Genomic DNA, 53,266 nt, shown 5'->3' on the forward strand with positions numbered 1-53,266 from the left:
ATTGCCTGCTCCCTGTTCTTTTGATGTCGTCAGAGCTGGCCTGGGCGGGCGATTGGCTGGTATCGTCGCGTGCCCAGGTCAAACGGGGAACAGGTGCGCTCTTTGTCGGGGCCAGGGCCAGCCGGCCAGGCTTGGCGCGACGGCACCTGGGCCTTGATGTCTGGCCCGATTTAACCGGATCTCGGCCCAGACTCGTCAGGCCCAGGGGCCGATTTGCAGTTTCCCAGTAGAATCCCCAAGGCGTCAAGCGTCGCTAATCTCTTATCCGGCGACCCTCCTTTGTCTCGCGTCGCGCGTCCTCCCGGAGATAACGGGACGGACGGGCAGGCGGCAATGTCGTCCGCGCCTCTAACCGCCACGCCTGCCCCTCTCCTTCCCGCCAAGCCCAAGAGCCCACCGCCGCAGCAGCACCCGGTCCTCTCCCACCTCCCGCACTGCACCAGCCTCCGCGCGCTCGCCCAGCTCCACGGCGCCGCCGTCAAGGCCGGCCTCGCCGCGCACCCGGCCTTGGTCACCAGGCTCCTCACGCTCTGCACCGGCTCGGGCGCGGGCCCCGCGCACCTCGCCTACGCCCGCCAGGTGTTCGACAGGGTGCCCCACCCGGCGGACGCCCTCTGGTACAACACCCTGCTCCGCGGCTACGCACGCTCCTCCTCCAGCCCCTCCTCCGCCTCGGCGTCGGCGGCGCGGGTGTTCGTGCGGATGCTGGAGGAGGGCGTCGCGCCGGACACGTACACGTTCGTGTCGCTGCTCAAGGCGTGCGCCGCGGCGCGCGCGGGGGAGGAAGGGCGGCAGGCGCACGCCATGGCGGTCAAGCTCGGCGCCGCGGGCCACGACTACGTCCGCCCCACGCTCATCAACATGTACGCTGAGTGCGGGGACGCGCGCGCCGCGCGCGTCATGTTTGGCGGGGCGGACGGGGACTGCGTGGTCTCGTACAACGCGATGATCGCCGCGGCCGTCAGGAGCAGCCGGCCCGGGGAGGCGCTGGTGCTGTTCCGCGAGATGCAGGCCAAGGGGCTCAAGCCGACGTCCGTGACGGTGATCAGCGTGCTCTCGGCGTGCGCGTTGCTCGGGGCGCTCGAACTGGGGAGGTGGGTCCATGATTATGTTCGGAAGATAGGGCTCGGTTCCCTCGTCAAGGTCAGCACTGCGCTGATTGACATGTATGCAAAGTGTGGGAGCTTGGAGGATGCCGTTACTGTGTTCCAAGGGATGGAATCAAGAGATAGGCAGGCTTGGTCAGTGATGATCGTTGCTTACGCTAACCATGGCTATGGCAGGGAAGCCATTTCACTGTTTGAGCAGATGAAGAAGCAAGGGATGAAGCCTGACGATATTACATTCCTTGGTGTGCTCTATGCCTGTAGCCACTCTGGTCTGGTGAGTGAAGGGCTTCAATATTTCGATGATATGAAAGATCATGGTATCGTTCCAGGGATCAAGCACTATGGTTGTGTGACGGATTTACTAGCTCGATCAGGGCAGCTGGAGAGAGCTTATAAGTTCATTGATGAACTGCCAATAAATCCCACCCCCATCTTATGGAGGACGTTGCTTTCTGCTTGTGGAGGCCATGGAGATGTCGAACTTGGCAAGCATGTCTTTGAGAGGATTCTTGAGCTCGACGATTCTCATGGTGGTGACTATGTAATATTCTCGAATTTGTGTGCAAACACTGGATACTGGGAAGAGATGAATAGGGTAAGAAAACTGATGAGTGAAAAAGGTGTGGTAAAGGTGCCTGGCTGCAGCTCAATCGAGATAGATAACACGGTTCATGAGTTCTTCGCAGGAGATGGAAGGCACCCCAAATCACAAGAAGCACGGAAAATGGTTGATGAAGTGATCGATCAACTAAAACTTTTTGGTTATGTCCCTGATACTTCACATGTGTTTCATGTCGAAATGGGTGAGGAGGAGAAGGCAATAAGCCTAAAATACCATAGTGAGAAGCTGGCAATTGCTTTTGGGCTTCTAAATACTGCTCCAGGAGCTACACTGCGTGTTGTGAAGAATCTCCGCGTATGCCCAGATTGCCACTTAATGGCAAAGCTTGTCTCAATGATCTTCAATAGGCGAATTATACTCAGAGATCTGAACCGCTTCCATCACTTTGAAGAAGGGCTCTGTTCTTGCGGTGACTATTGGTAGATTTTTAGGAACAAAATTCTTGCACCTCAATATCTTGTATTGCAATGCCTTCCACTCAGGTATGGTGAATCTGTATATGCATGGAAAACCTACTGACAGACTGATGATTCTTTTTATGAATATTATTGGCACTGAATGATACTAGGTTATGTAACCTTGAATTTGCTGTTGAATATCCAATTATAGCCAAAGCCCATTAACTTCCTGATTTTCTGAGTTGAGTGCATATCGATCAGCATTATTCACTGAGTTCTGCCTTGCCTGCAGCTATTATGTGTCCCCTATTCCCGTTGGTACAATATTACTGCATAACTTCTGCTTGCTTTACTTAGTACAAAGATGCGCAAACCTTTTGCGTATTCGAGAAAAAAAAAAACTTCTGCTTGCTTGAAGAAAAGATCACCGTATTAACCAAGAACTGGATCTTTTTAATAAAAAAAAAGATGATGTTTTTATTTGAGTTTCATTGATATATGGTTCAGGATTCCCCAAAACTTTCTTTGAATCTTCCCTAAATTAATTGGAATCAGCTCTTCATTAAAGGCATCGACTTTATGATTCTCTCATATAACTATCGTAGGAACCAGTTATAAAGTCTAACGAGTCCTTTTCTTTATTCAGTTATGTCTGATGACAGTCATAATGGTTATTCAGAATTCAGGCCATATGTTATACTACTGGCATAGTGTAGTGTACCATATTGGTCCCGTAACAGTTATTACTCTTTTATTTCACAGATAGATCAAGAAACCACATTTATTTAGCTACAATCGCACAATTAAATGCTGGACAGCTGGAGGCCTGGAGCATTTGAACAGAGTTAAGTCACAGCATGAGTGCATTACTGAAAAGAGAAATTGGTCAATCAGAAATATCCACCATGTATACACATTGCGATTTGTTGACGAATGTTGAAAACTTGAAATTGTATGTTGCCCTAAAGTCCGTGTCCATGAAACTTGGTTGACCGACCCTGGTTTTGTGTCTTCTTTGCAATGAGAACACATTAGGCCACCTGCTACCTTAGCAGACTTGATTTTATGATGACCTGGTCCTTAACTCTATGACTTAGGAGCCTCATAATGGGTGTAAGAATGATGCCATCAGCTTTTTGTCATTTGTTTTAGGGTAATTAGCCATATTACACTTGGTATAATACTGGTTTAGTCACTGTCATTGTGACATCTTATTCTCCACTTGCACTATGCACCATCTTATCCTACTTTACCTAGTTAACATGTACTGGTTTGTCATTCATTGATCAAACTGTGACAGCCTGATCACTCAGTTTCACAATTGAGATTGCATTCTCCAGTGATACTTACATATGTTCATGTTCCCATCACAACCATCTTTACATAGCTTTATGGTCTCTGTCACTGTTAGAATTAATTACCTCTTAGCTGTAATCTCTTAGTCCTATGCGCCACCTCCAGGCTGGCCAGGCCCTTTGGGCTCTCCCTGCTCTCCTATATATACGTGTAAATCCTCCTGTAATCTGGTTAAGTAATCTAAGCCTATTGCCCTTCCTCTATTATGGTATCAGACTAACTTACGATTCCTCTGCTTCCGCTATTCCCGGCGCCCGCCTCGAGCCGCGCCCGCTCGTTCATCTCTCGCGCGCGCGCCTCGAGTCGTGCCCGCCCCGCGCGCTCGGAGCCGCCGCGACCCGCGACCCTTCCCTGCCGCCGGCGTGCCTGGAGCTGCCCCCGTTGACGCACCTGGTGCCACCCCAGCCACGCGCCCATGGCCACTTCGACCTCCGGCGCCTCCGCCGCGGCTACCGTGATGAAACTCTCGCTGCCGCCCAGAAGATGGAGGAGGAGGCCGCCTCCCTGCACTCCACCAACACCGAACGTAGCCAGCAGCTTCAGACGGAGGCCAACCTCCTCAAGTCCGTTGCTGCCGCTCAGGATCGCGTTCGTGCCGCCGCTGACGCCCTTGAGAAGGAGCGCGCGCAGGCCGACGCCCTAGAACAGCAGGCCGCTGCCCTCCGGGACCGTCTCCGCACGGACTCCCTCTACGACGACGACTCTCAGGACGGCGACGATCACTCCATCTCCTCCGACGCCGCGGCCATCGCTCATCTGCACAGCCAGGCTGCCGCTGTCCAGAACATCAAGAACTTGATTCCGATCATTCTGGACCTCCAGTCCTCCAACTACCCTAGGTGGCGCGGCTACGTCCTCCTCATCCTCGGCTGCTTCGCGTTGAAGGACGACGTCCTCAGTGACGCCTCCCGCTTCAACGATCCAGCGTGGTCCCGCATGGACTGCGTGGTCGTCTAAAAGCTCTAGTTTGGTTTTGGTGAATTGATGAAACCCTAAGTGCTAACCTAGTTTATCAAGTGATCATGAGATAGGTAGCACACTTCAAGTGGAGAAGCTAATGAAGATCATAACATGACGATGGTGATGATCAAGGGCTTAAACTTAAAAAGAAGAAAGAGAAAAACAAAAAGCTCAAGGCAAAGGTATAATTTGTAGGAGCTATTTTGTTTTGGTGATCAAGACACTTAGCGAGTGTGATCACATTTATGTTTAATAGCCGTACTATTAAGAGGAGTGAAACTCGTATCGGAATGCGGTTATCAAAGTGCCACTAGATGCTCTAACTCATTGCATATGCATTTAGGATCTAGTGGAGTGCTAACACCCTTTAAAATGTTTGTGAAAATATGCTAACACATATGCACAAGGTGATACACTTGGTAGTTGGCACATTGGAGCAAGGGTGAAGAAGTTAGAAGTGAAAACGAGTTGGTCGCGAAGACGCTGGCGTCGGTCAACTGACCGGACGCTGGGTCTGAAAGCACCGGACGCTGACAGCTTGCGTCCGGTCGAATTGGTCGGTCGGCACAATACCTAGGGTATTGCACCGGACGCTGGTCTGTGTCCGATCAAGGTGGACCGGACGCGTCCGGTCAAAGAAATACGCCTCTAGGAGCTTACTGGAAATGACCGGACGCTGGGGCTTCAGCGTCCGGTCAGTTTTGCCGGAGCATCCGGTCAGCCTCGTAGCCGTTGACATCTGACGAACAGCGTTTGAAGATGGTGACACGTGGCGTCCATCGGGCGACCGGACGCTGAGGGCTGGCGTCCGGTCAAATGGACCGGAGCGTCCGATCAGAGCGCAGTGTGCCCAGTGAAGGGGTACAACGGCTCTATTTCATGGGGGCATCTATTTAAGCCCCATGGGCGGCTATGGCTCACATCTTTGGCCATTTTCATTGACATAGCAAACTTGTGAGCCTAGCCAAAGTCCTCCCACTCATCTCTATCATTGATTCATCATCATAGTGAGATTGTGAGTGATCTAAGTGCATTGCTTGGGTGATTGCATCTAGAGGCACTTGGTGTTCGTGTTTCGCTGCGGATTTCGCTTGTTACTCTTGGTGGTTGCTGCCACCTAGACGGCTTGGAGCAGCGAGGATCGTTGAGCGGAGGGTGGTGATTGTCTCTGGCTCCGATTGTGGTGATTGTAAGGGGTTCTTGACCTTTCCTCAGCGGAGCGCTAAAAGATACTCTAGTGAATTGCTCGTGGCTTGTGTGATCCTCATCTTGTATTGGTTGTGTGGCACCCTATTGAGGGTTTGACGTGTGAATCCAATTAGCGCGTGAACCTCCAAGTGAGTGAATCGCCACAACGAGGAGTAGCTTGCCGACAAGCAAGTGAACCTCGGTAAAAATCATTGTGTTCATCCTTTGATTCCGAGGTGATTGGTCTTCATTGTTATTCATCCTTGTGATTGATTGGTTTCTTCATCTACACGGCGATATAACCTTCTTGATCACTCTCTTTACTTTACCGTAAACTAGTTGACAAGCTCTTTAGTGTAACTAGTTGTGAGAGCTTGCTTGCTTAGTTGGTGTGGCTCTTTAGTTAGCCTTTGAGAGCACACTAACATTGGGTAGTGTCATACCTCTTGTGTGAATCGACACTATCTAAACTAGAATTGTGGTAGGTGGCTTGCATTTTGAGTAGGCTAGCGCAACACTTGCTTCGCCTCATAATTGTCTAACCTTTTGTTAAGTGTTGTTGTAGAAATTTTTATTAGGCTATTCACCCCCCTCTAGCTATTAGGACCTTTCAAGTGGTATCAGAGCCGAGGTCACCGTTATTTGAGGCTTAATAACCTTCGGTGTTAAAATGGCTCAAATCAACAACACCAAGAAACCACCCTAATTTGATGGCACAAATTATCCTTATTGGAAGTCAAAGATGACAACACACATCAAGTCAATCAATAGAAAGGTGTGGAAGGTGGTAGAAACCAAAATTGAGATTGGTGATCCAAAGAATCCCACCGCCGCCGCTAAAGTGCTTCTCCAAAACAATGACATTGCTCTAAGTGCCATTCATGATGCAATTGATGAAAGAACATTTGAGCAAATCAAGAATATTGAGATGGCACATGAAGCTTGGAAGAAGTTGAAAGAATCATTTGAGGGCACTCAAGCCGTGAAGGGTGCAAAGGCATATATTCTCAAAGAAAAGTTTGCAAGCTTCAAGATGAAGGAGGATGAGAGTGTGCCGGAGATGTTTCATAGGCTTTAAGTGCTTATCAATGATCTCAAAGCACTTGGAGAAGAGGTGAAGGACAAGGACTTCTCCCACAAGTTTTTGAGATGCTTACCCTCAAGATTTGGTACATTGGTCACTATTTTAGTGAGGAGTGGTTTGGACATCATGACACCAAACCAAGTGTTGGGAGATATAATAACCGATGATACTTATAGAGATGATAATGAGAAGGAAGAAAAGAAGGAGAAGAAGGATGAGAAGAAGAAAAGCGTGGCATTCAAAGCCACATCATCCAAGGGCAAAGCAAAGCAAGAAACTTCAAGTGAAGAAGATGAATCTTGGGATGATGATGATGAGAAGATGGCTCTATTTGTCAAGAGATTTGGCGAGTTCATGGTGAAGAAGGGCTACCGTGCTAGAAAAAAGAAGTCTTCATCTAAGAACAAAGAAGAGTCAAGAAGGTGCTTCAAGTGTGGAAGCAAAAATCATCTTGTTGCTTAATGCCCATACAATAGTGACAATGATGATGACAACAAGAAGAATAAGAAGAAGGACAAGAAGGAAAAAAAGAGAAGAAGGACAAGATGGCCTTCAAGAAGAAGAAGGGTGGTTCATATGTAGTCATTTGGGATAGTGATGACTCCTCAAGTGATGATCACAAGACCACCAAGAAGAAGGTTCTTGCAAGCATTGTCATCAATGAGAAGCCTTCTCTCTTCGAATCTTCATCATGCTTCATGGCTAAGGCCACTAAGGTACAATCTTGTGATGATAAAAGTGATGAAGAACATATTGATGATAATGAACATAAAAATGAAAATGATAGTAATAGTGATGATGATGAATCTACTAAAGATGAATTAATTGACATGTTAGAAGATGCTAGAAAACACTTTGATATCAAGAGAATAGAATGCAAAAGCTTGCGAAAGGAACTAAAAACCCTTAAGCAAGCCTTTGATAAGCTCAATGCATCTCATGAGAGGCTAGAGGAAGCCAATGAAAAGCTTGGTAAAGCTCACAAAAAGCTTGAAAAGGCTCATTCCACTTTGTTTGATGAGCAAAATAAAAGGAAGCATGTTGACACTTGCAATGTAGGTTTAACTTGTGATATAATTGACGAATCACTATCTATGCCTATCATTGTTGCTCATACTAACCCTTCTTGTAGCACTTCCACTTCTCCCTCATCTAGTAGTGATGGTCTCACTTATGATACCTCACTAGTGGTTGAGAATAAGAACCTCAAGAAGGAGGTCACTAAGCTCACTCACACCTTAGCTAAGGCTTATGATGGTGAGGACCGCTTGCTTATGTGCTTGGTAGCCAAAGAGCTTCTCTCTACAAAGAGAGATTGGGCTATACCTCCAAGAAAGGCAAGGCGGCCTTTGCTCTTCACAAGACTAGTTTTGTGAAGAACAATGGTTGATTTTGCACTAGTTACAAGCAAGTTGGTCACAAAGAGCAAGAATACAAAAACAAAAGCAAAAATGCTAATGTATCCTTCATTAAGCTTGATTCATGCTATATGCTTACTAAGGGTACAAATAGTGTAAAGGCTAAGTTCATTGGCAAACCATGGATGGGCTTAAAGAAGAAAGCCATTTGGGTTCAAAGAGCTTAGTAACTAACCTTCAAGGACCCAAGCAAGTTTGGGTACCTAAAAAGAATTGATCTTCTTTTGTAGGTCAATTACAAAGCTGAAGAAAGGCATTGGGTTCTTGATAGTGGGTGCACTCAACATATGACTGGTGATGCAAGAATGTTCAACTCAATCAACACCAATGGCAATGATGGCTATGATAGTATCACATTTGGTGATAATGACAAAGGCAAGGTCAAAGGGCTTGGTAAGATTGCAATATCCAATGACTTGAGCATATCCAATATGTTGCTAGTAGAGAGCTTGAACTTCAATTTGCTATCCGTGGCTCAATTGTGTGATCTTGGATTTAAATGCATATTTGGAGTAGATGATGTAGAAATCATAAGTGTAGATGGCTCTAATTTGATCTTCAAAGGCTTTAGATATGAGAATCTATACTTAGTTGATTTCAATGCTAGTGAAGCTAGATTGTCTACATGCTTGTTCACAAAGTCTAGCATGGGTTGGTTATGGCATAGAAGGCTTGGTCATATTGGAATGAAACAATTGAATAGATTGATTAAGTATGACTTAGTTAAAGGCTTGAAAGATGTTGTGTTTGAAAATGATAAGCTTTGTAGCTCTTGTCAAGCCGGCAAACAAGTTGGAAACACCCATCCTAAGAAAAAGCATGATGAGCACTAGTAAAGCATTTGAGTTATTGCACATGAATTTGTTTGGGCCAACACAATACACTAGTATCGGTGGAAATAAATATGGATTTGTGATAGTGGATGACTACACTAGATACACATGGGTATTCTTTCTAGTGGACAAAAATAATGTATTTACAACATTCAAATCATTTGTCAAAGGTATTCACAATGAGTTTAAAACAATCATCAAGAGAGTTAGAAGTGACAATGATAGTGAATTCAAGAACACTAGAATTGATGAGTTATGTGATGAATTTAGAATTAGACATCAATTCTTGGCTAAATACACTCTATAATCAAATGGCCTTGTTGAGAGAAAGAATAGAACGCTCATTGATATGGCAAGATCTATGCTTAGTGAGTACAATGTGAGTCAATCTTTTTGGACCAAAGCTATCAACACGGCTTGCTATTGTAGCAACCGCCTATATTGTCACCGATTGAAAGAGAAGACACCATATGGGCTCTTGAATAGTAGAAAGCCCAACATTGCATATTTTCGGGTCTTTGGTTGCAAATGCTATATCTTAAAGAAAGGCACTAGATTGGGCAAATTTGATAAGAAATGTGATGAAGGATTCCTACTTAGTTATTCCACTACAAATAAAGCATATAGAGTTTGGAATTTAGATAGTAGTACTCTTGAGAAAGTTCATAATATTGAATTTGATGAAACCAAGGGTTCACAAGAAGAGAATGAGAACTTAGAAGATGTTAGAGGCATTCAACTTTCAAATGCAATGAAGAACATGGATATTGGTGAATTGAGTCCTAAGCAAGTGATTGATGATGAAGATGATCAAGTTCAAGTGCTCTCTAACTCAAATGTGCAAGATGATACAAATCAAGCTAGTGCAAGTGACTTTCATGATATTGATCAAGATCAAGTGACTAGTACATCATCTCAACCTAATGATTAAGCAAGTGCAAGCAATCAAGTTCCATTGCTTCAACCAACAAGTATTGCAAGAGATCATCCTTTGGATACAATTATTGGTGATATTTCTAGAGGTGTACAAACAAGATCAAGATTGGCATCGTTTTGTGAACACTTCTCATTTGTGTCATTTATTGAACCAAAGAAAATAGATGAAGCTTTGAAGGATGTTGATTAGGTCAATGCTATGCATGAAGAGCTTAACAACTTCATAAGAAATCAAGTATGGGAGTTGGTAGAAAGATCAAAGGGACACAATGTGATTGAAACCAAATGGATCTTTAGAAATAAGCAAGATCAAGATAGGATAGTAGTAAGGAACAAAGCAAGATTGGTAGCACAAGGATATACACAAGTTAAATATCTTAACTTTGGAGAAACATATGCCCCAGTTGCTAGATTGGAAGAAATTAGAATCTTGCTAGCCTATGCTTGTGCCCACAACATCAAGCTCTATCAAATGGATGTTAAGAGTATATTTCTCAATGGCTACATCAATAAAGAAGTATATGTTGAGCAACCTCCTGGTTTTGAAGATAACAAGAAGCCCAACCATGTGTACAAGTCTAAGAAGGCATTGTATGGCTTGAAGCAAGCACCTAGAGCATGGTATGAGAGATTGAGGGACTTCCTCCTCTTTAAAGGGTTCACAATAGGCAAGGTTGACACCACTCTTTTCATCAAGAAGATTGAAAAAGATCTATTTGTATTGCAAATCTATGTAGATGTCATCATATTTGGATCAACAAATCAAGATTTTTGTGATGAGTTTGGAAAGATGATGGCTAATGAGTTTGAGATGTCCATGATTAGATAATTGAGTTACTTTCTTAGTCTTCAAATCAAGCAATTAAAGAATGGTACATTTGTAAGTCAAAGCAAGTATATCAAGGACATAATTAAGAAGTTTGGCATGATTGATAGCAAAGTCATTAGCACACCAATGGGAACAAATGACAACTTGGATAGTGATGCAAGTGGAAACATGGTGGATCAAAAGTTGTATCGGTCTATGATTAGAAGACTACTCTATGTGACCGTATCAAGGCCGGATGTCATATTTAGTATATGCATATGTGCAAGATTTTTCAAGCCTCACCAAGAGAAAGTCATTTGAAGGCTACAAAAAGAATATTGAGGTACTTAAAGTATACATCAAATGTTGGTTTATGATATCCCAAAGAAGCAAAGTTTGAGCTAGTTGGTTACTCTGACTTGAACTATACGGGATGCAAGGTTGAAAGGAAGAGCACCTCAGGCACATATCAATTGTTGGGAAGATCACTTGTTTCATGGTCATCAAAGAAGCAAAATAGTATTGCATTATCAACCGTCGAAGCCGAATACATATCCGTCCGTAGTTGTTGTGCATAAGTACTTTGGATGAAGGCCACTTCGAGTGACTTTGGAATCAAGTTCAAGAAAGTGCCATTGCTATGTGACAATGAGAGTGCAATTAAGTTGATCAACAATCCGGTGCAACATGCAAGAACAAAGCACATTGATGTCCGCCACCATTTCATAAGACATCATCAATAAAAAGGGGACATTTGCATTGAGAGTGTAGGCACCGAAGATCAACTTACCGATATATTCACCAAGCCATTGGATGAGAAAAGGTTTTGCAAGCTAAGGAATGAGTTGAACATATTGGATTTCTCAAATATGTGTTGATGCACCCCCCACTCATATGACATGCCTCTCCTTCGAGCAATCCAAGGTAAAAGTTGATTGGCATGACATACATCCTTGCTAAGGACATGTTTAGTGCATCTAGTCATATTTTCAATCTTATTAGGACCTTTCTAAATGGTTCTATTTTATTAGGCTCATTCATGAAAATCAAATGAATTTGATGTTTATATGGTATCACTATTGCTTCTATACTTAACTTGATCTAGTGATAGCATATAACATGTTTATGAGCTTGTAAACCTAGTGTTAAATCTAGAAAATGAACTATAAGTGTGTAACTCAACATGGTACAAGATAACCCTTATTTGGAGGTGTGAAGAAGCTTGTCCTTGGATCAAATCGAGTTAAATATTTTTGGTAAATGATCTAGACTAGACTAAATTTAGGAAAATAATCCTCACACCATTAATTGACATTTATAATCTCGACCCTACAAGTAATACTATCTATATTTAGAACCTTTGTGGTCATTGATGACAAAGGGGGAGAGAAACAAAGATACTAGGGGGAGAGAAACAAAGACACTAGAGAGAAATAAAGACACTAGTACATGAGGAGAAAAACAAAGATATTAGTGTACTAAGATAGTGAAAAGACAACAACAGGGGAGAACTTGACATAGGGGGAGAGATATGATAAATGAAAGGAATCTATAATCAATTAACATTTTGAGCACACAAGTAGGGGGAGCAAGCTCATGAACTTGTATAGTGCATTTGTATATGTGCATTTCATATGTTTGCTTGTATGGCATAAGTATTAAATTTATACATCCATGCTTGTGTGATGAATGTTAGTTATAAGATTGAATGATGAAATGAAATCACTAGATAACTTTCATTTCCAAGTAAGTCTTTACAAGTGGTATCTTTCTAAAGTATGTTTTCAAGTGGTATTGAGCTAACAATGGTGCTAAGGATGGTATATTGGTGCACTCCGATTGGTATCACGCTTCAAAGGTCCATCTCTTACACCTTAGCATCATTTGGTAGACATTGATTCCTATATTTCCTATCTAAGTATATGTGCAAGCTTTAATCTAAACTCTTAGCATATATGTAGGGGGAGCAATTGCTACCATCTGGGGTTCATGAAACTTGTCCATATCCTTTTACAAATGGTAAATATGCTTGGGCAAGCAACATGGATTCAATTGAATTTTATTTTATATTTTTGTATAAGGGTTGTCATCAATTACCAAAAAATGGGAGATTAAAAGCTCTAGTTTGGTTTTGGTGAATTGATAAAACCCTAAGTGTTAACCTAGTTTATCAAGTGATAATGAGATAGGTAGCACACTTCAAGTGGAGAAGCTAATGAAGATCATAACATGATGATGATGATGATCAAGGGCTTAAACTTGAAAAGAAGAAAGAGAAAAATAAAAAGCTCAAAGCAAAGGTATAATTTGTAGGAGCTATTTTGTTTTGGTGATCAAGACACTTAGCGAGTGTGATCATATTTAGGTTTGATAGCCGTACTATTAAGAGGAGTGAAACTCTATCAGAATGCGGTTATCAAAGTGCCACTAGATGCTCTAACTCATTGCATATGCATTTAGGATCTAGTGGAGTGCTAACACCCTTTAAAATGTTTGTGAAAATATGCTAACACATGTGCACAAGGTGATACACTTGGTAGTTGGCACATTGGAGCAAGGGTGAAGAAGTTAGAAGTGAAAACAAGTTGGTCACGAAGATGCTGGCATCGGTCAACTGACCAGACGCTGGGTCTGAAAGCACCGGACGCTGGCAGCTTGCGTCCGGTCGAACTGGTCGGTCGGCATAGTACCTAGGGTATTGCACCGGACGCTGGTCTGTGTCTGGTCAAGGTGGACCGAACGCGTCCGATCGAAGAAATACGCCTCTAGGAGCTTACTGGAAACGACTGGACGCTGGGGCTTCAACATCCGGTCAGTTTTGCCGGAGCGTCCGATCAGCCTCGTAGCCGTTGACATCTGATGAACAACGTTTGAAGCTGGTGACACATGGCGTCCATCGGGCGACCGGACGCTGAGGGCTGGCGTCCGGTCAAATGGACCGGAGCGTCCGGTCAGAGCGCAGTGTGCCCAGTGAAGGGGTATAACGGCTCTATTTCGTGGGGGCGTCTATTTAAGCCCCATGGCCGGCTATGGCTCGCATCTTTGGCCATTTTCATTGACATAGCAACCTTGTGAGCCTAGCCAAAGTCCCCCCACTCATCTTCATCATTGATTCATCATCATAGTGAGATTGGGAGTGATCCAAGTGCATTGCTTGAGTGATTGCATCTAGAGGCACTTGGTGTTCGTGTTTCGCTGCGGATTTCGCTTGTTACTCTTGGTGGTTGCCACCACCTAAACGGCTTGGAGCAGCGAGGATCATTGAGTGGAGGGTGGTGATTGTCTCCGGCTCCGATTGTGGTGATTGTGAGGGGTTCTTGACCTTTCCCCGGTGGAGCGCTAACAGGTACTCTAGTGAATTGCTCATGGCTTGTGTGATCCTCATCTTGTGTTGGTTGTGCGGCATCCTATTGAGGGTTTGGCGTGTGAAGCCAATTAACGCGTGAACCTCCAAGTGAGTGAATCACCACAACGAGGAGTAGCTTGCCGGCAAGCAAGTGAACATTGGTAAAAATCATTGTATTCATCCTTTGATTCTGAGATGATTGGTCTTTATTGTTATTCATCCTTGTGATTGATTGGTTTCTTCATCTACATAACGGTATAACCTTCTTGATCACTCTCTTTACTTTACCGCAAACAAGTTGACAAACTCTTTAGTGTAACTAGTTGTGAGAGCTTGCTTGCTTGGTTGATGTGGCTCTTTAGTTAGCCTTTGAGAGCACACTAACATAGGGTAGTGTCATACCTCTTGTGTGAATCGATACTATCTAAACTAGAATTGTGATAGGTGGCTTGCATTTTGAGTAGGCTAGCGCAACACTTGCTTCGCCTCATAATTGTCTAACCTTTTGTTAAGTGTTGTTATAGAAATTTTTATTAGGCTATTCACCCCCCCTCTAGCCATTAGGACCTTTCATCGTCTCCTGGATCTTCAACACCATCTCCACCGACCTTCTAGATGTCATCCATGAGTGTGATGGCATCTCCGCTCGGCAGCGTGGCTCGACATTGAACAGCAGTTCCTGAACAATCGCGAGTCACGTGCCATGCTCCTCGATGCTGAGTTCCGCACCCTCTCCCAGGCGCCCTCTCCATCGACGACTACTACCGCAAGATGAAGGGCATGGTTGATGCCCTTGCCGATCTTGGTGAGCCCGTCCATGACCGTACTCTGGTGCTAAACATATTGCGAGGCCTCAATGAACGCTTCCAGTTCATGTCGCAGTTCATCACGCGCCAGAAGTCGTTCCCCTCCTTTGCGGACATCCACGCCGACTTGCGCCTGGCCGAGCTCAACATGGCACCTTCCTCGGCACCTCCATCGGCTCTCGTCGTCTCTTCGTCCAGTAAGCCACCTGCATCCTAGCCAACCTCTGGGTCTGCAACCCCGCGTCCTCAACAGAATGTCGAGGGGCCTCGTCTGGTAGTGGCCATGGCTGGTGTCATCGTGGCGGCCGTGGCCAAGGCGGCTCGAACAGTGGCTCACCAAGTGGTTCCCAGTGGCCCTCCCTCCTCAACCCATGGACCAGGTCCATCCACATGTGGCCCGGGTCCACTCCCGGTGGCCCTCGCGGTCCACCTCCCCGCACCGGCCCGCCTCCGTCGTAGCAGCTGCAGCAGCACGCTCTGGTGGCTGGCGTGCCTCCAGCCTACTACCCTTTGGCTCCTGGGACATACCACCAGGTGCCCACCCAGGCATCTCATCCTACCTAGACGCTAGCACCACCTCCGACGCCTCTTGCTTGGTCACCGTGGGATCCCCAGTCCCTCGCCAACGCCTTTAGCACCGTCACCCTCACCCCGCCACCTAACTCCTCGGACTGGGTGATTGACTCGGGTGCTTTGTCTCACATTGCCTCCAACCCTGGTACGATTACCGTATCTCCATCCTCCTCTTTTTCCTTCCTCCATTGTTGTGGGAAATGGCATCACTCTCCCGGTTGTTGGCACTGGATACTCCACTCTTCCTGGCCCTTTCCATCTCAACAATGTCCTTATAGCTCCTGACATCATTAAAAATCTTTCTGTTCGTAAGTTCACTACCGATAACTTTGTTTTCTATGGAGTTTGACCCTCTTGGTGTCTCTGTGAAGGATCTCCGTACCAGGAACACCCTCCTTTGATGTAATAGCTCAGGGCCTCTCTACACCTTACAGCTCCCGTCGTCGCCTTCTAATCCTTGTGCTCTTGTGGCCACTCCTTCTCCAACTACCTGGCATCGTCGTCTTGCCCACCCCGGCAGGGCTGCCCTTCAGAGTCTCGCCCAGTCATCTTCCATTATCTGCAGCAAGTCTAAAGATGACTCCATCTGCCATGCCTGTCAGCTTGGGCACCATGTCCGCTTGCCTTTTACTAGTTCCTTGTCTAGAGCACCTAAACATTTCGATCTGATACATTGTGACCTGTGGACATCCCCTATTGTCAGTGTATCCGGATTTAAATATTATCTCATTATTCTCGATGATTGCTCTCATTTTCTTTGGACTTTTCCTCTTCGATTAAAGTCTGACACTTTTACTGTCCTCTCCAATTTCTTCGCCTCTGTGCACACTCAGTTTGGTTGTACCATCAAATCCGTGCAATGTGACAACGGTCGTGAGTTTGACAACTCTGCGTCTCGTGCTTTCTTTCTTGCCAAAGGTGTTTCTCTCTGCATGTCATGCCCCTACACCTCGCAGCAAAATGGCAAAGCTAAATGCATGCTTCGCACCACCAACAATGTCACCCACACCCTGCTCTTCCAAGCGTCCATGCCCCCTCCTACTAGGCCGATGCACTTGCTACTGCCACCCACCTCATAAATCGCCTCCCCACCAAAACGCTAAACATGAGCACTCCCTTCTTCGCACTCTATGGCACTCACCCTTCCTATCATGACCTCCGGGCCTTCGGGTGCACCTGCTACCCTAATCTCACCGCTACCACTCCTCACAAACTTGCCCCGCGCTCTTCTTTATACGTTTTCATTGGCTACTCTCCCAATCACAAGGGTTAAAGGTGCCTCGACCTCACCACAAACCGTGTCATCATCTCTCGCCATGTTGTTTTCGACGAAACAATGTTCCCTTTCTCACTTCGTCGGCCCTCACCACCTACACACGAACTGGATTTTCTAACTGATGATGACCCTCCGTTAGTCCCTTTTCTCCCTGTAGGTACACCTAGAGTCGCTGGCACCCTACCAGCACCTACACCTCTACGGGCCCCCTCCCAGCTGGTGTCTTCAGTCACCCTAGCGCCGGGACTGGGCACACCGACATCCAGGTCGCCTCCGCCAGGCTTCACCATACCCAGACCAATGGGCGCCTCGGTGCCCACTCCGGGCACGCCAGCGTCCCGGTCTCCTCCACCCGGCTTCACCGCGCCCATGGCCCCCCTCCACATGCGCCCGCTGTACAGGCATCCATGACGCCCCCTCTGCCAGCGTCCCCTCTACATGCGCCCACAGCGCCCCCTGTACATGCGCCCACAGAGCCCCCTATGCAGGTGTCCCCGGCTTCCTCCTTCAGCAAGCTGCCCATCGTCCATGTCTACACCCGGCGTGCCCCCGCACCCAGCTCGCCACCTGAGTCCCCCGCTGGGGCTCCTCCTCGACGCTCCGGCATGATTCCCTCTCCACCACGCTACGTCAAGAGTGGTCCTCCACTGCCAACAGGAGCCGTCTCCATCCCGCCAATCGCCAACTCTCATGGCATGGCGACCCGTGGGAAGTCCGGATACAGGCAGCCTCGCCTTGCTCTACACACTGAGGCTCTGTCCCCACTGCCGTGGTCCTGTCGTGATGCTCTTGCTAATCCGCACTGGCGTCGGGCCATGGAAGCAGAATTTGCTGCCCTCTTGGACAACCACACTTGAGATCTCGTTCCTCAGCCTGCCAAGGCAAATGTGGTCACTGGAAAATGGATCTTCAAACACAAGTTTCATGCTGATGGCTCCTTAGACAGATACAAGGCTCGTTGGGTGCTCCATGGGTTCACACAGCGCCCCGAAGTTGATTACGATGAGACTTTTAGTCTCGTCGTCAAGCCCGCTACCGTTCGCACCATCCTCACTCTAGCTCACTCTCGGGATTGACCCATCCATCAACCTGATGTAAAGAATGCCTTCCTCCACGGGACTTTGTCAGAAACAATGTATTGCTCTCAACCCACTGGCTTTGCTGATCCTGCTATTCCTGGACACGTCTGTAAGCTCAACAGATCCCTCTACGGCTTAAAGTAGGCATCGCGAGCATGGTACAGCCGGTTTGCCTCTTTTCTGCTCTCACTAGGTTTCACTAAAGCCAAGTCAGACACCTCTCTCTTCATATATCGCCGTGGCACCGCGACAGTCTACTTGCTTCTATATGTGGATGATATTATCCTTACAGCCTCCTCTGAGCAGCTCCTACACCGTGTGATTGATGCACTGAAGAAGGAATTTGCCATGACTGATCTCGGTCCCCTGCACCACTTTCTCGACGTGGCAGTTCAGCGACACAGGGATACTCTCTTTCTCTCACAACGTCATTACACTCTGGACATCCTCACTCGACACGGCATGAGCGGCTGTAAACCATGCTCTACCCCTGTCGACACTTGTGCCAAAGTGTCTACTGATGTCGGCCCTTCTGTTGATGATCCTACAGCCTACCGCAGCCTTGTGGGAGCTCTTCAGTACCTGACCTTCACCCGGCCTGACATTGCATACGCCGTCCAACAAGTCTGCCTACACATGCATGATCCCCGGGAAGTTCATCTTGTTGCTGCCAAGCGGATTCTTCGCTACCTTTAGGGCACTATCGGTCATGGTCTGGTCATTCCCAGATCTACTCCAATTCAGCTCGTCGTGTACACCGATGTCGACTAGGTCGGCTGCCCCGACACCCGCCGTTCCACCTCAGGCTACGCTGTCTTCCTCGAAGGCGGCCTTGTTTCCTAGTCGTCTAAGCGTCAACCCACCGTTTCTCGGTCAAGCGCCGAGGCCGAGTACCGTGCCGTTGCCAACGGTGTCGCTGAAGCCTCCTAGCTGCGACAGCTTCTACAGGAGCTTCACCATCCTCTGGATTCAGCCTGCCTCGTCTACTGCGACAACGTCAGCGCCGTCTACCTCTCCACCAACCCCGTTCAGCATCAGCGCACCAAGCATGTGGAAATCGACCTCCACTTCGTCCGGGAACGGGTCGCCATTGGAGCCGTCCGTGTTCTTCATGTTCCCACCACGTCGCAGTTCGCCGATGTCTTCACCAAGGGGCTTCCTTCTTCTGTATTTATGGATTTCTGCTCCAGTCTGAACGTTCGCTCTAATGACGTTCCGACTGCAGGGGGTGTTAGAATTAATTACCTCTTAGCTGTAATCTCTTAGTCCTATGCGCCACCTCCAGGCTGGCCAGGTCCTTTGGGCTCTCCCTGCTCTCCTATATATACGTGTAACTCCTCCTGTAATCTGGTTAAGTAATCTAAGCCTATTGCCCTTCCTCTATTAGTCACCCATCTCCAGAAAATCGTTAGCATGCTTTACTCTTACCAGATATACTTGGATGTTGTACATCATACTCTTTTCAGTTATGCAATCTTTTAGTAGGTCGATCATGTGACAAGGACATGAAGTAGAAGTTATATGGATAAAGGTAAAGATGTATGTTGAGTACTTGCATGAAGAAATCCTGCCTGCCTGGAGCCAGCCAAGATGAGAGGTAGAGGAAGTTTCTTGCCCTTTGAGTTGATCAACCATAGAGTAGAAGAAAACGCTCTTTGCAGCTGGAATCCATGAGAGCGCCTTTTTATATTCTCCTTTGACCAATCCTTATCAAATGCATTATTCCACTACTGTACATCATTTGGTGTACTGAACTAGATTCTTTTTTAATTTATCATCCTCTGTTTTCTTGTTCCTCTGTTTTCTTAGCTTCAATTCTTGAATAGGTCATATATTGTTGTCAAACATAACTTTTCAACACTGTAATGTACCAACTCTTATGAACACCCAAAGGTTGCATGATTATCCCAACATTTATATCATTTTTTACCTGTAAAACGCAAAACGATGCGGCTATCCTTATGTCGTTTTTCTTTGTTTCCTCCCACTTTAATAGTGGTCCTAATTCTGTCTAGACATGGTCCCTCATCTAAACTACAGCCATAACTCAACTATTTATACTGATAAATGTGATGAGAAGTGAAGTATTTGCAGATCGTACTGCTAAGAGAACATTACTTAGCTATGACTTTCAGTACTACAACATTAAAAAACCAGTACAAGAAACAATAAAGGAATACATTGATAAGTCTCTTTCACCAAACTTCCAGTTGAGTTGTGCAGTGTAAATATTTTTCTTTTGAGAATATGCGAAGCATTCCGTAATGAAAATCTATGAATCCATTATTACTCTTTTGTTGAGAAATAAAAATTACAGTATATACCATGTGTATGCATTTACCCTTCAATTTTCACACCACAAGGCAGGAAGCAATTCCAAGTTACCACAGATCAGTATACAGGCGGCGGAGGAGCATGCACTGGTGGAGGTGGCGGTGGCGGCGATGGTGGCGCGATGCACCCATGGGCATCGCACTGTACCCGAGGTTGGTGTAGGAATGAGATGCACTGCTCGCCTGGCCGCTGGTCGGGGCGCCCAGCAATGCAGTTCTGCCGGTCGTCGATGCGCGGCACCTCGAGGCACCGATGCGGCTCGCCGCAGAAGAAGTTGTACGAGTAGGTGAAGTTCTTGAGGTGCGGCAGCTCGCAGATGCTCTCGGGTATCTCGCCGGCGAGCTGGTTGTGCGCGACGTCGAGCTGCTCCAGCGCGCGCATGTTGCCGATCGTATCCGGCAGCGTGCCGGCGATGTTGTTGAAACTGAGGTCGAGCACGGTGAGCTTGTCCAGCTTGCCGATCTCAGGCGGGATGCAGGAGGAGATGCCGCTGTTGAGAAGAATTAGCTCGTTGAGCGTTCCGGCCATGTCGCCGATGCTGCTCGGCAGGCAGCCGCTCACCCGCGGCAGGTTCGCCAGCACGATCACCGACGCCGTCGAGTTGGTGAAACTGACCGGCAGCGAGAACTCGAAGTGGTTGTTGTTAATGAAAAGCGCGTCGATCTTCTTGTCGAAGATGGCCGCCGGCACCTCGCCGCAGAAGTTGTTAAACCTTCACACACACACATGCATCACATAATTTAGTTGCACTAATATACAGCTTCTTTCGCAGGTTCAAGTAATCTGATGCGTGTACTGTATGCGTGCTCACCTGATGTCGACGTACTGGACATTGGGGAGGCAGAGGAGCTGCGACGGGAAGGGGCCGGACAGCTGGTTGTTGCTGACATCGATCTCGTGGAGGAGGTGGAGGGAGCGGAGGGACTCGGGGAGGGAGCCGCAGAAGCGGTTGGAGTTGAGGTGGAAGACGGCGAGGTCGGACAGGAGGCCCAGCTCCTCAGGGAGCGTGCCGGCGAGGTCGCCGTGGTTGAGGTCCACGCCAGCCACCGTGCGCTGGCAGGGGTCGTCAGGCGCCGGCGCGCAGTATACGCCGAAGTAGTTGCACACGTCGGGCCCGCACCAGTTCTTGGTCAGCTTCTTGGGGTCGTCCGTGATGGCGCGCTTCAGCGCCTGCAGCGCCACGTACGCCTTCTCCAACCGCGAGTTGTTCGTGGCCGCCGCCGCAGGCAGGGACGGCGGAGGCATGCTCGGCGCTGGCTGCGCCGAGGCCAGCAGCGGCCAGGCGACCGTGAGCACCAGGAAGGCGGCCGCCACCGCCCTCGAGCTCATCCTCGTCATCGCCGGGCCGCACTTGTCTGCATGCAACGGTAAGGGCAGTGGAATATTTGGTTTTTTGCTTGCTGTGTCTACTAGTGATTCGTGTCCAGTGTGTGCTGTTGCCGTGTGTTCAATTTGGTATATATAGGCGCTTCCTTTGGGGCTTCTCTTTTTTTGGGCCTCTGTGCGTGCACCATTTGCTCATGCCCTCTATCTTTGTTTATTGTGCTTGGATCATTGGCACAGTTGACCACTTCGTTTTGCGACGATCTTGTTCATGTTTGGGGGCATAATAAAATTTGGGCAGCAGTGACTAGATTTTTCCTACCTAATTGACCTGCCTGCTCGTGAATTTGTGGTCCTTTCGCTTTCTTGCTGTTGTGTCGAAATTTTTGGCCCCCTTTTGTGGCCGTGGACGTGGTCAAAAAAAAAAAAAAACCCAGGACCGGGGTTTGTTGTTACTTGTTAGCTCTTGTTTAGTTTCACCCCAATATCTTAAAAAGTGCTACAGTACCTGTCACATCGAATGTTTGCGGTCCATGCATGGAGCATTAAATGTAGACAAAAAAAAAACTAATTGCACAGTTTGGTGAGAAATTACGAGACGAACGTTTTGAGCCTAATTAATCCATGTTTGAACACTATTTACCAAATAAAAACAAACGTGCTACAGTAGCCTAAAATTCTAACTTCCTGGAACTAAACACAGCCTTAGTGACAGACATTGTTGTCTCGTGCTACTCACTTGTATGGATGAAAATGGTACGGATATTTATCCGACCGTCCGTTCGACCGAACAAATATGAACACTTAAATGGATAATTATATGGATATTCGGATTTTTTTCCGGATACGGATACTTAAATGGATAGTTTACACGGATATCAAATACAAATATGATATCGTCGGTATCCGGCGGATACGGATAATCCGAGTAAAAAAACGGATATATCCGTCCGGATACTATCCGTTTAAGTTCAAACGACCTTGGATGGAGAAATGATCAAAATAAAAATTGTAGATCTTGATGAGCTGAACAAACTTGATATTCAAAACTTTTCAATTTGAGACAACCTAGGGTTCCGAAAACTAGTTTGTAGGCGTCAAAATTTAAAAATCACAAATTTGAACCGTCCAAACTATCTCAAATAGAAAGTTGACCAAAACAACAATTGTAGATCTTGATGAGTTTAACAAACTTGGTATTCAAAACTTTTCAATTTGAAGTCATTTAGAGTTCATAATACTAGAGTTAAAGTGTTGTTTTTTCATTTGACCAAATTTGACTTGGTCAAACTTGCTCAAATGAGACACTAAATGACCTCAGATGAAAAATCTCTGAATACCAAGTTTGATCATCTCAGCAAGATCTACAATTGTTACATAGCTCATTTTCCCATTTGAAAATTTTTTATCAAACACTAGTCACAAATTCTTGAATCTCGTATAGACTTTCTAACTATGTCACGCACTTGTGAAATTTGAACTACATTTTATTCAAACTTTCTCAAATGAAAAAATGTCCTATATAAGGATTGTAGATCTTGATGAGCTGAACAAACTTGGTATTCGAAACTTTTCAATTTGAGACCATCTAGGGTTTCAAAAACTAGTTTGTAGGCATCAAAATTTAAAAATCACAAATTTGAACCATCCAAACTTTCTCAAATAGAAAGTTGACCAAAACAACAATTGTAGATCTTGATGAGTTTAACAAACTTGGTATTCAAAACTTTTCAATTTGAAGTCATTTAGAGTTCATAATACTAGAGTCAAAGTGTTGTTTTTTCATTTGACCAGATTTGACTTGGTCAAACTTGCTCAAATGAGACACTAAATGACCTCAGATGAAAAATCTCTGAATACCAAGTTTGATCATCTCAGCAATATCTACAATTGTTACATAGCTCATTTTCCCATTTGAGAAATTTTTATCAAACACTAGTCACAAATTCTTGAATCTCATATAGACTTTCTAAAACTATGTCACACACTTATGAAATTTGAACTATATTTTGTTCAAATTTTTTCAAATGAAAAAATGGCCTATATAAGGATTGTAAATCTTGATGAGCTGAACAAACTTGATATTCAAAACTTTTGAATTTGAGACAATCTAGGGTTCCGAAAACTAGTTTGTAGGTGTTGAAATTTAAAAATCACAAATTTGAACTATCCAAACTATCTCAAATAGAAAGTTGACCAAAACAACAATTGTAGATCCTGATGAGTTTAACAAACTTGGTATTCAAAACTTTTCAATTTGAAGTCATTTAGAGTTCATAATACTAGAGTTAAAGTGTTGTTTTTTCATTTGACCAAATTTAACTTGGTCAAACTTGCTCAAATGAGACACTAAATGACCTCAGATGAAAACACTCTGAATACCAAGTTTGATCATCTCAGCAAAATCTACAATTGTTACATAGCTTATTTTCCCATTTGAGAAAGTTTTATCAAATACTAGTCACAAATTCTTGAATCTCATATAGACTTTCTAAAACTATGTCACGCACTTGTGAAATTTGAACTACATTTTGTTCAAACTTTCTCAAATGAAAAAATGTCCTATATAAGGATTGTAGATCTTGATGAGCTGAACAAACTTGGTATTCGAAACTTTTCAATTTGAGACCATCTAGGGTTTCAAAAACTAGTTTGTAGGCATCAAAATTTAAAAATCACAAATTTGAACCATCCAAACTTTCTCAAATAGAAAGTTGACCAAAACAACAATTGTAGATCTTGATGAGTTTAACAAACTTGGTATTCAAAACTTTTCAATTTGAAGTCATTTAGAGTTCATAATACTAGAGTCAAAGTGTTGTTTTTTCATTTGACCAAATTTGACTTGGTCAAACTTGCTCAAATGAGACACTAAATGACCTCAGATGAAAAATCTCTGAATACCAAGTTTGATCATCTCAGCAATATCTACAATTGTTACATAGCTCATTTTCCCATTTGAGAAATTTTTATCAAACACTAGTCACAAATTCTTGAATCTCATATAGACTTTCTAAAACTATGTCACACACTTATGAAATTTGAACTATATTTTGTTCAAACTTTTTCAAATGAAAAAATGGCCTATATAAGGATTGTAAATCTTGATGAGCTGAACAAACTTGATATTCAAAACTTTTGAATTTGAGACAATCTAGGGTTCCGAAAACTAGTTTGTAGGTGTTGAAATTTAAAAATCACAAATTTGAACTGTCCAAACTATCTCAAATAGAAAGTTGACCAAAACAACAATTGTAGATCCTGATGAGTTTAACAAACTTGGTATTCAAAACTTTTCAATTTGAAGTCATTTAGAGTTCATAATACTAGAGTCAAAGTCTTGTTTTTTTTATTTGACCAACTTTGACTTGGTCAAACTTGCTCAAATGAGATACTAAATGACCTCAGATGAAAAATCTCTGAATACCAAGTTTGATTATCTCAGCAAGATCTACAATTGTTACATAACTCATTTTCCCATTTGAGAAAGTTTTATCAAACACTAGTCACAAATTCTTGAATCTCATATAGACTTTCTAAAACTATGTCACACACTTGTGAAATTTGAATTACATTTTATTCAAACTTTCTCAAATGAAAAATTACCTATATAAGGATTGTAGATCTTGAATCCATGACCATGACTCCATAAGACCCATGAAGCCATGAGCTTGGCTATTTCTACTCATGCCGCGAAGATTGGTGCTTGTATGATGTATGATGTATGATGTATGATGTATCTGTATCTTTATCTTATTTGTTGCTTTACTCTTTAGTCTTTCGGCTTAATCTAGATGGATTATGTACTCATAGAGTGGTGTAATGGTTTGCGCACGTATGATATATATATATATATATGCTGCTTTTACTCAATATCCGAATAGATATTTGTATCCGACCTTCTCCGAATCCGATTCATACCGTATTCGATACTCATTATTCGTATCCGTAACCGAGTCAATCCGTATTCGTATATGTATCCGAACGCTATCCGTGTCCGAATCCGAATCCGAACAGAAATATGAAAACAAATATAATATGAGTGATATCCGTTCGTATCCGATCCGTTTTCATCCCTACTCACTTGGTTCAGGATTTGTACCAATATGGAGCATAGAATCATTTCCCATTTATTGTTGATTGATGAATAGACATACAGCTGAGTTCTTGTCTTGAACAGTTGAGCCTGTTTATGTAGCTGCTAATCTCATCCTTTAATAAGATGATCCTGAAATCTCACCCACTCGTAAGATGCTGTTACTGCTAGTACCTTTTTCACTGAACTTGATTGCTTATGTTCTTCTTTCTCTGATTTCCAAATCATACACACTAAAAGATGGATTGTATAGTGTTCAATCAAATGATTGCATGAGAAAGACAAGTATCGGTACCTTTGAAAATCGTATCAGTACCGGTACTTTTCATCACAACACGAAAGTAAAAGAGAGAGAAACGCTTTCGGTCTTGTTATTATTCCCCGTGTTTGTTGGCCGCTTGTGCTGTTCCTTTAGCTTTGTTTATGTAACCTTCTTTAGCCTCTATGCTTATGCTTGGACGACCCAATCAACAGAAACAACCAAAATCATGTCGCCTGCACTGCACGAATTTTTGACAATTTGGCTGCTTCAAGGATGCTTCCTGTTTGGAATAATAGTCGAGGGGCAGCTTTTTCTCTGCATTCACTATTCAGTGTCTCAGTCTCGGTGGTCATCGATTTCAGCTAGTACTATAGCCTACTTTTGTGAGGATTTAGGCGATCAGCCATAAACCTATTCCGCTGGACTTATACAATCGTATACGATCATAGATTATAAGCTAAAATAGTATTTTTTTCTTACACTAAACCAAATAAATCAGACAGCAATAAATAATCTATGATCGTTTTAGCCGAAACGAACATGCCACTAACAGCCTGAATTATTCTTAAAAGAACAACTAAGCCTATTTCGGAGGCCTTTTTGCTCTACTACTACAGAAAGATTCTTTTTAACTCTGGCAGTGGCACACATGACTCCTACCTTCTATTCTATCTATCTACGGATTTTTTTTGGCAAATACTTGCATTTATTTCTGAGGCATAGAATGAACAACTAAACACGGACTACAATTTGATGAGTTGATGAGCAAGACATATAATTGTTGTACCTTTTTTAGATGAATAGTTGGTGTACTTGAAACCAAGGAATAGTGGACTGAATGATGAGAATGATACCGCGTCCGGTCACGTCAGGAGGAGAGGAGCTCCTACGTAGTTTTCCATTAGGATAAACTGAATCCGGCAGCTTAGCAATTTGCCAATAGTTGTCCCACGCCTGATCAAAATCTAAACAAAAGAGTATATTATATGTGATATATCTCAAGAAAAGAATATGGACAAAGAAATGCACTGAGATATAAATACTATCTGGGCCCCGTTCGCTGATCTGAACTTTGGCTGAAACTGGCTGAAAAACACTGTTCCGGTTGAATTGTTGTGAGAGAAAAATACTGTTCTGGCTGAAAAAACAAGCCGAACAAGCCAAATTTAAGACAAGCGAACGGGGCTGTCTGTTGGTGCAGGAGTATACTAATGATAGGCCTGCACTGCATCTTTTGTTTTCAGATCTCTAATCGCATTCAGATGGTGGTCAGTTCATCTCACTATATTGCCATGTAAGGTGGTGGGTCAACCATCCTCCATAACCCCTATCTTAATCCGTCATTTCTTTTCTCTTGACCAGTGGGATTTCGTTCGTAATCTCCTCCTCATCACAGCATGATTATTTGCACTTCCCAAACTGCAGCGCGAGACCTTCACATCACACCCCGGCACAGAACCGTTTGCATCAGATCCTGACGTGACCTGCGACTTGCTGCTGTTCATTGCAGCAGCGGCACAATCTGGTGGCACGTCGGGTTCGTTGAGTCGCCCATTGGCCGTTGGTGAGATATTGCTCTCGTTTTCGATCATCTCACACTCATGCATGTGTGTGATCATCCATCCTCTTGTGTCGCTTTGAACATGTAATTTGAAGTTACTTTAATAAGATAATAACGTGGTTTTAGTGCATCTTTGTCATGGTACAGTAGGGATTTAAGCATCATTTGTTCAAACATCGGTTTCTCTGGTTGTTCAGGAACTATTTGGAAAGCAACACAAATTCCGCTGCAACTTCCAACGAGCCGGTGGTACCATGTCCTTTTTTTTTCTCTGTACAAGTTTGTCCTAACAAAATTCCTCGAAATATATTCTTGTGTTTCATGACCTTTATATGTTTTTCTTGAACACGGTGACAGGAGCTCTGTCTTTCAATCTTGTATGTTTCTTGTCCTCCATGGATCATTTGTGTTTGCTAGTTGTTGCCGCTGATGGTGATGGACACGGCTGCTCTATTTTAATTTTTTTTTGAGGAAAATAATGGCGGCTGCTCTAATTCCCAAACAGTTCTTATTTCTCAGCATGCATGAATGCATCATCCGAAGAGTATTTGACACGATCACTTCATCTAATTGGTCCCTGTTCTTATTGCTTATTATGATGACGTCTTAGTCACTGCCTCTCCCTGTGTCGGCTGCGTGTGTTGACCAAATAATACTTTTGAGTTATGCAAGGGGATCTATACCATTATACGCTTGTTATATTGGAGATTATTTCAACACGAATGTTGGGTTGGGTGATGTGTCATACATACATGTAATTAATTAATTAATAATAATCTGGTTGGCTTCTGTTGAGTTTTTTTTAGTAGAGAAACTCGGCAGGCGATTACCGGTCTGAACTTCGATGCCAAGGTCCAAACACATAAGATTTGTGAGCAAGAGAGATAAGAACAGAAAAACAATGGCGGCTAAATTACATTCTCAAACAACACCGTCCGATTAGGAACGAGTGTGCCAACAGTCGTGGTTTTCGCACGGTGCGACCAGTGGAGTGACGGGGGAGAGGAAAGACCCCCATTTGTACTGGATTTTTTAATTTAACTATTATATATATATATATATATATATATATATATATATATATATATATATATATATATATATATATATATATATATATATATATATATATATAAACGCATTTCTGGCTCCGCCACTGGTGCGATTAAAGCTAGGGCTTGCAATTCTGATGATTTTACCAGCGTGTCATCTTGATTGTTGAAGGTCATTGTCAAGCTATTCTTAGAACGAAATACAATGTACTCCATCCAAAGAATGCAATTTTCACGTATCAAGAAGCTAGCACACCATAAAAATAAAAAGACGTATGTACCCTTGTTTTTTTATTCTTCACAAAAGTAAATGATTACACCTATAAACTCTATAGTTTGTTGCATCATACAATACATCTGTAGAGTACACATTTTTAGGATACCACACGTACTTATGAAGCTAGAATTGCATTCTTTTTCGAATAACACATGAATCCTAGAATTACATCCTTTCTAGGATGGAGGGACTACGTCCTATACTTTTCTCGTATTCTCATCTAGATCCATGAACTAATCATATAGGTCTTTTAACTTTTCAGGTAGTCCATTCAAATTCTAAATTCAGGTCTACGATTGAATCTAGAGTGAATTTAGAATAAACCACTTGAAAAGTTGAAGGACTCCGATAATCATTTTAATAATTCATGAACCTACCGTGCATTTCACTCCGGTTTTTAAAATCATAGTAGGGACATAGATGCTAAGTTTGCTAACATACATGCAAACATGCTTAGCTCGGCACCTCTAAAAGATTGGACCAACAAATCTCAAGATTGACGAAGAAGTCAGTACAAACATCCTGCTGATATCGTTGACAATATCATTTTTGGTAAATGAGAAGTAAGATCCCAACTTAATGCCACTAGTTAGCCTCAGAGAGTAGGGTTAGTTAGGAAAATCCCTAAGCTTGACAAATCCTAACTAAGCTCCGCCACTAGCTAGCTTAGTTAGGAAAATCCCTAAGCTTGACAAATCCTTAGTAGAGTGCTTAATTTCATTGCTTTAAGTGCTAACAAAATACTAATCCGGCTCCTCTGCTTCCATTTCATATCACATTGGCCCGGTCTTTTCACCACTGTGGGACTTGAAAACCTACAGTCAGGAAGCGACTGTCTTCTGTTCAGTACTACTCCGTACTCCCTCCGTCCCAGAATATCTGTCGTTCTCGTTTCCCGATAAACAACTTTAACAAAATATATATTAAAAAATATTATTATTTATGGTACATAATTAGTATCATCGGAAAGATCTTTGAATCTAGTTTTTTAATAAATTTATTTGGAGATACAAATGTTACTAGTATTTTCTACAAATCGAGTCAAACTTGTGGCACGAAAACCAAAAACGACAATTAAATCGGGATAGAGGGAATAATTGTTAATTTACGAAGTGTGTACACAGTGCGACGTGCAATGTGTAGATGTGCAAATAGACAGTGAGACGACAGGCGACGTCTGCTCTGCTCTTGCGTCACCACGAAGACTAACGAATGCCACTTGCGCAGTCTGCTAAAAAAAATGCCACTTGCGCAGAGACGACGTGATCTTCTATTCTCGATCGGCGTCGTTACTAGGAGCTGAGAACCTAGAGCCAAAGTCATGGAGAGAGATTTGTGTGACGTACTGACGTGTGCCTCTGCACAACCACTGCGTGTTTGCGTGTATGCTCACCAACTGCACCAAGCAAGCGAGATCCAGTTTACCCTTGGTCACGCACGCGTACCGTGTCAGCTCAGATGCGACGCGGTACACACTACGTACTCTGTTTTGTTTTGTTTCTTGCTCACGTCATTACTAGTAACAAACCTTTTTTTTCTGCCCCTGATCGAAAAGCTAGATCAATGATGCGGCGATCTTTAAGATACATGAAACAAATGAGGATAGCACTGATAGCAACCGATATATTCATGGTCTTTCTGCTGATCTTATGAAACATATCTACAGAAGGTTAATACTAATGATCACATTATGCAATTAGGCTTGTTCCATGTTGCTACACATATGTAGCCTAAGATGCACAGCAAGTGCGCTATACTTCCTCTGTTCTAAATTATAAGTCGCTTTGATTTTTTTCTTGGATGTACTGAAACAATCAAAGCGACTTGTAATTTGAAACGGAGAGAGTATTAATTTTCCCTGGAGTCACTTAAACCTAAATATAGCCTACCATGCATCCCAGGCATGCAACAGACAGGCAAAGCCAAAGAAACAATCCTAAATCCATGTAGCACGAGGTCCGTGCCCCAGCTGAAATACTCTGGGAGGGGGAGCTGATCGACGTAGAACAGAAACATGCATATATTTTACCAGTTCAGCGAATTCTTGGATTGTAGGAGTTTTGCATTGTATGCACTTTCCAGTTCCTCCTGCAAAATTAAATGGCAGAAAATGATTCAGACTTATGCCCGAGGATGTCAGAATAATGAGATAGAAAAGAGTTAATTCCTAGTAAGAGAATGCTCAAGGGCAAGATTAAATGGTTTCAACCACAAGATCGCATGATATCAAGGACCTGAGAAGAGCTTAGCTGAAAGTAAGCAAGAATCCTAACAGAAACAATCATGTGTGCCTAAGCTTCTGCATGGTTTCAAAGAAGAAAAAAAGTTTCTGTGTCGGTCGAATATTTTTTTGTTCACAGAGTCATAGATGCATATGGATTGCGGCATTGCCAGAAATATGAAATAGGAAATAGAGTCCACACCTTGCAATCTGAAACTCAGAATAGGATTGTGAAAACATGGCATATTAGCCTATTGCCTTAGTCTATTAGGCAAGGCTGCATCGTACTAGAATTGGGAAATCACGAAATAATATGTTTTCACACAAATTGCGGAAGGTGCATGGCTATAAACACTTTATTTTCAGAATCCGTCTGAAAACCAGCAGCATTGAGCTCTCTGAAAAGCTGCAAGTGTACTTGTTTTAGCAAATCAGCATGGTACCATGATGCTTGGAAGAATATGAAATGACAGTGTCTTAATTCATGCTAGGTTCTATGGACCGACCATACCTGTGATAGCGTTGGAACGGTTGCAGGATCAAATTCATCACAGTTATTGGGATCAATTGGAACACAAACACAACCTGGAAAAAGAAACAACAATAAATTGTCAGCAAAAGGGTGCACTGTGTGACAAAAAAAAAATCCTGCAGCTGTTAGAATAATTCAGCTGACTCATCAGAATAAACTAAATGAAAAGGTTAAGGATTTTAAGTGAATGTATATGTTCTGGAGTCTAGAGGTTACAAAAGGACATGCCATGCATATGTATAATCCTCTCTTGAACATAAGAGCATGCCACCTTATTATCACATTACAAACTAACACAGGAAGTCGGGAATTGAATGCATTATGACTCTTACCTGTTTTTGGATGTATACAAAAGGGAGCTTTTAGTAAATGATTCATGTGCTTTGATACCTGGCATGGGTATAAAGTTGATTAGGAGTGAAAACCATCTTGGACATTACTATTGCAAACTCATACAACTGATGAATTCTCTTTTACCTCCATGTCAAGTCTAGGATATGTGTATGAGAAGACAATCTCTTCCACACATCTACGAAGCCCCTGAGCCTGAAACATAGAACAATTAGCACTAGTGTTTAACATAATAAGATGAACCAGCAGATATGACTGTAATTGAGAAATCGGAATATTACACAATCAAAAGAAATAAACATTGGTTGATAAACAGGCAAATGTCCAAAAAGTAAATAGGAACGCAGGAGATTAAACACAGAAAAAAGTAATTAGGAGATTAAACAAACCTTGTGCTTTCCAGACTGTAAAGTCGTCTTCAATTGATCCCATCTGGTTGCATTGACATCTTCCTTTGAAAGAGAAGATCGCCTATTTCCCTGCCACTTGTCATGGAGCTCACTAGCAACATCTAGAAATGAAATCCAATTCAGAATGATGGCGAACATATCTATGCCATGTTAAACAAGGGATGGTAGATTTCATCTATGTTAGAGTACCGTTCATTTTTCATGGTGCCTTTTCTTTCATCAGGGATAAGATCAAGAATCTTCTAGCATCTCTCCACTGATGCAAAGAGTTGTTGGTTAAGGAGCAACTTATCATTAAAGAAGCTTCTAAGAACATCTGTGTATGACCGCCTGCAGGAGCATGATAAATTACATATACATAATAACAAATTTAGCTCTTCCATTGTGTGTACTGTGTTGGTAGATCAAACAAACTGATGAGACAGTTAAGACATACGCAAGGAAAGGATGGAGGACAGTTCTAGCCAAGGATACTTTAGTGCATTTTCACCACCCTGAGATAGAATCATAGGGTTAAATAGATTTCTGGAGGGGCAAGAAACAGAATCAAGAGTAACGCATGATGAAGTGCCACCTTGTAGACTCGAAAGTAGTCGGCAATCGCAGCCCTTTGTTCATTGCTGAGCCTAACAGGAGAACACATGTGTTTTAAGATCAACAAACATAGGAAACAAATAGAAGTTAATTCGGGCATACTTTCTTGCTCTGCTATCACAGACCCAGCAATGGACACCACGACTCCCACTGTATACCCAGAGTATGTGATTGAAACCAAAATCATCTGGAAACAATGATTTTAATTATAATAAGCACACAAATGCACACTTCAGCGGAAGTCAGTAACCAACTGCATTGTGTGGATAAATATGCAAAAGTGACTAGTCCATGTTATGATTTATTGCGTAAAAAAATGACATGCCTCTAAGCGAAGTATCCAAAATTTTGATAGCAATTGTCATTAACGGCCAGCAATCTAAGCAGACATTAGTTCCAGAGCAGCAGTAGCGAACATCATCATAATCAGATATATCCTGGGAAAAATAAAAATGTTGACAGCTTGCTACAGTGCACAACTGCACATGCACGCAAGAATACAGCTTGTACAAATATAAAGGGTAAAGGGAAAGAAAGAAATGAAAATGTAAGTTTCTTACAATGTCAAAAATTAGTTCCCTTTCCACTGGTACAAAGACATTATTGCCAGATTGGGCGTAAGCATGATGCTTTGAAGGCTATAGAAAAGAAAACATGATTCATCAGGTAGTTGCAAAAAGAGTGTAATGCAGAAAATTAGAATCAAACACACAAAAGAAATGATGTGTTTAGCAATGCTGCACCATACATCTACACTGTAGACATGTCCAATATCAATCTTGAAAGGGCACTTCTCCTTAATAGAACTCTCCAATTCAGTAGCATTATCAAAAGATTGGAAGCGCAGGTAGATGTCATCCTCCAGTGTAAGTGAAAACTCCCGACGTCCAACATATGACTGATCGCATCCAGGGTGCTTTCCATCTATAGAAAAGAAAATTTGGTCAATCAAGACACAGCAAGAGTGCAAGGCTAACTCCTATAATTGACGAATCAGGATGTGAGCATGAACCATTTCCATAGCAAAGCCATTTGAAGAAATCACCATAGGGGAATCATAATGCAGGTTGTCATCACAAACAGAAGCAAAAATCAAAGACTAACCAGTCTCCTTACATAGTAGAGCAGGTTTTAAAATGCAAAGCCTCAGTTAGGTAAAGAGCATGCCTTACACCAGATGATTAGCAAAATGTGTTACCCTTGAAAAAGAAAAAGGAGTATGAAAATAAGATATACTAAAGTTCTCAAGAAAATGGGAGAGGAAACTCTTCCAGCGAGCAAATGATAGCCAATTGTTTCCTCATCTGTTAGATATCTCCATCACATAGAACCAAAAAAAAAAAACTCAACCCTAAGGGAACAGCCTCCAAGAGACATTATGATTAAGATGAAGCCTCAACCACACGGGCTGAGGAAAAAAAACAAACCCCAGCTTCACCCTATAGAGCTGCAATGTAACCTGGGTCGGCCACAACCTTCCGGGCTGGCAACCACTGCAACTACCCCTTGGGAGGAGGGCCCAAACCAACCGCAAGCGCCACAGGCCAGCCCCCTGCCACTATATTTTGGGTTGCTAGCAAGGGGATTTCTTTTGTTGCCACCAGATTTGAAACCTGGCCGATGTCTCCCTAAACTGGAAAGCTTACCGCTACACTACAAGAGTGTTGGTCACATACAAAAAAAATCAACCATAGCATTCATTAAAAAAACACAGCCCCTAAACTGCGATGCAAGACCTCAACTTTGTGCAGAATCGATGATAACTACAGAAAACATATAGTTATGGACAGACAAGAGGTGTCAGTCCTGTTTGAATTCATTTTCTCCATTCCATACCATTATAAGGGAACGAATCAGTTTACCATAGTAGATTCAGAGATAGTCAGCGCTGAACCCCTCTGGTACAGCAGTGAGGGCTTCTAGCTGTTGCTGCTTCTGGCTGTCAATCTCCATAGAATCAACCGGCTCATTGTCCCTACCCATCCTCAGATAAAAAACAACCTGTACCAAATGAAACAAAGGAATCCAAATTAGACCCAAAAAAGGCATGGACTGCATTTGCAGGAAAAAAAAAAAGAAATTAAACCGAAAGAAGGCACGACATGCAGGATTTTTTCTTTTTGACAAACGAGAAATGGAGGCCATGCTGTACTAGGTTGGAGACAGTGGTGGAGTTCGCGCAGGACCCTACGAATCCAATCAGGGTTGGATCCAGTATATGGCGATAGTTTTTGCAGAAAAATCAAAGCTAGTGGACATAATACATGTATATACTTGTAACTGGGTCAGATCCGAATACAAATAGCTTGTATTAGGGTTCTGGGAGCTTGGTTTCACACAGCAGGCAAGGGAAGGGGGAAGGGCCATTCGTCATTGGCGGACCTAGGATGCCAGACCAAAATTTACACATGCGATTCAGTAAGCAATCGTGCCCCACAATTTGGTATACAAAAACTAAGTAACACAGTGATAAGTCTTAGATATGACAATTAAGTTCGAAACTTGCATCGATTAGAATGTCTCCATCCCTCTTCATAATTCACAAATCCTCGAACCTAAGTACATAATGCATGAGTAATCAACCAATAAATCCCTAATTTATAGTGACTACATCTATAGGCTAGATCAGTTGAACTAATTTGGGGACAAATTGATATACTGAAATACTGAATAATAATAAATAGGTCAGGGTTTATATGTACCTTAAGTACATGAGAGAGTTGGGGGGCCACTCCAGTACTCCACCTCCACGCTGCACGGCATAACGGGAAGAGAGTAAGAGACAAGACAGAGAGGGTCGCCGACTCGCCGGCGCCCCTCTACAGCGACCTGCAACATCAAATCGGAGCGGTAGAGGTTAGGGTTAGGGATTGGGGTGACTTTCAAGATGCAAGGAGGAACAGGAGGGAGGGCCGGAGGGGGAACAGGCATTCCTCACCAGGGCAGCAGGAGGATCTTCAAGGGGCCGCTTTGAATGCAGGCGGCGGCGCAAGCAGGGGGAATGGTGCTGTGGTGGCAGCGGCTGCTGATGCAGAGGGAGAAGAGGTAGGAGAATGGCGGGAAAAGATGTCCGTTTTGGGCATGTTGGACACCGGTAGTCCAATAACTAGGGCATGCTATACACACAACTAGTTATTACTAGTTGAGCTAAAAATTAATTACAGTTAGCTAATAATTAGTAGAAGACTTGGCTAAAATTTAGCTCACTTATTAACCCTCTTATTTAGATATACTACTAGAATTCATTTGAGCTAAAATTAGCTAGCTAACGATTAGCCCATAGTATGAAACATGTCCTTCCTCCACTCAATCAAACATAGTGGGCTAGATCACAAGCGTGTGCTCTGAAGACCATTACGTGATTTTCTTGAGGTCACAAGTGGGGCTCATGATGTGTTGATATCATGTACCACCCTATGTTCTAAATTATAGGTCGTTTTAAATTTTCTAGGTGCATAGCTTTTACTGTATATATCTAGATATACGATGTGTCTATATACATAATAAATGTTGTGTATTTAGAAAAGCTAAAACGACCTATAAATTAAAACAGTGGGAGAATGTTGGTTCTGATGATGCATCCCTGGTAACTATCTTCATCAAAGATGTAAATATATGTATCCGCACTAATAATGACATACACCATGTACCTGAGGAGTGAGCTACGTCTATGACAACACTTATTTTAGAAACACCAAAAGTTGACGAAACGACGATGAAGATAAGGAATTAAGGACCAATATCAGGGACACGCGTAGGTAGCCCATGTCTAAGTTGACACCAGTGATGAAACTATGATGAAGATAAGGAATTAAGGACCAATAATGTCTTTTTGGTGCTATTTTGGTACAATGCATCCTTCCCTTTCCTGCTTCGAACTTTCAATCCATAGCAAGACATGTCACGCGACATTAGTCATAGCCTAACCATGCACGGGATCGCTACTAGAGAAGCAAGCATTTTGTGATTTTGTGGTGCTAATAGTAACTAGTATAGTGAGGGATGCACATATAAACAACCAAACACGATAGAGACCGATAGAGACGGAGGTACTATCAATGTAGAACAAGGCCTGCTTAATCATGCATGCGATCGACCATGACCATGGCCTGCTGCCCCCACACATTGTTCTTTGTTTCTGACAAACAATGGCTAGCGGCGACCACGGCAGCTGAAGGCCTGTAGTACCACAATCATCATGGTACATACAAAATCTAGTTTCCCAGGATGCAACACTGAGGTATATTTTCTATCATCTTGGCGGGAAATGAAGGCCTAAATGGACAACAATTAAATATCAAACAAACTGCAAACATTGTATTTAAAATTCATATCGCAGTTCTCATCAGCTAATACATGTGCTAATCCAGCAGACAAGAGCTTAAGCATCAAAACACACCATATTCATAAATTAATTAAAGCACTATTCTTTCAATTTCTTATGCACGGAAAAGTCTCAGGGCATTAAGCCAGTACAAAGTAACTTGGACTTCCACCGTATTACTGCCACCATACTTCTAACCTTATTCAGTACATCAACACTGTCCCGCAGTATGACTGCACCCTCTGGACGCAAAATCCTATCCATCTCCAGAAGAATGTGTCTGCATCACGCCTACCTATTTTGACACAAACATATTAACAGAAAATATGATTTGCCTCTGCATTACCAACACAGGAGAAAGAATAGAGGACACTTGCTTGTTCTGATATAAACAGCCCGCGTCTTCATCCCGAATCCACGCTCAGGCTACTGCAAATCATCAGACCAGCAGGTCCCAAATAATCCCGAGTGACAAATGAAAGCCATTCATGCCAATGTGCACAATCTCAAGCTGGGGCCACTACTGAAACATATCACACTTGCATGCAATGCAATAAAGCAGAATTCAGCAACCAGGACAGACAATAAGCACGACAACACAACTAATAGATCGAACCAGCAACGCTTAAAAAGATGGTTTAACGACATCCTACTGTTTGAAAAGGGAAAAATATAAAAAAAAAACATATAGCTGTCATATACAAATGTAGTCATGCTCTCAAATCTCAAGGCAACAATGGTGCAACGGCATGTGTTTGTTTCACCTGGTCCAGTCTAGCCCGGTTCAACTGAGATTGTGTTTAGTTCGTAGCCCAAATGGATATGGCAACTCTACACTGACATTCGGTAGGCTTACCACCCCCACTCTGAACTTTCTATCTTTGTTGACATTTTATCGAACACCCCAGTGCCCTACTCTACCGCGGCCATGGCCGCCACCGAGCTTGAGGCCCGCGCCACCCCGACCGCGGCGTCGCTGCCGGCGCTCGCCCTCGTCGTCCTCCTCGCCACGGCGCGCCGCCCGTGCTCCTTCCTCGACGCGTACCGCTCCGGTGTCTCCCTGCCTGTTTCCCCGTCCGGACCCTCGCACCCCCGCGCCCCGGGCGCCGCCGCCGCTGTCCGAGCGGGCGGAGGCGGCGCCGCGTACAGCATCTGCTCCGGCTGCGCTCGCCACGTCCGCCACTGTCGAGGCGTCCGCCGTCACGGGCGCGTCCGCCACTGCTCGAGCCCGCGACCGCGCACGCCAGCACGCGAGTCCGCGACGGGGCGAGCGCGGCTGCTCGAGCCCGCGACCGCGGCCGGCGACGACGGCTCCTCTCCCTCGAGGCGTAGGTGGAGGCGGAGGCGTCGGACCCGCGGCGGCTCCTCTCCCCTCGTGACTGCTTGGCTGCAGGTGGAGCCGGAGGCATTGGACCCGCGGCGACGCCATGGACTCCCCATCGCGGTCGTGGAGGAGCCGAGGCGCGCGCGGTGAAGGAAAGCGGCGGAGGTGAGCACTCGGAACCTCGGGCGGTGATTCCATCCTGCCGGAGCGCTTCAGCGAGCCGCGTGAGCGCCGCACGAAGCCAGGCCGCGGAGAAATGGAGGGGGAAGTCGTTTCGCCAGAGGCAGGAGAGAGAGGGATTTTTGCACCGGATGGGCCAGGCTCGCGAGCAGGCCAGATGCATCAAACACACGCTTTGCAGCTGGGGGCGCAGTCGGGCCGTCGGGCCAGCCAAACACGCCCTAAGTGAAAGGTGTGGGCAGATTGAATCTCGTTCTTTTATTTGAAAGGTTACTTTTTAGTGGGTGTATTTTTTTTTTGTGTACTTAGAAGAGTTCATGACTGTGGTGGGTATTTTTTGGTGTGGCTGAAGAGAAGTTTACATCGATGCATTATATGTGGTAGAGATGAGTAGCATGTACGAAACAAAGAGAGGTTGTACCATGACAGTTCGTCGCTCTCGTTGTGTCAGCATTGTATACAACATGCTAGAATTCAACATAGGCCAAGTCATTCATGGAATTAAGGGCTTGCTTGATAGGGCTTCAAATTATCCTGAATACATTTAATATCTGAATTCTCCTTGGAAACATTACTCTGGCGAATCTCAGTCACATTATTTTAAAACGTTTGGAAAGAGTTATAAATTCGGACTCTCAAAGAAAAAGGAGAAGCAAATAAAAAAACAGGAGAAACACTCTTTCGAGTGATTCTTCCCTTTGGCGTTAAAAATGACAATAGTTTCAGATGATTTTTGGTGAAACGTTTTACATTTTAACATGTTCGCCAGAGATTCACGTTGAGGGCATGTTTGGAACGGAGGAATACAAAACAGATGAATAGAGAAAAACGTAGGAATAGAAAAAGGAATAGAGGTTAAAAACACAGGATTGGAAAAACACATGAACTCTATAGGAAGCGGTGTTTGGAACACAGGACACATGGCTAGCAGGCACGGAGCCAGCGGTGGGCTAGGGGGGCTCCAGCCCCCCCTACCGCTCGCGAGCAAGCGAAGCCCCGTAGAGCCGCCGTCTGAAATTTCAGCTGTAGATGTACAGGTAGGAGAGGTTGAGATTTGCTGAACCTTTTTTCTTGTTAATTGCCGTTGTTTAGCCCCTCCTAAATTTTTTCCTACCTTCGTCCCTAATGGCTAGCATAGGAATTTATGCGTCTAGCTGGAAACTCAATGGCTTAAGCTAAGCATAACAGTAAACGCAACTCCTTTCGTTTTATAAAAAAAGCTACAAATAAGTTGAAGCATCATGGATGGTCCACGTGCCAAGATTTTATCCTTGCTCCTACTACGGTTGCTGTGGTTCACTTGAGCACTTTGGCCTTTTCTATCTGTTGCACTGCTTAGCGTTATCTTTTCTTTTCCTCTTCCTCGATTGCTCTGCTAATGCAGTCTGTCGTCAGGTTGCCAGGATATTACGTTCTGATGACACCTGCCACAAAAGACAGCGAGCGCTCATTGGCAGTGTTCGGCTAGCCAGAATCGGCTTGCTGGTTGGTTACAGTTTCCAGCCGGAGCAGTGTTTTTCTCTCACAAAATTTCAGTATAAACAGTAAAGATTTAAGTCCGGCCGAACACTGCCAATGGCAAAGGAAAAAAATACAAGGGGTTACGGTGGATGTTTTTATTCCTATGAAATCGGCATCCAGCTACATGAATCTAAAGGAAAGGGAAGCAAATTTCCTCCCTTCCAAACACTCAGTTCAGCTTCCTTTCCTCCGTTTTCCCGTTCCTATGATTTTCGTTCACAATCCCTACAATCCAAACCAGACCTGAGAGTGTGAAGTATTTCGGACATTCCAACGTACCTTAAATCCTCCATGTGTGCGTGCGTGTAGCGGTGTCACTGCGCCTAGTAGCACATGCGATGGATCGACGGCCTGAGATGCTCTGATCGGCTGCTCGAGATCACCGCAATCGTCATTCGGCTTCGGCATGCGGTACACGGAAACCGTAGGACTGTAGCCTGTAGGAGCGGTCAGCCGCGGCGGCACACCGAACTACCGAGCCCCGCCTGACTTCCAGGCCGACCCACGTCTCCCAAACAAAACTAGCAACCGTGTATGTGCCGCGCGCGCGACCAAGCGGGTGGGCTCGTTGTGGCCTTGTTGTCTCCTGGGCTGGGCCTCGCCCCGCAACCGCGCCACGCCCAATCGTCAATCGACCTCCTTCCTTTCGCTTCCCGTCCCGTTCCCTACCGGCGGCGCTGGCGAGGCGAGGCGAGGCCGGCGAGCCAAATCGACGCCTCTCTGCTGAGCGCCCGGGCGGCCGCTCCCTCCTTCGGCCGGAGCGCCACTCGGTGCTGCCTCCCATCTTCGCCTCCGTCGGTAAGGAACCCTTCCGAGCAGCCCAGCTCGACCTGATAGATTACTCGTTTAATTTGTTCCTCGTTTTCATTTCAGTAACAAGGGGAATGCACACTGCAGGAGGGCAGAGATTCCAAAATTCAGTACAAACTGACGGACGTACACATTCGAAGCTTGGCATGACGCTGTCAGTGTCCATGTAGCTGCCTCAATGGCGCTGAAGGTTGTATCTCGCATACGGTTTGCGAGACGGCACCTGTTATCAGGCAGAATCACGTACTGTTCGTACGCAGATTCGCCCTCCGTGCGCGCTTCTGCCGATAGAGCAAGTTCTTCTGAGTTTGATTCTGCGATCCGGTCACTCAAGGACAATCTCCGGCCAGAGAGTCTAGCCCGGGTTCTCGATTCCACATCCGACTCGAGCTTGGCTCTTAGGATCTTCAGATGGGTTTCACATCAGAGATATAACATTCACACAGTTGACACCTACAGCTGTATGATCTCCAGGCTTACTGCTGTGGAAAATCGTGATGAGATGGACAGTCTCCTCAGTGAGATGGTCAGGCTGAAGGTGCCTGCATTGGAGCAGGCCCTTAATAAATTAGTTGAGTGCCTGAGCAGTAAGAACCGATTTGATGAAGCTTTGCTGGTAATCCAGCATGCCAGCTCTGTGAAGCTTAAGTCGTCAGCTCAGCTTGCAACGGAGTGCTGCATGGTATGGTCAAGCAAGGAAGGGGATTGCGGTTGTGCATGCTTGCGTACACGGAGATTGTCAAGGGGGGAGTCCTCCCTGACGTGGAGACATTGAATTTGCTGATCGAGGCCTTGTGTGAATCTGGTCGTTTAGACTTGGCACTGATTCAGTTTGACAGGATGAGCAAGAAGAGGTGTACTCCTAATAGTCATACGTTTGAGGTACTGATCACAGCACTTTGCTCCCACAGCAGAGCAGATGAAGCGGTGAGGCTCTTGGACAAGATGCTGCAACTTAGGTGCTCCCCTGATAGCAGCTTCCATGCTCAAGTGATGCCCCTGTTTTACAAGTTCAGTAAAGTCAAGGAGGCAATCATGTTGTATCGAATGATGAAAGAAGATAACATTCAGTTGAGTCTGCAGTTGTACAGTGCCTTGGTTAGATGTTTATGTGAGAATCAACTATTGGATGACGCTACCATAGTGCTCAAAGAGATGATTACATCGGGTCATGCTCCAATGGCAAGTACATATGTGGATATGATAAATTATTACTGTACAAATGCCAAGTTCCGCAATGCTGTGATCTTTCTAGAGGAAAATGATGTCACTGAAACAGAACCATATAATGTGCTGCTGACATGGTTGTGTAGAAATGACAGGCTGCAGGATTCAGTAAGCTATCTTGAGAAATTGCACAGCAGAGGTTTTGTTGATTGTGAGTCATGGAACATTGTTATAACTCAGTTCTGCAATGAAGGAAACATCAGAAGAGCATCTGAGCTCATTGGTAGAATGGTTGTTTCTTCATTTGCACCAGATGAGACTACCTATTCTGCTGTTATATCTTGTTACTGTCGATTAGGATTGTACATAGATGCCTTGAGTATGTTCAGAAGGGTAAGTATTAATAACTTGTCTTTGAATTCGGAATCTTTCTCACAGCTTGTAGAGATTTTGTGTCACACAAAGAGGATCCAAGAAGCTATTGAAGTTTTTAAATATCACTATAAAAGAGGCTGCAGTCTGACAAACAAGTCACTTGATATGCTAATTGAAGGGAGTTGCTTGTCTGGAAAGATCCGTGAAGCAGTCAAATTGCGTACGTTGGCTGTTTGCACAGGCACTTCTTGTACATTCTCCACTTATGGCATAATTATCCAAGCACTGCTCCATTTGAAGAAGGGGAAAGATGTATTGACTCTCTTTGCACAAATGCTGATGGAAGGTTGTCCATTGGATGGGTATGCATACAATATTCTGTTGCGCTCTTTCCTCACCAAGGAGACAATTATTGAGGCTGCTATCTTGTTCAACAGAATGGTTAATCATTCCTTTTTTCCTGACCAAGAGACATTTGAATTTTTAGTCAATGATATGGCTTTGTTTTCTTTTCTCAATATGGTTGCACAAAGTTTACTGAAAGTGATAGATGCAAGTGGAACAGTGAGCCCCAGAATATATAATATTATTATTTATGGACTTATTAAAGAAGGCTTCAAGAGTGAGGCATGCAAGTTTCTAGACCAAATGCTGGAAAAGGGGTGGGTGCCTGATTCAAGGACTCATCGTGTCTTGGTCGGCAGCTCTGGTCTGGTGGAGGCTAGAGAGCTTGTTGAAGCCTACCAGACAGTGGATGGTGACAATGTGACCAACATATTGTTGGAAGGACTAGACTGAGGTCTGAGACATGTTTTTGTGTACTATGATAGGGAAATGATATACCACTGCTGACATTTCAGTGCTGACAGTGTTTCCCGGTAAAGTTCTCATGAAACACTGTCAATAATGAATACTGGTAGAAGAATCTAGAAAAGTAGAAAAACCTGTAGCAGAAAAGATAAGAAGGTTGTACATACTTGAAAGACCTTCAGCAAAGAAGATGAACACGGCAAATTACTTTCTGTATAACATCCTGTGCTTTTCAGACATTATTGTGCCATTTCTGAGGAAAACACATTCTTCGCTTTTCTCGAATAAAAAACACATTCTTTGCTATTAATAATAGTCTATGTGATGACTTGATGAGTTAAATTGTACTTTAGTTCCTTGCCTGAATTCCGTGCTATTATATTTGTGACTATTCTGAAGCCAATGTGGAACTAAACCAACACCACAAAACAAAATCCACCAGCTAGGCCTCTACTATTTGGGGTGTTTAAAATCTAAAACAGTCATACATGATGGTAAGTTACTCCTGAAATAAAAAGGTACTGTGTTTTCTTGACAGGCTTGATATCAGTTGATACTGAACTGATAAAAAGGAGATGGCATAGAAAAACATAAGATTCAGCAAGGCTGAATGTGAAAATGAAGACTGCCACCATAAGTTGAAACCTCTAAGGTCAACTTAGCCTCCAGGTTTGCACCTTTGCACTTATAATTATCCCATCTCATTGATTTATTCCACAATTGCGCATTTTGTTTTTGTTTGGTTCTGTCTGCATTTGTGCCCTCATATTTTTATAGCTTAAGCAAACATGTTATCTTTCAGTACCTTTTCAGCTCAACACGAGATGCCCGATTTCCTGATATATCGCAGAACCACCCATAATCCTCCCTGTTTGCTGCGGCAACTCTGGATGTTTAAAAAACACTGGATGTAAGGCTGCCAATCCTCCTTTGTGAAGCCCACAGCAAAGTCATTACTAGAATCTGAGCATCAGACTTCAGTGCTACGTTAGCTGTGCTTGTGGGTTTCCCTTGATTGATGGTGGTGGTTTCAAGTGATGCCGTCCCGTACTCCCGTCTCCATGTAACTGTTTTGAAATTCGACCTGCCTTCGCCTATCAGTCCTGTACGTGGTGTCTGTCTCATGTCTTGTAAGTTGTACTCTCTCCGTTCCAAATTATAAGTCGCTTTGACTTTTGTTTTTTACATCCATTTTACTATGCATCTAGATATAACATATCTCTAGATACATAGCAATTTCTATGTACCAAAAAAAAGTCATAATGATTTATAATTTGGAAAGGAGGGAGTACATGTTAAGTTGCCATGAGACCTCGAAACTGTTGCCCATTTCTGAACTATAACATCAGGATCGTTGTCAAACTGTTGGATTCTGAACTATAGCATTAGTGTCGTTGTAAGCATTCGATTGAATCCATCGACTCTTTTGTCTTGGTATCAGCCTTAATTGAATATGGGGAGTTGGGGACATAAAGAACATGTTTGGTTATGCTTCAAACGTCTGGGACCAGGCAGTGTCCCTAGGTCGTCAATTCGAACGGTTGGGATCGCTGTCTGGCAGGTCAAGAACCAAACATGCCAAAAAATCATGGGAATTGCTATAATCCAGACGCCTGAATTTTGGATTTTTTAGGCGACGATCTCAGCCGTTGGATCAAGATCCAACGCCCAGCTGATCCAGCCCCTTGTTCATCTTGTTCCTCAGCATATTCTTCCAACCTGCGTCTAGCCTGCCCGCTCCCTCGCTGCCGTGGCCACGGAGCTCCGGCGAGACCCTACGGCGCCTGCAGCAGCCTTCCTCTTCCCCCTTCCCCCTCATGCCGCTGCTTTCTTCTCCAACTCCGGCGAAAACGGTCGCACCCCGTCGCGCCCCAACCTGGCCAGGCCGCCTCCACCGCCGCTAAGGCCTCGAAGCCGTCCGACCGTTGTCCCCACCGCCTGGCCTGCCAACCTCCTCAAAACTACCTCTGTCTATAGGAAAGAATATAACTATGGTATCCATGTCCGCTATTTAAAGTTTGATCAAGTCTAAGGTGAATCGTATTCACATTTATATCTCCAAATTGATTTATTACAAAAATATATTTCATAATTAATACTTAATTTAATGGTATTTGTTTTGTAATATAAATCTTAGTATTTTTCTAACATATTTAAATAAACTTGAAAGCATTTATTTTTTTAAAACAAAGAGAATTGTATTCTTGTGTGGGCCGAGCAAGTAATTTAGAAGTGAGGAGTATTTTGAGAATGAGGGGGGAAACAAATTTTAGCATACAGTTTTCTCAGAGTTGGAGTGTGACACTGACAAGTTGACAACTTTCGCCTGGACCCCTAGCCCTGATGTGTTCGGCTTATAGCTGGCTATGCAGCCCGAGGCACGACGGCACGACACGAAGCCCGTTTTTTTAGTCCGACACGAGCACGGCCTGGCCCGGTGACATGCGGGCTCGGGCTAGCCCGGCTCGAGGGAGCAGGCCGTGCCTGGGCCGCTGCTCAGGCCCGTGGGCTAGCCCGGCCTGGCCCGGCCTGCGTCAGCCGGCCCAGCCTCCCCCCTCCCCCTCCTCACTCCTCCTCCCCTCCTTGCGGCCCAGCGTCCCGGCCTCCCCCTCCTCATATGGCCCCGGCGCCTCGCGGCCCGCGCAGCCGCAGCACACTCCCACCCCCGGCCAAACCCTAACTCCCTTTCGGCCTTCCCCTCCGGCTCCCCCTCACCGCCGCCACCTCCTGTTCCCCACACCGCACACGCGCGGACGCAATGCGACTCCACACACGTGCGGCGTGGACGCGGCCTTCTCCTCCCCCGCCGTTCACCTGCTTCTTCGCCCTACAGCCGCCCGCCTCCTCGCGCACAAGCTGCAGAACACCACGGCGGCCATCCGCGACTTGCCTCAGGCTCGTCTCCTCCTGTCCCTCCACGAGGCCGCGCCTTGGGTGCGAGCGCGGCGTGCTCGAGCTTCGCCCCGCCGGCCGTCGACGCCTTGAGCTCCTGCTTCCCCGTGGCTCGCCGAATCCCACCTCCACTCCAACCCGCCTCCGTCGACGGTAGCCACCTCCTTCTCACCGCCACGCGGTGCTGCCCCTCCACATGCCTCCTCTGCGCGGATCCAGCCTCGTTCTACGTGGATCCGGCCTCCTCATCGCTCATCCTTCGCGGATGTAGAGGTCGCGTCGTCCATGGCCTTCCGAAGCAACGACAGCAGCCTGGTGCCCTAGCCTCCCCCTCTCTCTCGGTGTAGTGGGTCTTGGGCCAGCCTGGCACGCTGGATTAGCCGTGCTTCTCGGGCCGGCCTGTCGACGAAATATGGTCGGCAGTCTACCTAGGGGTATGCCCAAGGTAGTAGATTATCGGCACACAGATACACAAGCCACAAACAAGACGGTGACGCAAGACAGACACGAGGTTTTATCCAGGTTCGGCCGCCAAGAAGGCATAACACCTACGTCCTGCGTCTGATTTGTATTACTGTATGTCAATGAGATATGTTTTTTAGAGGGATCTCCTGCCCGCCTTATATAGTCCGGGGGCAGGGTTACAGATCTGGAAACCAATCCTAGTCAGTTACAATTACCATATGTGGCCGGATAAGGATTCCTATTCTAACCGACCAGGATCCTGCCTGATCGCCAAATCCACCTTTACTCCTTGTGCGGGACTCCGATCAGGTTGGCTGGGCCGCATGTCGTCTTTCGGGTGGACCGGACCCATCGATCCGGGCCGGCCCAAGCTTAGCCGTAAGGGTATAGAGGTTAATACCCCCACAGCTAGTCCCCGAGCACCATGTATTATGCTGAGACACGCCATTTTAACCTTCTCCGACAAGTAAGGCTTGAGTTCTTGACATTTCTGACCACTGTCATCGCCGGAGAAGTAAGTTGTTCGAAGAACTGGAGATAGGTCCTGCTCCGAAAACCATAGAAGGAGTGGTGGTCGGCTTTTACTGGCTAAGTTAGAATAACCATAAAATTCGAAGTGACACATTAGAGTGGTCGGAGAAATCATAATTGCTTTATTGAAGTAAATCGCAAGTACAAGAGGAGTACATATCTCAGTTGTTAAGCATAGAAACGTCTAAGCTTGTCGATGTGCCACGAGTTTGGTACATCCGTACCGTCCAGGTGAGCTAACCTGTAAGACGTTGGTCGTGTGACTTCCTTGATCATGAAGGGTCCCTCCCATGGGGTTGCGAGTTTGTGGACACCAGCCTAGTTTGTCTTCCACTTTAGGACCAAATCCCCGACCACGAAGAACCGTTCTTTAACGTTCTTATTGTAGTACCTACGCAAAACAATAAGGTATTTGGCCGTACGTACACAAGAATCGAGCCTTTTCTCTTCTGCGCTGTTCACTTCTAGCTCCCGTACTTCATTGACCTTGTCTTCGTCGAAGTTCTCTACCCGTGCTGATCTGAAAGCTATATCTGGTGGGAGGACTGTCTCAGCGCCGTAAACCATAAAGTATGGTGAGACGCCGGTGTTACGACTGGGCTGAGTTCTGAGGCCCCAGACCACGTCTGGTAACTCTTTGAGCCATTGTCCGGGAGCTTTGTCGTTTTCTCTGTACATCCTCTTCTTCAATGCGTTCAAGATCATGCCATTTGCCCGCTTGACTTGTCAATTAGCTCTAGGGTGCGCCACCGAGACGTATTTTACTACTATGCTCCTTTCATCGCAGAAGTCCCAAAAAGCGTTCCCGGTGAACTGAGTACCCAGATCGGTGATGATGCTGTTGGGTACGCCAAAACGGTGGATGACCTGGTCGAGGAACGTGACAGCCTTCTCTGAGGATGCCTGTACCAAAGGCATGTATTCTATCCACTTAGAAAATTTATCAATCAGCACGAAGACGCATGTAAATTTCCTGGGGGCGGGTTTGAAAGGCCCGATCATATCCAGTCCCCAGCATGCGAAGGGCCAAGAGGCTGGAATCGTCTGGATCTCATGTGCTGGTACATGGATTCTCTTGGTGAAGAACTGACAACCCTCATAGTGGCGGACTAGCTTCTCTGCGTCGGCTACCGCTGATGGCCAATAGAACCCTGCCTGGAAAGCCTTACCGACCAGTGTTCTTGAGGCCGCGTGGTTGCCGCAGGAGCCAGAGTGGATTTGGTCCAGGAGATGTTCACCTTCCTCCCGAGTTATACACTTCATCAAGATTTCCTCCTTTGTGTTTTTACGCCATAACTTGCCATCGACGAGCAGATACTGCTTACTGCGACACATCAGGCGCTCGTTTTCTGTCCGATCAGTATAACCGCCGCCATCTGTTAAGTACTTGATGAAAGGTGTTCTCCAGTCCGGCTCATGAGTGGTCGGAGGCGGCTCGGTTGTGCTCGGCGCCGGAACCGTAGCCACCAATTGCTGGTCTGGAGCTTTGTCGACCGTGGAATCTTCCTCTTCGATGGAAGGCGTGAGCAGGTCTTGGACGAATACGCCATGTGGGATTTTGGCTCGGGATGATCCTAACTTTGACAGCGCATCTGCTGCTTGGTTCTTGTCCCGGACCACGTGTATGTACTCGATGCCATAGAACCTGCCTTCCAGCTTTCTTATCGACTTGCAGTATGTGTCCATCTTTTCACTGGTCGTGTCCCAGTCCTTGTTGAGTTGGTTGATGACCAGAGCCAAGTCTCCATAGACATAGATACGTTTAACACCAAGCTCAATCGTAATGCGTAAACCATGCAGGCATGCTTCATATTCGGCGGCGTTATTAGATGCCGAGAAATAAATCCTGAGGACGTACCGGAGCTGCTCCTTGGATGGTGACACGAAAAGAACTCCTGCTCCCGCACTGTCAATGTTGAGAGAGCCGTCGAAGTACATCGTCCAATATTCGTCGGATCCTGGAGAGGCAGGAGTGCTTAAATCTGTCCACTCGACGATGAAATCGACGAGTGCCTGAGACTTGATTGTAGTACGGCTTGCAAATTCCAAGGAGAAGGGGCATAGCTCCATTGCCCATTTGACGATGCGCCCGTTCGCATCCTTATTGCGAATGATGTCCCCTAAAGGGAACTCGGTCATGACCACCACATGATATCCGTCGAAGTAATGTCTCAACTTTCGGGATGTTATCAGTATGGCGTAGAGCAGTTTCTGAATCTGTGGGTACCTGGTCTTGGATTCGTTGAGTACCTCACTGATGAAATAAATTGGCCGCTGTACCTTATAGGCGTGGCCCGACTCGTCGCGCTCGACCACCATGGTAGTGGAGACCACCCGATTGGTTGCCACAATGTAAAGTAGGAGAGTTTCGTCTTCTCTGGGAGCAGTGAGGACCAGAGGTGATGTAAGGTATTGTTTTAGCTGCGTGAAGGCAGCGTCTGCTTCCTCCGACCACTCAAACTTCTCGGATGCTTTGAGCAGTTTGAAAAATGGTAGCCCTTTTTCTCCTAATCTTGATATGAAATGGCTGAGAGCAGCCATGCATCTGATAAGCTTCTGGACATCCTTTACCTTTTTAGGGGGTTTCATGTCTAAGACAGCTTTGACTCTCTCCGGATTAGGGCGTATGCCGTCGTAACTGACGACGTTGCCTAGCAATATACCAGAAGAAACACCAAAGATGCACTTCTTTGGGTTTAACTTCCATTGGAATGTGTTGAGGGCTGCAAAGGTACGTTTTAGGTTGTCAACAAGGGTATGTGCTTCCTTGGTTTTGATAACTACATCATCCACATAGGCCTCTACAAGGTCGTATTTTATCTCATCTGCGAGGCAGGCCTGAATGGCGCATTGGTATGTAGCCCCGGTGTTCTTGAGCCCGAACGACATAGTCGTGTAGCAGTAGGCGTCGAAAGGTGTGATGAAAGACGTCTTGATCTGGTCGTCCTTTTTAGAGCGATCTGGTGATAACCAGAGTAGCAATCGAGAAAGGAAAGGAGCTCGCAACCGGCGGTTGAATCTACGACCTCATCTATGCGAGGTAAGCCGAAGGGGTCCTTAGGGCAGTGTTTGTTGAGATCAGTGTAATCAACGCACATTTTTCATTCATTATTCTTTTTGCGTACAAGAACCGGGTTGGCTAACCACTCCGGATGATACACTTATTTGATAAATCCGGCTGCCAAAAGCCATGTAACTTCTACCCTAATCGCCTCCTTTTTGTCACAAGCGAAACGTCGTAGCTTCTGCTTGATAGGTTTGGCCTTGCTGTTGACATTCAAGGAGTGCTCGATCAAGTTTCGAGGTACACCGGGCATGTCGGTAGGTTTCCATGCAAACACATCCACGTTGCTCCTCAAGAACCCAACGAGCGCATCTTCCTATTTGGGATCCAGGTTAGCCTCGATAAGGGCCGTTTTGCTGGGGTCGCCGTCGACCAGCTGGATCACCTTGTGCTCCTTTGACTTGATGTTCTTGCATGGAGCCTCGAGCTCTAGGATCTTCAGGTGGTCGGCTGAGGTCTTCTTAGCGTCGAGCATGGTCTCGGCCATGCGAATAGAGAGGTCGTGGGCCTCTGCTATTTTGAAACTATCGTCTTCGCAGGTGTAAGCGGCGTACACGTTACCTCGGAGGGTTAGGACTCCTTTCTCGGTAGGCATCTTAAGCACCAAATACCTATAATGAGGTATGGCCATGAACTTGGTGAGCGACGGTTGACCAAGAATAGCATGGTAGGTGCCGTCGAAGTCAGCGACCACAAAGTTGATGTAGTCGGTGCGGAAGTGGTCCGGGGTCCCAAACTGCACAGGTAGCGTGATCTGCCCGAGAGGTGTAGAGCTCTGTCCGGGGAGAACACACCAGAACTGTGCCTCGTATGGCTTAAGATCCGCCTGAGCTATCTTTAGGACGGGCAGACTGTTCTTAAACAGTATATCGATGGAGCTGCCGCCGTTGATCAGTACTCTGTCGAACTGGACCTTGTTGATACAAGGATCGAGGACTAGGGGAAAACGTCCTGGCTTCGGTATTGCGGCCCATTGGTCCTTCCTGCTGAAAGAGATTTCACGGTGAGACCATGGAGGGAGCCGCGGATCGGCGAGGAGGTTATCGGCGTTGGCCACGTTCAAGCAAGCACGGGCGAGCAGCTTGCGTTCCCGCTTGGTCTCGATGGACACTTTGCCTCCGGTGATAGTGTGCACGTGATCGGTTGGCTTGACGTACTTGTGACGAGGGTCTGTATCGTCGTCGTCGTTATCCTCGTTGCGCTATTCCCCTGCATCGTTAGGCTTGTTGGATGTATCCGGAGCCTGTTGACGCATATAGATAGACTTGAGAACGCGGCAATTCTCCATAGTATGGTTTGACTTAGGATGGAGCTGGTAGGGCTCCTTCAATGCTTTGGCGTAGTCGTCTTCGTAATTACGACGTCCGCCACCCTTTTTAACGGTATTGACCTCGCCGTCGTCTTCCCGAGCACGCTTGCTCCTGTAATCGTCATGGTGGTTACGCCGCTGATTACGTTGGTCACGGTGGTCACGGGAGTCATTGCGCTGGTTTCGGCGGTCAAAACTGTCGTTCCAACCATGGTTGCTGCGGTAGTCGTCGTAGTGTGGGGGGTGGTCGGAGCATGGAACCCTTGCTGCTTCTTCAATAATTATCTTCTTGGCGTCGTCGGCGTCCGCATATTTCTTGGCGGTGGATAGGAGCGCTGTGACCGATTCAGGTCTCTTCCGGAGAAGCTTGTCTCTTAGGGCGTCGTGGAAGCGGAGGCCAGTGATGAAAGCCTCGATTGCCTCGTTGTCGAAGATTGATGGGACCTTGATGCGCATCTCTGAGAAACCCCGGACGTACTCGCGCAGTGGCTCATCTTTCCGATCTCGGATTCGTTGCAAATCGTACTTGTTGCCGGTTGTTCACAAGTAGCGATGAAATTGTCGATGAAGGCTTGCTTAAGCTCCTGCCAAGAATCAAAGTAGTTCGCCGATAAGCTGACCAGCCATTGGTGACCTACATGGCCAACAGCGACTGGGAAGTAGTTAGACATGACGTGCTCGTCAGCCATGGCTGATCTGCACGTGGTTTCGTAGAGCATGACCCATAATTCGGGGTTTTCTTTATCGTCGTACTTCTGAAGTTTCTCGAGCTTGAAATTCTTGGGCCATATGACTTGGCGAAGGTGTGGAGTAAACTGCTTCAAACCCGGCGGACCATGGGCAGTGTCATACTCCATACGGCGATAGCTTTCGTAGGATGCTCGATCGTCGGCTCTCTAGTTGATGCGAGCGCGCAGATCGCGTCCATCGAGGTAATGGCGGAGATCATTATTGCCATCGCGGCGATCTCGATTGCCATCTGGATTAGCCCTGCGACCGTGGTTATTGCGGCGATTGTCGCGGTTGTCTCGGTGATTATCGTCCCGGACGTCGCGACGGTTATCCTCCCGATGGCGGTTGTCATCCTGACCACCATCGTGGCTACCGTTTCCGCCTTGACGGTTGTCTGATGGGTCGTTGTTGCGCGAGCCACGTGAGTTGAGTGGCTGTGAGCGACTTGGGAGCTGGCGGCTGTGGCTTGACTCGACTGAGACGGATAGAGCCCGGACTTGATTTACAATTTCTGCGGTCTGGGCCATGGCAGCCGTCAGATAGGCTTGTATTTTATCGCGAACCGCTTGGATTTCCAGGGTGTTGGGTAGCCGTTGCATTGTCGTCATGGCGACGGCTACGTTGGCACTTGGAGTCCTGAAGACCTGTTTGTCCCCCACCCTGTCGAAAGCATCGTTGAGGTCGCGTGGCTGGACCCTTATGCGTCGCGCCTCCTGGTCTACTTCGGCTTCGATTTGTCGGCGATTAAACCGGTCAATATTGCGTGCTTCGCGCGCGGTCCTTTCTTATTCTGTTTCACCAACCGCTGGCGGTTTGTCATTGCTGACAACATGGATCAAATCCCCTCGTCTTGGCGGGAAAGACGGGAATTGTGAAAACCCTGGGGCGTGGACTGGCAGATCCAGATCGTACTTGGCGCCGTCGTCTTTGTGATGCTGAAGCTCGGTGTGTATAGAT

The 53,266-nt window shown here is 45.4% G+C and overlaps 2 protein-coding genes and 2 pseudogenes across 3 annotated transcripts; 2 read left to right on the top strand and 2 right to left on the bottom strand.

Moving 5' to 3' along the window:
* The first annotated feature begins 208 nt into the window (after window positions 1–208).
* LOC136478350 (pentatricopeptide repeat-containing protein At2g02980, chloroplastic) lies at window positions 209–3,830 on the top strand. Of its 2 annotated transcripts, XR_010764249.1 has the most exons (2): window positions 209–2,213; window positions 2,892–3,830. XR_010764249.1 is itself a non-coding variant. In XM_066476781.1 (1 exon), the coding sequence occupies exon 1, from the start codon at window positions 334–336 to the stop codon at window positions 2,152–2,154; it is 1,821 nt and encodes a 606-aa protein (XP_066332878.1). In that variant the 5' UTR covers window positions 210–333; the 3' UTR covers window positions 2,155–2,359. The 2 variants fall into 2 exon arrangements, 1 of the variants encoding a protein (XP_066332878.1); XM_066476781.1 differs by lacking the exon at window positions 2,892–3,830 and having other exon boundaries at window positions 210–2,359.
* Window positions 3,831–19,964: 16,134 nt separating this feature from the next.
* Window positions 19,965–21,565, bottom strand: LOC136478360 (leucine-rich repeat extensin-like protein 6). Its single transcript, XM_066476794.1, has 2 exons — window positions 20,938–21,565; window positions 19,965–20,838 (listed from the first exon to the last, which is right to left on the bottom strand). Exons 1-2 carry the CDS (start codon window positions 21,462–21,464, stop codon window positions 20,184–20,186), a joined length of 1,182 nt encoding a protein of 393 aa, XP_066332891.1. The 5' UTR covers window positions 21,465–21,565; the 3' UTR covers window positions 19,965–20,183.
* An 8,842-nt stretch (window positions 21,566–30,407) lies between these two features.
* LOC136454467 (uncharacterized) lies at window positions 30,408–37,393 on the bottom strand (annotated as a pseudogene).
* A 3,224-nt stretch (window positions 37,394–40,617) lies between these two features.
* On the top strand, window positions 40,618–43,848 carry LOC136478371 (pentatricopeptide repeat-containing protein At1g63330-like; annotated as a pseudogene).
* Window positions 43,849–53,266: the final 9,418 nt, after the last annotated feature.

This window comes from Miscanthus floridulus, chromosome 1 (assembly GCF_019320115.1).
Source record: "Miscanthus floridulus cultivar M001 chromosome 1, ASM1932011v1, whole genome shotgun sequence".
In the NCBI taxonomy this organism is placed as follows: domain Eukaryota; kingdom Viridiplantae; phylum Streptophyta; class Magnoliopsida; order Poales; family Poaceae; genus Miscanthus; species Miscanthus floridulus.

Coding starts and splice junctions, on each gene's coding strand:
- LOC136478350 (XM_066476781.1), top strand. CDS start 334: ATGTCGTCCGCGCCTCTAACCGCCACGCCTGCCCCTCTCCTTCCCGCC.
- LOC136478360 (XM_066476794.1), bottom strand. CDS start 21,464: ATGACGAGGATGAGCTCGAGGGCGGTGGCGGCCGCCTTCCTGGTGCTC. Junction 20,839..20,937: donor GTCCAGTACGTCGACATCAG/GTGAGCACGCAT, acceptor GTGTGTGTGAAG/GTTTAACAACTTCTGCGGCG.